Here is a 70,767-nt window from a genome sequence, read left to right as displayed (position 1 = left end):
GCTTAATCCAATTCAAAGATAAAAGAAAACCCGAGGGCAAGATAGTTTTACCACCCGTAGGTGGGGAAAAAGAAAAAAAATGGGGGGTAAAGCTACTGTAGCGACCCACAGCCAGGGAAGCGGACCCGGGGAGACTCCCCTGATCTCCCCTGGGAAGTAGCGGAAAGGATGGGCAAAATGGATGGTGTAAACGGTTGTCAGGAAATGGGTTGTGGGATTTACGGCGGGAATGGAGACAGCTAGTTGTTTGATCTGATCCTTCATTATCTCGACTCGATATCTGGCAGGCCTGGCCAGGACAGGAACAGCATAGAGATTGCCCAATGGTGCGGCCCCGCTCACGGGGTGCCCAAATACCCACCACACGCAACGGGCTCCGACCGCCGGAGAAAGGAGAACCTAACTCGGGGTAAGCTACCTGGGGCCCCTCCACGACGGGGTTTGTTTCCGACCTGCCAGCTAATGGCCATCGAGTACTTTTCGCGGTTTTTCAGACCCCGGAAGTATGTATGATGTGATCCGGCCAGTAAAGGCTTAGGTCATCAGCCTATCGGCCCTCCGGCCCCCAGCGCCATGACCTGACAATCCCGGGGGGACCCACCTGTGCTTGGAACCAACCAACCATGGACTTATTTTCTCCCCTAGCTTGTTCCTCTCCTGCTGAGGAGGGAGTTTTCAAGGCTGGGCGGACCGGGCCTTTGCAGCTTTGGTCGTGCAGTAGAGCTTTCGCTGAAATTTGGTGGCGAAGCGCTGGCCCTTGTGTTCACCTCTCTCTGCCGCTTATAGTCAAATCCATGCGATCGAGGGCAACAGTTCTGCTTGTCAGTAATAAATTCTAAAAAAAAAACGCTGTTAAAGGGTTTTGAAACGACGAGCTATATTTGAATGAAACGCCGGTATCGTTGTTCAGCAGGGTTATCGGGGGTATCCGGCGGTGATCATGTCGATGGGCATGTGCCCGACGTCGCCGAGGGTTCGCAGCCTGACCTCCCCGTTGGGCGCGATCTTCACAACCGAGACGCTGCCGTGGGCGAGGGAGATGCGAAACCAGGCCTCGGGAGGGAGCTGAAGGGCCCTGCGTATACGCGCGCACAGAGAATACCGAACAACAGTCAGAGTGCGAGCCCGCTTATCAGTTGGCGAAGTTATGGGCGATTCTTGAAATAGTGGTTGTGGCACCGAGATCAACTGCTCAATACAAGGAGCTGAGAACATTCCCTTTTATCCTACTCCGCTGCCGGCTATGGTGACCATGGTGCAGCATGTCCTTAAAGCTTAGTACAATATTGCGATAAAGTTCTTCCTCTCACGTGGCCTTTAACGCCAAGTATATAGGCAGTCTAGTAAACCAAGGCTTCAGTGGAAACATGTTCGTCTTGCGAAGCTATACCAAAAAAAAAACTAAGTTCGGATTCGGGATAGAGATGTTCACATTTGGCGGCAATCGGGATCGGATTGCCCTTGTCGCTCGGTCACGATCCATTTCAACGTGACACAAAAGACTCGAACAGCGTAAATTATGTTGCGCGTAATTAAGACGACCTGTTCACGTCTATAGCGAACACGCTAACCTCAGCTTACCTCCCGTGGCAAAATAGAATACCACAAGGATGCTTGCTGGTATGTGCAACGTTGCAGCTGTACAGCTGCAAAAGTGCGCTGTAACCTCAGATGCACAAAATCAATCCAGAGCTCTCCACTATGATGTCCTTGATAACTCACTTATCGCTTTGGAACGTTGAACTACACAATTAACCGTTTAATATTTGCGCTCACCAAATGTTCACGGAAACCATTGTAGTCTATACGGGCGGTCTCCATTGTCTACTGCGTGTTTCTCTACTTCATCAAATTTTTCTGGATCGACGGGGTGTGAATAACCTATCGTCCTATTTAAGCAAACACGTATGCGCCGCACGACCTTGTTTAAGTTCTTATGAAGGCATGAATGCTTAAGAATTTATTTAGACCAAGGAAACCAGGAGTGCAAACCTTTTAATGCATTCCATTTCATCGTTTAAGAAAGGCATGATAAAATTTCGCGGCAACAAAAGAAGACTGCACTCGTTCTCACCTGCATGTCCAGTAGCGGATGACGTTCGAGTGGCAGACGATGATCTCGTGGGTGTCCTCCTGCTGGGAGGCGGGAGCCCGGTAGAAGTACTTCCGGAACCCGGCTTCTATGCGAGCGCCATCTACGAAATACTGGGGACACCAAACAACACGGGCAGGCCTATGTTACACCATCATGGCGGTGGCGAGAAATGAGCGGGCGTTCAAATGAGGCGTGGACATATTTCCTAGGCTGGCACCGCACGCTCTTCTCGCTATAATTTAATGGGCTGGGAAATACCGAAATTAAATCCTAGAACAACGGCACTGATTTGACCAACGATAAAATTCCGCTTACATTTTAAAAACCGCGTGACCCGAACGATAGAATTTGAGCAAGGTTTGACTTTTTGAAGGAAGTCACCTAACCTCGCGAGGGCAGTCCCGCATCATGCGCTTAGTTCCGATTAAAGCGGGTTAAATACTTTTAATGACTAAAGCCGCCTGCGGAAGATGAGCTTGCACGCAGATTCGCCCCAATCCGACAATAAATACAGCGTTAGTTTACTGGAACAATTGCCCTTCTGTTTTGAGCCGAAGTCAAAATAAGCCATTTTCTAGACCTCAGAGAGGCGCCTTCAAAAGATTAGCAAAGAGATAACCCTGCATTCCATGTCATCTCTTAACTGACCCCTGTCAAGCGAGCTGGAAGCATGCAGCGCTAATATATGGCGTAATCATCATTTTCCGGGCGAGAAAACGGAGAAAATGAGCGCCACGCCTTGTATGCTCACTCAGAAAGCGCAAAAGTGTCGAAAATCCGGTCCCTGTGCTGCTTCCAGCAGAATTCTTTAATACATGGTCTGTTCTGAAAGTAGTAGGACTCATTTTTTTAAACAAAATTTATTCAAGAAAATAGTACAAACGATTACAATTTTTCAAGGTAGCACCCTTCCGCACCTACACGCTGCTGCCAATGAGTTTTGCAGTTTTCGTACGCCTCCAGGAACGCCTGGACCGGAATGCTGTTTAGCTCCCTCGTCACGGCCTGTTGAACCACCTCTACCGATCCGTGATGTTTCCCCTTGGGCGTCGATTTTATTCTCGGGAATAGAAAAAAGTCTGGCGGGGCCAAGTCGAGGCTATTGGCGGGCTGAGGCAGCGTTGCCGCCTTGTGGTGGACAAAAAATCAGGGTCCTCATTCAGATGATGAAGAAGATCCTACCGGTTGGCCTTTTCCTCCTCTGACAACACTCCCGGCACCAACATCGCACACGCTGTCCTCATGGATAAGTTTTCTGTCACGATCCCAAAAACTTGGGTTTGAGGAATGCTGAAGCCACCAACAATCATTCTGATACTCATTCTACGATCACTGTTAAGTAAATGTTTCCCTCGCTACACATTTGTGTTGGTCTTGCTGGTCGAAGGGCGTCTGAAGCGGTCGTCTTCCTCCACTCTTTCCTTACCTTCTCGGAAAAGCTTGTGCCACTCAAAAACACCTGATCAACCCATGGAAGCGTCACCGTAGGCCTCCTTAATCATGTTGTGAGTCTCTTGGCCCGTTTTACCAAGATTTACTCAAAATTTGATCGTGTATCGCTGATTCAGTAAACGCTCGACGATTCTGCGTGACGAGACGTTTCGACAGGGGTTCACAGTACAAGCGACCTCCTCTCTTCAACGGCCGAGAGCCGACTGCCGATTTTCCCTAGCATTCCCAATATCCCCCTTCAACGATCCTGCACGCGCAGGCCACCTCTCGTCCGCCCGTTCGCCCAGGAAAAAACCAGTCCTACTACTTTCAGAACAGACCCTGTACTACACGTTACGAAACTGCAAGTAAAGTTCCGCGCATGAACTAAAACGGTCAGTTCGCAAAAGTAGGCGCCGTCTATGAATTGAGCAGAGAGGTATCAGTAGCTCCATAAGGTTCTGTAAATATACTGTAATCAATCTTGAGCAGCGCTCGGCAGTTCGTTACAACACCGCTTATGGCGCGACAGTCGGATAACCTCAGAGTTATTTCCAATGAGAGCGGCGAATTTCAATATTTGTGCTCTATGGGGAATTGTGCAGCCGGTATGATCAAGATGATATACCCAAGGCACAGCTCTGTGATATTACTAGCTGCGTAACTCAACGTAAAAAACTGAAGCTCTGATCGGGCCGAAACTGGGCGGTAAGCAAACTGTCGCGCCACCTGTGTCATTCAGATGAACTGCTCCGCGCTGCTCTAAAAACGAATATCATGGAGAGGCAAAAATATTAGGGCGCCACAAATATTGTTATCAGCTGAGAGGAAGTGCCACCCACTAACGTTCTGAAACTGTCCATTGGTCTTAACGGAATTCGGACCGCAGTCTGATAACTGTCACGGATATAGGAAACTGATTCGTGACCAAAGAGCTCTGGGTGTCAAAGGGGCTCGGAGCAACTGCATCTGCATTTTCGGCGAGCGGAATCGATTCCGTAATGGATTCAGAGTAACCGTTCGCTACACTCCTAACACTGTTAGAAAAAAAGGAATGAAAAGGCCTGGTGTGAGTCGAAGGTAAACTAAAGAAATAAACAGGAGCAGTCGCCGTGGCCCATGGAGGAAAACACACTCAGGAAGGAGTGTCGCCGATAACCTCGAAGCACGGTACCTGGAAGCTGACCCATAAAAAGTCAAATGAGAGAGTACATCCCCACGTGATGAAACCATGTGATAGCGCGCGGTGATATCTCACCACTGCCGGCGCGCGGACTATATATCAACCTCCTTGCTGTAGACGCCGGCACCATGGGCTGCGCTTACGTGCGCACTATAACGTACCAACACCAAAACATTAGGGACAGACTCGGAAAGCGAAAAATGGAGGGGAGGGTGGGGGGGGGGGGGGGTGCGGCTTCATGAGCTTTTGGCTTACGAAAGCTGGCCGCGTGACGTCACACTCCCTTCTGAGTTTTCTTCCTCCTTGCCGTGGCCCTTTGATAAAGAGAGCATGGTTGCTAGCGGCTATTCCGATGGTGGTTACAGCAAAAAATCAGTGTGGTTTAGCTCTAGTTGTATATAGTTGGTGGCGAAAGCAATAGAAGCAGTAGAGCAAGTAGATTCAGATATAGACTTTTCAACGGTAACTTCTATGGCGAGACTCCTCGAGGAGCGCGGCACGACCGGCTCCTCCTGGTTGCGGTGGAGAGAGCAAGCTGACGTCACGCGTCGCCATTGCAACGGATCGGCCGACGTCACATCACCTGTTAGGCGCGGCGGCGGCTCCTCGAGGAGCAGGGGGTCCCACGGGCCACAGAACACGCGACGAGCGGTTAGACCTGGCGTAGTATTGCTTTCGCAATAAAACTCTGCTCCTGGCCAGACGTGCGATACCCATGCAGTTTAATACTTTAACTTCTTGCCCACTACCTGGTCAATAATTCAACCGCCCATGCCTCCCACCCTGTGCTTCCAGCCAATTAGAACAAATTGATAGCTTGTGCCAACCGATTTGGGATCCGGATTCCAGGTCTTGGAAGGTGGGTCGGGTGGCACGGGAGCTCCCTCACGTATCAGCTCGCACGACTCCTTGGGCAGCGCATCCAGGTACTTGTGGATGATTTCGGCCGTCTCGGTCGCCCGCGCCATGGTCGAGTAGACGAGCCGAGTGAAAGGGATCTTCAGCTGCTTGAGCCGCTGGCCCGTCAGGTCAGCCTGCTTGCGACCTGTAGTGTACGGAGAACAAAGGGGAAGACACACCTAAAAGGGCAGACAATTAACAGCGGTAACATACGTCTCCACCCCAATCCTTACCCAGAATGGATGCCATGAGGTCACCCATTGCCAATGCTGTCTGTACTACAGTGACAGCAGGTGACGAACTGCCGACAGCGTTCATTCCACAAACCTCTTGTCACATTTGGCTCATGCCCGCCTAAACAACATTCTCATTGGGCAGCAACTGAACGTGAGAGTTTAGGGCAAGACTAAGACGGTTGCTTTGGAACGTTAAGCCCCCATAAACCAAACCAAAGTGTTACATACAAACGTTTTTCACGCGTACGTGTTATGCTGAAAGTCGTTCATACAACGTTTTACGCCGGTAATGCCTCACGCTAACATGTTATGATAGCAGAACATTGGGCGAGTTGGTTAATATGCCTGCCGTAGTCTTTACGCGTTATTTTCCACCATGCTACCATGTTACGCTGAAAGCGACTCACGCTGGCGGAGTGGTGTGGCACTAACACTGTCTTGCTAAGGAACGCGACCGATAGTATACGCCGGTGCTTTTCACTACGAAATGAAGGTCATGAGCGCGTCTTAGGAGTTATAGAGCTGCTCCTACGCCTGTTTACCTCACTCACAGTTGGTTGGTGCTGAATGCAGGCACAGATATCGGAACGGGTGCCTCCAAGAGCTCGTTTGTTCACGATGTACAATTAAGCGCGGAAGTTCTGATACGCCGTCAGCATCCATTACCGGAATCAAGAGATAGCAAGCGGAGAACTAATCGATGATTACTTAAAGACGTATTGCATAGTGGCAGGTTCTGCAAACTGAATTACATTCCAACCAATACTGTCTTCGATGTGGCGATTGTGACATGCGGGATAAGATCAATAATCGAATCATAACCAACTAAATTATTGAGGCCGCAGGTTCGATCCTGGTAGCGACGGCTGCATTTCGATGGAGGTGAAATACAAAAGCGCCCGTTAAAGGTCATCTACAATATACTGGGACACTCCACAACGGCGTCCCTGATATCCCCGTGTGTCTCTTAGGGTTGGCTGATTCCATGGATAAGCTTTACCGTTATTTCGTTATCTTGCGTTCCATGAGCTCGGAAACCACCTAGTGAAAGCAGCACCTAACAATTTTGTGCGAAAGGCCTAATTAACCCGGTCCCAACCAAGAATCTTTTGCGAAGCCTCGGAGTAACTCGGGTAAGCTCGGTTTAGTTCGTAGCAGAGTCGCGCCAGCTGTAGCCAATGGGAGGAGGACGTCGCGCCAGCTCCAGCCGAGTGGAGAGAGGGTGCGAAGATGAAGAGCGAGAAACGCGGTTGCGTGCACAGGCAGATGGCAGAAAGAAGAGGCAGAGAACGAGCACACGCTTTCGCACGTTCATTTGGCTTGACTACGTTAGAACCCTACCTCTTTTTTAATGTTAGGTGCTGACCGGACATATCAATAAATATGCACACACGAAAAAGATCGCCTCGCATACAGTAGCGAGGGAAATTGCTCTTCGATGTAGAGATTACACGGGATCATGAAGGTTATCATAGCCCTTACACATTTTTTAGATAGCCTATAGACTATAGATATAGTCTATAGACTGTCTATAGACAAATCCTAGAGAACAGTCTATAGGCAATACAAATGTTATAGACAGTCTACAGACAATCTATAAATTTATGACCATATACTTTTAGTAGACCTTTCTCTATATGCAGTCCATAGACTATGAATAGACAAAAAGAAATATCTGCAGGAAGGTAATAGAGTCTATAAGAAGTCTATAGACTGTCTATAGACCATTTTTATAAGGGAGGCTTTGTGGAAACTATATAGATACCTCGATAAAGGGCGAACAGCCAAAGGTTAACAAGTAATAATAAATAAATTTTGACCATTGGCATGTTATGAACACTGTTATTTTTTCATTTTCTCCAAAATAATTCTACTCTCCTTGGACGTCTTACTGTGGCTGTCTAAGTACCCACAGTATATCGTAAAAGAAAAATAACAAAATTCACAGGCACGCCCAACTTCATTATGTGTTGGCAATGCAATACCATTAGCAGGTGCGGATGCTTTTGCCGGAGGTGACGTCACATCGGACTGGTCCGTCACTCTCCTCCAGTCAAAGGGAGTGCTACCATCTGGTAGCGTCATTTCTCTCCAGCTATTGGGAGTGCTTCTGTCTGGTGACGTACTTCCTTCAAGCCAATGACAATGCTCCGGTACGGTGACGTCACTTCCTTCCAGCCAATGGGCGAATTTTACGAGCGACGACGGATTTTGGCCGTATGGAGCTCCTAATGCTATCGCATAGAATAATGAGAGGAAGAAAATTTAAAAATCCACTGGCATTATTTATATATGGCTCACCAAGCTCGGTTAGCACGTGCTCCTTATCCGAGGCCCCCGGACTGTAGAAATGACCGTGACGGACCAGGTAAAGGTACCGCGAAGCCGTCGGCTTAGCCTCTTCCACTTCATTGTCGTAACGACTCTTCTCTTCACTGGAGGGGTTCTCCTTCGGCCTCACACAGTAATGGGGGTCCCTCCTGCAGTACGGACGAAAGAAAAAGAATATTGCTTGCATAAGGTGGTAGAAGAAGCATAATAGACACTTCCAGCATACCGCGTGCCACTGCCTTTTTCCGCGTACCACGAACCACTAGGCTATCGGGCGTACCGTACATATCACACTATCTTGGACAAAAATTTTGAAAATTGGAAACTTTTAAGACACTGTTATAGAAATATTGAAGGTAACGGTCTATTCTTCTCATAGGCAGCAAAATCTCTTTAAACCGTTTCCATCGATCGCATCGAACAGTTATGACTTCCTTAGAAAACCAATTCGGAACGCTTTTGGCGATAGAAAAAATGTTAATAAAAAAAAACGCAAGACTACTGTCGGGTGATCTGTGGATATATTGATTGTTATAGTGAAATCTTACAATGTATGAAAAAACTGCGTTCATAAACGGTATCCCGCTGAAAAATACTTTTCTCCCGAATGGCTGGGTATGAGCGCTTTCCTAATTAAAAGTCTGTTGTCCATCGCCTGTACGAACCACAGTGGAGTGTTTTGTGCGGGCAGAATGCAGGCGGGAGAGCGGAGATAATGATAGAGAAGATTGGTATGGTTTGGTTTATTGGGTTTAACGTCCCAAAGCGACTGAGGCAATGAGAGACGCCGTAGTGGAGGGCTCCGGAAATTTCGACCACCTGGGGTTCTTTAACGTGCACTGACATCGCACAGTACAGGGGACTCTAGAATTTCTCCTCCAAAGAAATTCAGCCGCCGCGGCCGGGATCGAACCCGCGTCTTTCGGGCCAGCAGCCGAGCACCATAGCCACTGAGCCACCTAGCGTCCCAGAAAGCGAAGCTAGATGTTAGGGCCAGGGATGAACAAGAAGATGCTAACCTCGAGCAAGTGAAGCCGCGAAAGTCAGAGAAGTGAAGGGAGGTGTACCTACTGTTGTTGCCCCGCGTCTGCCGCATTTAACACCACGCCCCCTCGCACACTGAAGGCTATGGCTGCCTAAGCGAAGTACAAGTAAAATGCTCATCTGGAGTTCCTTAACGACCATTCCAACCATTTCTCGAGCGGTACATCTACTGGAGGCCCTACAAGTGCTAATCGTTTGAAGCCCCTTACGGGAAGCAAGCTTTTTATTAGGTGCGCTCAGAAAACGGCGAATAGTGATTTTATCACATGGAGTGGCAACCGCTACGCAGCATAATTTAAGGTAACGCAGAAAACTCCAGACAATCAAGGACTATCCGTCAGTTGACTATGCTAGTTACACTTGACAAATATACTCTGTCGAAGTCGCATGGCTACATGTGTCTTAAAAAAATTGCCGACGATTACGTTACTTCCTGATGCGAAATTTGAGCGCAGCTCATCAGCTTTTTCAACTTTTCGATAGATTGAGGCAAATAATTTGAGCAGAACATGTATGTCAATTTCAGACAACTTGTTATTTTTAACACATATTCTTTCTTCAAGAAACACTCCACTAAGAGTTCTTGATTGTCTTGAAGGGATCTTTGTCGACGGAGAAATAGGTGGATATATGCTCGACTTGCTGCACCAATACCTGGTTATCAAAGACGAGGTTTGCGCAAGTATTTCGCGAGGTTGTCACTGCTGTGGGAGCCGTTACGAGCGAAAGGAACGGGATGTTCTCCCGCATAAATTCCCGCTTGTCTTTATATCTGCATTAATGTTCCCACCCACCCTGCCACGAGGTGGCAGGTGGCAGCGTTTCTGGCACACCATTGTCAATGCCAGAACATGCAGCGCACATCTGTTACTATCAAAAGAGCTACTACTGGGGCTAGTTGGAAATACATGCTTGAAGGTATTGGTGAGCGCAATCAAAATACGGAAAACGGGACGAACACACAGGACGAAGCGCTTCACTACCGCCACGTAGCTTAAAGCACGATTGAGGTGTCCACTGTTCCAAGAGGGCAGTTATGCGCCTTCCCTCTGGTTCAGGCGTCCACCGAGATATGTGAGACAGATACTGCGCATTTTCTTTCCTTAAAGAAAATACCGAAGACTGCTTGGCGAAAGCCCTGTGGCCAACCCACTGCCGCTTCCCCGAACCGCTTGGCGCGGAATCCCCGGGCCGCTTCGGAGCCATGCGTCTCATTCACTCGGCTGCAAAGAGACGTCTGACGGAGGAGCGGCGGGGCAGCTGCCACCGCCGACGCGCGCGCGCTCGTTCTACCGCTACTCTGTGCCGTCACGGTTGGTATGCACAGCCCCCCCCCCCTCTCCCCCTGGCGCACCGGTTGCTAAGGAGGGGAGGCGGTTGCGCTTTTACCCTCTCCTTTCCAAGCTCCCGCTCCATTGCTTTCACAGCTTAAAGGGTGTCCACTTCTGGTTACAACGGACAACGGCGACGCCGCGAAATGCAGAAACGGGAGCCAAAGAGCTGCGCACTGAAATCACGAAAGTTACCAGAATCCGCGGACAGTTGTTGCGATAACCTCATCTACGTCTTAATCTCACACTGATGGCTTAACTAACCGACGTCACACTCCTAGCCATTGTTTGGTTTGGTTTATGGGGTTTAACGCCCCAAAGCGACTAAGGCTATGAGAGACGCCGTAGTGGAGGACTCCGGAAATTTCGACCGCCTGGGGTTCTTTAACGTGCACTGACATCGCACAGTACACGGGCCTCTAGAATTTCTATTGTCTCTTCATCCATTGCTACGAAAGAATGTGTTGCGAACCATCAATGCCTGAGTTCGGATGAACTAAGCCCCTCCTCCAGGCCCTATGCTACTGGAAGCACGTATACCCACCTGTCCCAGTTGTTGTCCCAGTGTGAGGTGGGCGAGATGGGCTGGAACGGCTGGATGTCGGCGGCCCACGGGGTGCGTGCTTCGCGCAGCTTCTCTCGCTCGCTGTTGAAGGCGAACGCTGCTGCGGCGCAGCCGAGGACGCCCGCACCCGCGAAGATCCCGCGAAGCATTTCGTGCGAAGAGCCGCGGCGATGTTGAGGAAATTGGAATCAGCACAGCGGTCTCTAAAAGGCGCAGGACTCACGAGCGCGAAGGGCGCGTGCTTCGTGCTGGTCTTCTACAAAACGAAGACAGTACAGCGCGCGACTGAAGCGCCATCAGCAGCATAAGGTGCGAAAGAGTGCGTTATTGTTCATATCAAGCCTATTAAAAGCAAATGCTGATAGTATCTCAGCAGCTGCCAGGACTGTTGAGGTGTCTTATCGACAATACAGCGGAGCTCTTGCAGCTGTGGACAAATGATTCAATGACAGAACCATAAGTGTGTTGTTCCTTATAGGTGTCACCATGGTCGCTATGCCGAAGTCAAAATATTTCTGAACTCTTCGAAGACGCAGGCAGTTCTACAGAGAACAGCGAAGGCGACTGAAAAACAATTCAAGCTCGACCTTGTACATACGAGAAAAGTGAGCGACGAAAAATATGCCTTCCCACCCTTATGCAGGCCAAACTGAGACGAAGAAGAAGACGGAGATTCTATTGGCTTGATGCCCAATAGCGAGGGAGACATATTAAATGCGGGGAAGGGTGGAGAAGTCGGCTCGAGTAGTAGTCTCTGAACTGCTACTCCAGGTTGGGGGAAAGGGGAAAAGGAGATTGCAGAAATAGGGAAAAGATGAAGATGGTAGGTGAAGTAGTGAGCTGCACACGTAGTGCGACCTCCTGTAGTGACAGTGCCCGCAATGTTATAATACGGGGTGGCTACGTAAGAGTAGCAAGAACGGGCTCAGCCGCGGTTGTAGTCCAGTATGTCTAAAAAAAAAAAAGCACCGCCGTCGCATTGCCGTTTTCATCGCGGCAGGTACTTTTTGCCATTATATTGTCAAAGATATGACGAGGTGAAGTGATTTGGCACAGTTATAGCTTCAATATTTCTGCCTTGTCTTCCGCGAGCATCCTTCAGTCTGAGTGTGCTTCTCTCATTTCCTAACACCGGAGCTTACATTCAGAGATGATGGAGGCGAAATTCTAGAGGCCCATGCACTGTGCGATGTCAGTGCACGTTAAAGAACACCAGGTGGTCGAAATTTCCGGAGCCCTTCGCTACGGCGTCCCTCATAGCCTGAGTTGCTTTGGGACGTTAAATCCCTATAAACGACAAAAACTCTTTTCTCATAAGGAAAACCTGTTTTATCGCAAGTCTAACGCCTGGAACATCGTAGGCTGCTGTCGTAGATACGGGTGAGGTAATGGCTGGAGACTGAAGCGTCTAAATTGATTATCAAATTGAATAAACGAGGCTAAAGAGACGTGTGCATACGCTATTGCGTGCAAATGTGCTATACGCTTCTTTTACGTCTACCAGAACGGTCCTCTTCACAATGGCCTCATTTAAAGGTTGACCACTGAGAGGCTTGTTGAGCGTGAATGGCTTAGGTGAAGAAAGCCGCTTTTTCCTTGCAGGCTAGACAGCAAGCAGCTGCCCTTTTCTATGGGGAAACCCTCGCAAACCTCCCATTGCGACCCCTTGCCAATTTTTGCGCTGTTCTTTCAGGCAGGACGGTACGGCATAATCGCGGTGCCTTGCATATGTTACGACTTTGCTATACAGTCTCTCTATTCCCGACGTGTGTGCTCGTGCGTGTGCGTTTGTGCGTGTGTGTGTGTGTCTCTGGGGGCAAGCGTATGTTTATGCGTGCGTGCGTGTATGTATGTATGTATGTATGTATGTATGTATGTATGTATGTATGTATGTATGTATGTATGTATGTATGTATGTATGTATGTATGTATGTATGTATGTATGTATGTATGTATGTATGTATGTATGTATGTATGTATGTATGTATGTATGTATGTTGGTTTTATGGTTTGGTTTTATGGGGTTTAACGTCCCAAAGCGACTAAGGCTATGAGAGACGCCGTAGTGGAGGGCTCCGGAAATTTCGACCACCTGGGGTTCTTTAACGTGCACTGACATCGCACAGTACACGGGCCTCGAATTTCTCCTCCAAAGAAATTCAACCGCCGCGGCCGGGATCGAACCCGCGTCTTTCGGGACAGCAGCCGAGCACCATAGCCACTGGCCACCGCGGCGGCTTATGTATGTATGTATGTATGTATGTATGTATGTATGTATGTATGTATGTATGTATGTATGTATGTATGTATGTATGTATGTATGTATGTATGTATGTATGTATGTATGTATGTATGTATGTATGTATGTATGTATGTATGTACGTACGTACGTACGTACGTACGTACGTACGTACGTATGTATGTATGTATGTATGTATGTATGTATGTATGTATGTATGTATGTATGTATGTATGTATGTATGTATGTATGTATGTATGTATGTATGTATGTATGTATGTATGTATGTATGTATGTATGTATGTATGTATGTATGTATGTATGTATGTATGTATGTATGTATGTATGCGTGCGTGTGTCCGTATGTATGTGCATTTGTTTGTGTTGGTTCATATTTGTATGTTTGGTTTGGTTTCATGGGGTTTAACGTCCAGGACTCAGGCTATGGGGGACGCCGTATTGGAGGGCTCCGGAGATTTCTACCACCGGGGTTCTTTAACGTGCACTGACATGTGTGTGGGTGCGTGAGTTTGTGTGTGTGTGTGTGTGTGTGTGTGTGTGTGTGTGTGTGCGTGTTTTTCGACATTTTGACCTTTTTTTCTGAAATAAGTTGCGCTGTAGTATCGTTGAAATTCTTTAATATGATAGTAAATATTATAGAGAGCCGCCTAAAAACAGGATGTTGCTTAGGAATGTCGCGAAAAATTAAAAACAAAATTGCAAAACGATTCTTCTTGGGTGAAAGAATGAATTAAAACAACACGAAAAACTTTACGCCGAAAATTTCTTTCTCTGCGAAAAAAAAGACCGCAATGCGCATACACATCGTTTTTACAAACTTTTCGAGAGCGAGGAAGTGAAATATTTCAACCTGTTTTTTTGTGTGCAACTTTTGCACTCGTCTGAGAAATTCAAAGGGCTGTTTCATGACCAGCAAATTTCTTCATCAATGTAATTAAGGGCAATTACTTTAGACGGTTCACTAAAGAGCAACAAATTTTCGGAAGACATCGGAGGGGCCCAGGGGCCGAGCGCAGACTCAGGTTCGTTTGACATGGAATGACCCACTGGTTAACCTTCACTGGATTTTGTGCTATGACGTTGGGATCACAAGGAAACTACAGCTGAGGTTCTCTATTTTAAAAATTTGCCGCTATGGAGGAAAAAAAAAACAAAAGTAGACAAGAGTGAGTGAGTGAGTGAGTGAGTGAGGAGTGAGTGAGTGAGTGAGTGAGCGAGCGAGCGAGTGAGTGAGTGAGTGAGTGAGCGAGTGAGTTAATGAGTGAGTGAGTGAGTGAGTGAGTGAGTGAGCGACCGAGCGAGTGAGTGAGTGAGTGAGTGAGTGAGTGAGTGAGCGAGCGAGTGAGTGAGTGAGTGAGTGAGTGAGCGAGCGAGCGAGCGAGCGAGCGAGTGAGTGAGTGAGTGAGTGAGTGAGTGAGTGAGCGAGTGAGTTAATGAGTGAGTGAGCGAGCGAGCGAGCGAGTGAGTTAATGAGTGAGTGAGTGAGTGAGTGAGCGAGCGAGTGAGTGAGTGAGTGAGTGAGTGAGCGAGCGAGCGAGCGAGTGAGTGAGTGAGTGAGTGAGTGAGTGAGCGAGCGAGCGAGCGAGTGAGTGAGTGAGTGAGTGAGCGAGTGAGTTAATGAGTGAGTGAGTGAGTGAGTGAGTGAGTGAGTGAATGCGTGGGTGGGTGAGTGAGGGAGTGAGTGAGAAAACATTTTGTTAGATAATCCCTTATTTCAGGAGCGGCTTCTGCCGCCGCTGCTGTCCGGACCACCAGCCAAAGCTGTTCTTCCGGGAGTGAGCTGGAGTAACAACTGACGTCTGGGAAAGAAGACAAGAATGAACACAAAGGCCTCATCATCTTTCACTTCTCGATTTCATTACATCAGCGAACCTATTCTCATTTTTTTAGGAATCCTCATCTATCATTACTTACCGTTTTATGCCCTGAGGCAATCAACATTGCTTAAAAAAAAAAACAAAGGACAAGAGAGGGCAGCAAAGGAGAGCCTGCAAGCAGACCGGGCGATTCGGGCCCTGGAAACTAGATGGCCGTCTACTTGAGAGAACACGCTCAAAAACTATCTAACGTAACAAAACCTAAGCCAACCTCATATAACCGTAACCTCATGTCGAATGTTCACTGCATGTTAGTCAGTGCTAAGGTTGAAAGAAAAAAACCGAATAAAAGTTATTTTTGATTTAGTAGCGGTTTTAAGTGCGTTATTTGCGCGATAAGAGTTTTCCACCCATATGAAGCACTCTCCCGCTATGAAGAACTGTGTCCAGAAGTTTTTATGAACGTGTTTTATTGTCATCTTATAACATATGTCTTACAATGTCCGAAGGACACACCTCTTCACGGTATTTTTCCATGTGCTACTGTGGTTGACAGTGCCAATTTTTGAGCCGTGCAAACACTGTTTTGAGATAGGTAAAGTAATTTCAGAAACAGGAAACACCTTCTACTATAGACCTCTTCTGAAAGGCTAGATTACGCATGTTTTTCGATCAGTTTTTTGGTTTGGTTTTATTAGGGTTTAACGTCCCAAAGCGACTGAGGCTATGAGAGACGCCGTAGTGAAGGGCTCCGGAAATTTCGACCACCTGGGGTTCTTTAACGTGCACTGACATCGCACAGCACACGGGCCTCTAGAATTTCGCCTTCAAGAAATTCAGCCGCCGCGGCCGGGATCGAACCCGCGTCTTCCGGGTCAGCAGCCGAGCGCCGTAACCACTGAGCCACAGTCGCAACCACGTTCGGTGGGGTCGGTAAAGAGAATCCACACTCGTTTAGCAAACCATTGTATACTCGTACAAAGTGAGGACGTTTTGAAGAATCTTGGTTGAAGTCACCTATTAACATGATTGTTCCGTTTCTGAAACACTGATGGAAGGCCGTCGTAAGCAGTTTGAAAAGCTTGGCTTTCAGTATAGCATTTGGCGAAAGTATAAGCGTTCACTACAATCAAATTGTTTGGAAGCCGCATGACACACTTGTCCTCGTATTTCAGCTGGTCACTCAATGGGTAATTCAGTTTCCTCAACTGTCTTTAGTACTTTAGTGCAACTGTCTTTAGTGCAACTGCGTCACTTCGTCAGCGGACAACTCATTCGCGCTGTGAGTATAGGCGGTAGCATGCATCCACAAATTGTAGTAGTTATGAACCATTCCTTTCCTGAAAACAAGCGGAAGGTTTAGACTCCGTTCATTTTGAGGAAAGGAAATGTGCATAACTGGGTCCAGGGTCAGCGGACACCTCAATCGCGCTTGCAGGCAGACTTCCCCTGTATTCATTAAAGTCTTCCTCTGTCTCTTCAATCGCGCTTTGAGGGATATGATAGAGATAGGGGTAGGGAGGATAAGGATAAGGGGGATAGAGAGGGATGGGGATAGGGCGTTACGAACTCCCTATGCCGAGCGCAGGTGTTTGTATCCTTAGAACCAGAGGGCTGGCACCCAAGAACCTGACGTCACATCCGGCCGGTTGACAACAGCGCCGCCACCGCTTCGAACACCACGTGGCGCAGTGGGCATGGCAACAGCCTCAGCGGCAGCATGCTAAGGAATCCCTGCTGCTTCGTACTGCAGGTTGCGGCAGTTCTACTGCGAGCATCTGTTGCAAGAAAGACGAACCGAAGACCCCAGATAGCGTATGCTTTCAGTTGATTTGAAGAACGTTCTCTTCGTTTCGAATGAATCGAAGGAGATCGATTTCAGCCTACTTGGAGGGATGGCCGTCGCATGGACTAGCGCTCAATCCTCTCTTCCGGATCATCTTATTATATACGGTGAGAACATGTTCATTCACGCCCAGTAACACGCATGCGAGTGTTTATATGCTTTCGATTGTTGCCACAGGGGGACTCGTTTGACATCATCATTATCATCATCATCCGTTTCAGTCGCTATCATCAATTTGCAAATTACGTACCCAGTGCAGGAAAAACCCATTTTCACGAAATATTTTTTTCTTTTCATTGTTTTATAAGCTAATGCACAATTCAAGACGGTGTTCCTTGGGTTTCTACAACTCACCCAGGCGAAAGAAGGGGAAGTGCAAACCACTTGCTCTCACTTTTATCTTCCCCAGCAGTCTTTTATTTCTATTCATTGCTTAATTTATTTATTTATTTTCCCAAGAAAAAAAATTCATCACAACAACCCTCTATGCACCCCTCTTCTTGGCCGATATCCCCCTGTGTGGGTTTTTGCCATTCCAGGAGGTGAACAACAACAACAACTTCTCGCAAGAAAGAAGAAGAGAAGGCGTTCCTTGGCTGCTACTATGGCGAAGAAAGAGTCGGGACCAGTGTGGTACTTCTTCGAAACCCGTGACAGTATTCGTATTCTGATGGCCATTTATGGGGTGAGTAATGCTGCGTCCAGAAGTAAACGCGTTTTTTTTTTGGCACTCTTATAAATGATATCGCCGCGAACGTGTGTGTTCCGACGCCCGGCGAGAGGCGCGTAAGCGAGCAAATTATCAGGCCAGAGAAACGATCCTACCCTTTCTTTTCTTTTTCAGCAGAGCACATTTCCGTTGTGATCCATACCCCAGATATAGCTGCTATGCAGTTTTGGCGATAGCAAAGCAGCGATCAACATGTTAAGATGAGCATGCGTATGGTACGATGGTCTGTAGTAAAAACAGGGTTAAGCTCGCAAATGCATACGAAAAATGATGGGCGAAAATTTTTCACAAATGCTTTTCCCAAGATTGCCCATCGAAGTCTCTGAATTCTTTAGAGGTTGGTTCTCTTCTTTCATTCAAACTCCCAACTGTATAAAAGAGATAACCTGTCCTCCTATCTAAGCGGGAATGTTGGGTAGTGTACGCTATCACGTGCGCTGTGTTTAGCATGCCCTTCTGCATTAAAAAAATATCGGTTGCTGATGATATATTGACTGTTGGAACGGCGGGGATAGGATTCTGAGAAATTCAAAGCACATGAGAAGACATATAGAACAAGGCACAACGCTTGCCTCATCCTATCATTTCGTTCCTTCTACTATGCTTAAATTTTTTTCGGAATCGCACCATGCATAAAACAAGACGGATGTCGCATAATATTGAAAAAACCACGAGTGCAGGAGTGAACTTGTCGATTTATGTGGTCGCGACTGTTAGCTTATCGTTTTTCGCGGTATGCTGGCTATGATCCGCAATGCACTGCCGTTAGGGCGTGCACACGAGAGAAAGAAAAAAACTGGGGGCATTCTTAACATCATAGAGTTTCTTACTATTACCTAGAGGGAAAGCTGGCAGCCTGTCTAGGGAGTTTGCATGGAGACCCCTCGAGACCACTTCAGCCACCATGGGCGCTCAAAGCATCATGGGGCGGTGAGCTACTTGTTGCGGAACTTCAAAATTTGGCCAAAAAATAATGCAAGAATAAGCGCTATTCGATAATCAAGAATGTCCTAGCATTCAATATTCTGTCTGTAAATTGCAACAAACGAGCAGAAAAGCATTTAAGTGCAAAGTTCGCCCAAAATAAGGGATGGCTAGCTCTTCTATTGGCCCAGTGATGAACACTACAAAAACTAATATTTCGTAATTAACAGGCGCACTTTTAAAAGTAAATATATTTAAAAAAAATGTTGTTGCTTAAACACTATAAGAGGTTTTTAATGGCATTTCATAAAAGTAAAACCTTTTATTGGCGTCGTGTGTCGTCGCGTTTTCGCTACTATGGGTTTTGCACACTGCGTTCGCGCGAAAGTCGTCTGCGCACACACGAACAGCGTTTCCGGAATGAAACGTCTTAGTAGTGCCACTCCATGTTCCCGAAAATTTACGACTGTCTCGCAACAAGTAGCTCACCGCCCAATGATGCTTTGAGCGTCCATGGTGGCTGAAGTGCAGCGCCGCCAGCTTTTCCTCTAGGTAATAGTAAGAAACTCTATGCTTAACATGTCCTAACAAAAATGCAGTAGCATTTAATTGTCTGTCGGGGTGTCTTCAGTGTTTCATGTTCTTGCAATTTTCCTGCCAAATCTCCGGATGGAACCAGTTCTATTGAACTTATATGTTATGCATGAATCATCACCTTCTGGAATGGTCGGGCACCTTCCATTGGATCATTTTATGGGATTATACTCATCCGACTCACTAATGCACTTTAACTCATCTTCTGTGATGGGCCTACTTCAAGATTTTGGGGGGATTCTTAAGAATATTTGGGGGTGGGCCAAATACCAAATTTCCACGGTCCTCACGTTTTTTTCCCTTCGCGGTGCCCCTTTTAGCGGCAAATTGGAACCACGTGACTCTAGCGATAGCGGCTGCACCAGTTAATGGACCAGTCAGGAAATTTATTTGCCGAGAAGCCGTAATTTTATTTTGCTAAACGAAAGCCGAAATGCCATCGCAATAAAAAATAATGATCAAATATTCTGCGCACCCCCCCCCCCCCCCCCCCTGCGCACCCGCTCTTCTTCCTCCCAGCCAGAAGGTAAAAAGGGGGGGGGGAGGGGAGGCAAAGAAATTACGGGACAGCTGTGCCATGTGCGTATGATTGAAATCACAGTGAACTGCACATTCGCAGTTAATCACATTCCTCGCCGGAGTCTCGGATGTCACATCGGCAGTCGTCGTTGGCAGGAACACGGATTACCACAGTAAGCACTCGACACGCAGTCGACTTGATAACCCTGGAGAGCCCTACTGGTTCGAGAGCATCTCTCCAAAGCCAAGGGTGGGCGGGAGGGGGGGAGGCAGCATAGAGAAGAGCATCATGCTGAAATAGATGCTGGCCTTTGAACAAAGAGCGATAATGCATCGGGCGGGGCGTATTCATGGTGTACTGACCGGATTGTGAAGGCGTTTTCCGAAGCTTGGTGTCTTGTCCGCGGGAACGAGAAAAATTTAAACTACACGCACTGTCATTCACGTACAATTCAAACATAAATATCTTCCGCAGAGAGGCGCATGTACATTGAGGTGAAGCGCTGCAGAGCCTTACGCGATGCCACACCGATGGCAGATACTTACTCTCATGAAATACGCGTGATTTGGCTGCTTTAAATACCAGTTGAATCTCGTCGGAACGAAGTTGAAAGGGCCCGGCGATTACTTCGTTATAGACGTAGCTTCGTTATAGCCCGTGTCGACAGAGCTTCCAAGGGGAATCATCCTTCCTTCGTTATATCCATTATTTTGTTATAAACCACTTCGTTATTACGGGATTCGATTGTAGTAAATTGTCCGCGCAGGGCGACCCTACATCTGGATCATGGGCGGCACCTACGCTTCGCTCCGATTTATGACGCTCGGTGTCATCATCTATTGGATCGTAGCCGCGTCCAAGGTAGGCTTCCCGTCCTAACTTCTTCCGTACTTGTTAAGCCGGCTTCACCTCGATACTGCGTGCATTCCCATCGACGCAACAGGAGATTTTTGAATAAAGATATCCAGGAGCAGTTCGTTTGTTTTACGAAGCGGAACGTATGAAGCTTTATGGGCACAACAGGTTTTGATGTACCACTTACTTGTATATGCAAAATCGTGTATATTGCACAAAAACAAGGGTAGTGGTCATGGCAAGATCCTCAGCACCTTTGCATCGTAACTTCCCCGAGACATCGCCAAATGTTTCAGTAAAGCCTTCTATATCCGCCGTTTTATATTCATTCGTAATGGAGCATGTTATTTTCTCTGCGTAACTCTCTCATTCTTTTTTGCAAGTTCCTGTTGTGAGTCAAGGGAACAACTATACTCCTCATCGGCATACACGCGAAGCTGCTATATGGCTACTAAGCGAAGCTCCTATCACAAATGTTACTCTTGCAGGAAAACTCGTTCTTCCTCTGTAGCTCCGTGGCTGTTCCTTAATGTTCCTTATTACTTAGGGAGTAATTCCTCGTTTTACTAAAATCTGCTGCACCTTGAAAAATTCCCTCAAAATACTGAACTCTGCCTCTGTTCGCGTTGTTATGTGAAATCCAAAAGTAGTTGCTTTATTTTAATAAGAACCTGTTGTCACCGTATGCCATGAAAAAAAAAAAAGGGAACTCGAACGCAATCAAGTGAACTTGCTTTCCTTTTTTAACGAGCCGCCCCCTATGGTTTACGGAAAGTAAACTGGATTTGAATTCGAATTTGAGTATCTGTAGTAGTGCGCGTATGTGAACTTATACTAGGGTCAAGTTGACAAACTGCTCGGACATTTAAACATGGTTCTTCTCATATTGCGCTGCAGTGATACCTGTTTTCTCTCTTTTTAGTTTTTTTTTTCTCCTTGGCCCTGGTATCATTTGCTTCGCACTGCATTGGTTCATTTATCATTTACCACTGATCATTTATCAATGATCACGCACCCACTCCTACCTCGGTCGCCAGAAGGCAGACTGCAATGCTGAACGAATGAGAGGAGGGAACAAATAAATAAGTGGGAAATATTTACCCTTTCACCCAATCCCACACCACAGGGCAACATTCGCAGCATGAGGATCGGGTTCAACATCATCTTCGTGCGTGTCTTAGGAAACCTCCTCTACGGCTTGGGCTCCATCTTCTACGACACTTTTCTCGTGGTAAGCGAATTGGCTCCTGGCACGAAGAATTTAGCATAGCGCTACGACAGCAGCATAACAAGCGCCGTTTGATAGCGTTCATGTCACTTTAATTTGGTCCCCGCAGCATAACAAGCGCCGTTTGATATTGTTGATGCCACTTTATTTTGGTCCCCACCAATCAATCAATCAATCAATCAATCAATCAATCAATCAATCAATCAATCAATCAATCAATCAATCAATCAATCAATCAATCAATCAATAGGAATTTGTGTCGTGCGCAGGAACAGCGAACAGCTCACCCACTATCTTAGTGGGATGGTAAACGACTCTACATCAGGTGTTATTATATTGATGATAACTTAGGTGCGTAGCTATAGTTACAAGTACACACTGAAGGTGGCGGTTTAAAAGTGATAAATTCGGCACAGGCACTTAAGACTGCTCACGTGTGAGAATGCGAAATCATGTATGTATAACTGCACAAGTTAGATGAACAGATCAGTGTTCCGCATGCTTCCGATGCTGCCATGTCCAATGACTGCGAAGCCAGCGTGAGGACCATTTATAGCTTGGTTGCACTGTGTCGCCACCTGGATCCCCGGTGCACACTACTCTGGGCATGTTGACGTAGAATGACGATGCAGGCCCTACCAAGGGTAGGATGCTGGCGGGCGAGAAATCTTGATCCACATGTCCAAGCAATTCATGGTGCTCACATGCAGATGCGTTGGCCACAAAGACGCGTGAAATTCGGTGCCGTGCCAAAAGATGTTCTGATATCCTCCGAATTTTGTACCATAAACGGCGGACGCCGGATTTTGGTATACTTGGGCATATAATAGCATTCGCATTAAAATGAACGCTTTTCAATGCGAAAGCATTACTAGTCCGATTACGAGAGAAGCCTACGGCATGTGTTAGTGTTTGCACACTGAGATGACAGAAAATTCCAGGGATGGCAAGAAAAATAGGGTGACGTCATCAAGCGGCCGTAGGACGCACACAGCAAGCCGAGCACCGCCAGTTCAGACACGTTGTTCGTTTGCATGTACTCCCCACTGGCCGACCTCAATGTGGCGCCAGTTTTACCGACTACATTCGTACCGAAATTGGGACGGAACCATTTCTTGTACAGCGTTCCGGGTGGTGCCATACGATTTATCGTTGCGTATACAGGGTGTTTCACCTAAGACTTTCTGCAATTTTTAAAAATAAGCTATTTGAATTAGATGGGCGCTTCTTCTGGCATAGCATTGCCAGTGGTGTAGTACATCATAATGCAGCTAAGACGTGCTAACTAGCAGGCTTGTTAACTAATATTTAATAGTTAACTTTTAAACTATTACCGTTGGGCTCCTTAATTATTGAGAGGCATGTAGCGCACCGTAAGTAATGTCCATATCCGTTTTTAGAATTTCGAGAACGCGATTATCCTCGGCGCTGTGGCCCAACAAATTTTGGCTATTTCGACGAGTTAGGCTCACTGGAGAGGTTGCTTTGTCTGCAAGCTTCTCAAACCGCATGTATTTTGGCGCGATGTAGCCAAAATTTGTTGGGCCACAGCGCCGAGGATAATCGCGTTCTCGAAATTCTAAAAACGGATATGGACATCACTTACGGTGGGCTGCATGCCTCTCAATAATTAAGGAGCCCAACGGTAATAGTTTAAAAGTTAACTATTAAATATTGGTTAACAAGCCTGCTAGTTAGTACGTCTTAGCTGCATTATGATGTACTACACCACTGACAATGCTATGCCAGAAAAAGCGGGCATCTAATTCAAAAAGCTTATTTTTAAAAATTGCAGAAAGTCTTAGGTGAAACACCCTGTATATCTCACATGTGCTAGCCAAGTTGGAGGCTAGCTTGCGAGAGGCATTCGAACCGAGGACATCTGCACCTTGAATTGTAGGCCTTCTCAGACCGTTTACCTCTTGTCTTAAAGCGCGGCTGAGGTGTCCACAGAGATGCGAGACAGTTAATGCGCACTTTCGTTTCGTTAAAAACCAATTTTCGTACTGAAATTGTGATGCCACCGGTCGTCGTACCACGTTCAGGGTGGTGTCATGCGCGTGTATGTATGTGGGTGGCTGTCAGTGCACCCAGGGACAGAAATGATTTCGCATTCCCATGCGTAAGCAGTCTTAATTGTCTCTGGCGAATTTTTTTTGCGTAGGGGCAGCCATGTATGTGTATGGCCTATCTTTGAGACCGTTTCATTTCAAGGTGCCCACCCTGATAGGCCTTTTAGCACAACTGCAAGATCTTGAGATGAAGCGGCGCCACCGACTCGCGGTTTTGGTTCCGTGCCCACTTAACCACTTTGCGGTTTCGAAGTGTCTGCATGCCAGTGAGAAGGAACTCAGTTTCATACTGCTTGCTGTTTCTCATAATGGTTTGGTTCATGGTGGTTTAACGTCCCAAAGCGACTCAGGCTATGAGGGACGCCGAAGTGAAGGGCTCCGGAAATTTCGACCACCTGGGGATCTTCAGCGTGCATTGACATCGCACAATACACGGGCCTCTAGAATTTCGCCTCCATCAAAATTCGACCGCCGCGGCCGGGATCGAACCCGCGTCTTTCGGGTCAGTAACCGAACGCGATAACCACTGAGCCACCTCGGCGGCCGTGTTTCTCATAATGATGCGCTTTTTGTTATTAGATTTATGCACAATAACGAAGGAATATCTCATTGATTTTCGTCTAGTAAATATTTTTTCGTCGCTTCAAGGAAATAAACTCGCGATCTAACGTATGCCTTGCTCATAAGACCCCTTACCATTTCTCTCAGGTTAGGTTCCAACAGGTGCGGAGACAGAAGCCACTCTTGGAGGGGGCGGTTGTTTTACGAGGAGGAGGCTAGGGCGGTCCCATTTGAACCTCGAGTTTCTTAGACTTTTTTCTTCAAAAAATGGGGTTGGGTGTAGTTTTCCTATGTACACTTTCTCTCTTTATTTTTTCTGGCGAGAGGGGGAGGTCGACTGCCCTGGTTAAATCCATCCCCTGGTAGAAATTTATTTCTTTAAGAACCTCTTCACCGTTTGAGATATATTTAATTTTGATCTCCGATGTGTCATCATATTAAAGCGCAGTTTAATGGTGTGATTTACCTCTAGGCAGCGTCGTATTCAGTGAAACTCGCGGAATGCCACACCATTCTCATTGGTTCTGGGTCTAAAACGCTCTGTCGTCAGCCATAACTTTACAAAGTGATGATCGAGCACCACTGGCCGTGCCAGACTCCAGACGTTCGATTTTTTTAACTTTCAGTTGAAAAGACCACGAACCTAACATTGCCTAACAGCCCATCATCAGCAGCATCAGTTGCGGGAGCTGGTTATACGGAAGAGCGCGAAGTTAATATCGAAGTTTAAAAAATAAATGTTCAAAATTTCACTGAGAAGGACGAGGATTACACTTTCGAGAAATACAGTGGATGCCCCTCGGTTCACGCACTTCCGCCATTCTAGGCTTAGCCTCAATGACGGCTGTGACCTATTCTGATATTATTCGTCTATTTCTGGAAATTACTGAATGTCTTTATCAATTTCCTCTTTTGTGCGCAGAAAGACACTCTGGCTAGGCGGTACCGGCAAATCATTCATCCCGACCTCGTAAGTATTGTAAATGGAGCAAGCGAGGCAGGCATTCAGTATGCGGGGTTAACTGCTTCCGCCTCATTCGCCCTTATTTAGTGTAAGCAAAATTAAAGGGTCACACTCTGAAGACAACTCCACCGACCCTTTGATCTCCATGGAATCTTAAAGTTCGCCTTTTTGTGGCTGTCTTACATTTTAATCTGCAGAATATGACGCATTCATTGAAGAAAAATCAGAAGTTAAAGTTGGAATATCTTTCCGCATTGGTCTTATTCACATTCTTAACGTTGGCGGTGACGTCAAGTCTGTTGAGAATTATGTGATCGTGGTGTTGAAGAGGCGAATGGTTTGGCATCCATATCATGTGACAAGAATGGCATGCACACGGATGGTATGTATATGTATGGTATTATTGGCATGTATGGTATGTATACGGTATGTATGGCATGTATGATACACGTGATAATACAGTATGTATTGGCACGTGGGGTTTAACGCCCCGAAGCTGCGAAAGAAAGCTATGAAAGGCGCCTTGGAGAAGGAATTCGAATTTTTTTCGACCATCTGAAGTATTTAGTCCGTCACAACGCATAGCACACGAGTATTTTTTCACTTCGCTTCCTTATAAAAATAAGGCCGCTATGGCCGGGATTCTATCCCGGGACCTTGGTCTCAGGAACCCAAACGAGCCACGGTGCCAGGTCTGCCTTGTTTGGAACGCGTCAATAAGCAGTAAATCGTACGTGGAATTTAATGCATGTTTACTTTTCAAAGGCTGTCACCTAAACGAATGAGAGGACCGTGGCTGTGCTGGATTGATCTCTGCCACGTTATGTACTGCAGATGCGTACCGGAATATCAGTTGCAGAAGTGCTGTTTTTGCCTTTCTGCGGCGGAAAATTGGCAGCCACAGCAGGAACTCGAATCCAGAAACAACACTTTCAGACAGAAAGGACTAAATGTCTAAGATTTAGTCCTTTGGAGACTAACTGCAACCGATCACGTACCGCACCTCCCTGTTACTTCAGCATCCGCCTCGCAGGCGGGAGGCTGGTGGTTCGATCCCCAGTGTCGCCTGCTATCCACCGGTTCTCTCAGAGGGACAACCTTTCCCCTGGCCTGGTGCTCAGGTTAATTACTTACGTTACGTGCGGTATCGGTATACGGGGCGCTCTAAACAGGACAGTGGTGCCCACTGGTGCTGTGTAAAATGTAATGGCTGCAGAGGTACTTTAATTGTGGACCGTTCCCCAAGAGATTGATACCAGAACCTTCCTGAGAAATTCTTGACTGTTTTGATACTTCATATGTTTCCGGTACCTAGAAGCGGGTAAATAAAGGTAAAACATGGTTACTTTCCTTCGAACGCTTTTTCTCGAACGAGTGGATGCTCCACATTACTTATACTCCTGCGATGCGGAGCGTCCACTCGGCCACTCTTAAAGGAGGACACAGGACAAACAATGCAACATTGTACGCTACAGCGACTCCACCCATCTGCATGGAAGTGACTAAACAACGAGCGAATTCCGGGCGTTCACCTCTAATCTGAACGAAAAAACATAGCGCTGGAACAGGACACAGAAAGGTGAGGACAGGACGGGGCTACACACCTCGCTGGTGCTGTGCCGAACGTTATGGCTGTCATCGTGTACCCTGAGACTAACTCAGCGGCTATCAGTGTCATTACCACTCTTGCAATTTTCAGAGCCCACTAACATTACGGAACAGTCGTAGAGCCACCATCATTTAAATCAGTAACTCAGGCGCAGCAACTTCCGACCGGCCGTTGTAAGTCTAATTCCGCCTGCACAGTCACACCGCCGCCCACCCACCGCGGGGTGCCTGTAAAAAAAAGATGGCGGCTGAAAGGGAGTGGCCAAGGTCAAGTGCGTCTCTTGATTGTTCGGTCTTTCAGCGAAGTCAACGGCATTGTGGTGCATTGCGGTGTGACTTTTTTGGCATGACCTGCAGTCGGTGTCGGCGTAAACGATTGTCCGAGTACCCGAGCGAAACGCCACTTAGAAGGTGGTTGCCACAGGAGGATCTAGGGGGGCGGCTAGCAGCGTTGGCATGCACCTGCCAAAGCTGGTAATCGTAATCGTCTGTCAGTTGTTCACTTGGGGACTTTTTTTCAGGGGGGCGTTTTTTCCGGGCCGTATCTTCCGGGGACATTTTTTGCTTGCACCCCAGCCACACTTAGTTCAACTAAGATTTCCCAGTGGTGATTCGGTGATGCAGTTAGTCCCGTTTCATTTGATTTAGTCTCAGCGTGCGAAGAAGTCCACCGGTATTGAGTCATATCTGTGGCAGGGCAGAGCAATCAAGGCACATTAGATAGCGAAATGTTCACTCCAAAGGATATTTACTACTACCGGCTGAGAGTGCAGTTAAAGACAGCAAGAATTGGATGGAATCTGGTAATGCAGTACATAAATGCTGACGTATCGGTTTCGCACAATGAATCATCTCAAGCTCGTTCTTCGCAGGTACCGAAGGACGTCGTCCTTATTACTCTCCTTGCATGGACCGTGACTGAAGTAAGTAACGATCCTATCAACGCCGCATGAAACTCACCTAGTGATTCTACAACAAGCATTCCTCCTGTAATGGTCGGTCGGTCGGTCGGTCGGTCGGTCGCGTGTAGTCAACCAGGCAATATGCCTGTATAGTATCCATTCTTTATAATATGATAGCATTAGAAAATCTAACGGAGAAAAAATGCGGCCTCGTGTGTCATAACAGTCGCTGATTGGTCGAGGTGTGACGTCACAGTGACTTCATTACACCACGTGACGAGAAGATGTGACGTAAAATAGCGCCAACAAACCGGAGGTGAGGCCACTTCTGGCAAAGGCATCAACACCTTCTAATGGTATCGCAGTGGCAACGTATACTGTAGTTATGTGTCCCTCACATTTCTTTTTCCGCTCTTCTTTGGAGCGAGACCTCTACTCCCCGGGGTACAGCTTCCGATTTCGATAAAGGAGGCTATGGTATGAGACATTGACCTTCAATGCCTCTCAAGGTCAAACTGAACTTAACTGTGTGGTGGGATGGCCCAAGCTATGGTAGTATAACCACGTGATCACAGGACTATGACCATTGGGTACCTGACCTTGACATTGACACTTGATTTAAGACCCTGGAGGCCATGCTTAACAGAGCTTTCGCTAGTATAACTAGGTTCAAACCACGTTGAACCCAGCCACTTTTTTCAATTTCTTATTCATATAGCAGTTTTTTTCCCTGAAGATGAGTCCGCACCAGTCAACTCAACTTTATGCAGCTCCTGCATTGCAATTCTGTTGCGCTGTCCCAAGAAGTAATTATGCCTTCGTCTGCGCGCAGTGCATGATGCTGGACCGCATGAACCATTACGAGATGTACAGAGTGGGCGCGGAGAAAGCCCCTGCGGCCCATTCCCGAGCCGTCAGCCCCGCCGAGCTCCTGTCTCCTAGCGCTGCCTGGCCTCGGTCTGCCGTCACATCTCCCACGGGACAGCAGCTGCAGTCGGCGGCGGTATGCTCCCTTTTAAGGCGAATGGCTCATACTGTCGTCTGTTAGCAGAGGGTGTCACACCTTTGGCAGCGTTTAACTAGCGTTAACTCAGGAACTGAAAAAGATAGAAGAAAATGAATCGTTGCTTCAGATAGAGGAGGAAAAAATGAACCTAGAAGACAAGTTTGATTATTGTAGATTAATTAGTTCACTAATTATAGGTAAAAATGTTGAAATTGCATCGAAATAGCACGGATGTTGATATAGCCACGGAAACGATGTGACGGCACATCCACCGGAAGTCGTCATGGCATAGTGAAAATATTCACAGAATGGTCGAAAAAACGTCGGATTTGTGTCAAATTAGATGGAGAAATGTATAATTAAGCGTAATTAACACTTAAGATCCCCGAAAGATGTATAATTTGGGGATCGATATAGCCACGGGAACGGTGTGACGTCACATCCACCGGAAGTCGTCACGGCATAGTGTCCTCGGCTTTCGCCTCTAAACACTATAGTTGCCAAAGTGTACTCGCAATTTTCTTCTTGTGACGAGCGGTCTCGAGCCAATACGATGAGACGACGCTGCTTCAGATAGTTTTGATAGGTTTTATATTATCCCACGAAAGAAAGCTCAAAAGAACCATCAGAACCGGAGAATTGCAGTTCCTCCGCAATCCATTCGCGTTTAGATGAGATCTGGCAGGGTGTCCGAAGCATAGAGTAATAAGTAAGAGAAGTTTGCTTAAAGCAAGAGACGAGGTAGGAAGCAGACAATGCAGACAAGAGCATGGACTGATGAGATACTTCAAAGCGTGCAGGCTATTTCTTGCCACGCCGGGATACCCCACTCCATGGTATGCAGTATGGCCTTCCTGAATGCAAGAGCCCCCTTTTTGCACTATTAATTTTGCTTCTCTTAGGACCTCCCATGAAGGCTCATCAGTGGCGTAGCCAGAAATCATTTTCGAGGGGTGTTGTACGCCGCCGGTAAAAAAAAAAATAAAAAGAGCCTGCGTCCAAACAATATATTAGTCATCTTTCTGCTGTAATAAACCCGAATGGTTAGTTGTTCACTGTAACAAACGGGTCACTGTAATATCTGTATAATAAGAGCTTACACAGGACTCTGAAGAGTTGATTCGTAAAGAACATTCATTTTCTCAGAAAAAAAAATGCTCGTAGGAAAAATGACGGATATTTGCATTATTTTCGCATAATATATAAGAAGACACAAGCTTCTGCTCTACAACAAAGTCAGCAACTGCAAACGATTGTCATTTGTCAAAGCTTGTAGTCTATGCATGTGAATATGCACCCGGATGCAGAGGCGCTTTAGAAAAAAAAATTCAATTTTTATTTTCGTTATAGTTTATTATCATTTAAAGACAATGCAAAGGATTATTAAGTAGGCTGACGTGAATAGTTATGTTTTATTGGGTCAACTGTGCCTACAAATAAAAGGAGTGCCATACGTGCTATTAGAACAGCAACTACTTTGTCAACAAACCGACATTCTTATTTTCGTTTTCTCATTTTAATATATCGATTCGATGTGAATAGTACAGGGGGACGGGAGCCGAAAATAGGTGTTGGGGGGGGGGGGGGGGAGGCGGTGGTCAGAAAATTTATTGGGGTGTTCTGATATTTAAACACCTCCCCTGGCTACGCCCCTGAGGCTCATGTACTGTTATAGGCCTATTTTCTTCACTTCCGCTTATTCACATTTCAAGTTCGCATGGATAACACCGACACTAATAACCTGGCCTCCAACTCACATGTAGAGAGTACAGCTGTGTACACACCACAGGACCGTAAATACATCGGCGCTCCTGTGTCTTCCAGGTGAGCTTGGATTATGTTGTGTTCAGATGACGTACGTGGACTACTCTTAGAAGGCCAAGTATCCTGTCAAAGCTATCTTCTGCTTCTGCGCCTCCTACTACGACCTCATAATATTCTTCTGCCCTACATAGCACAAGAACTGGCTTCCAGGAATCGTTCATTCGCAGACTGCCAGCTTGTGCATCACAGCACGGTGCTAGGAAGTGGTCGGAAGCATTGGCCAGCAAACAGCCGCGGAAAAGTTCCAAGACTAACTTTATTTTGACCACGAAAAAAAAGGGGGGTTTCATCTTTTTAGTGTAGCGGTCGGCCGCTCTTGAAACGTACGCGCTTACCAAAAGAATTTTAGTATCATAACTTTATTGATGATTTTCGGGTTGGTTCCAAAAACGGACATACAAGCACATTTGACCAAAAGAACTTTGCACGTGCCGTCGTTTGCGCACTGCAGGCGTCCAGGGTGGCCAGTCCCACGGTGCTGAGCCCCTCCGCGGGAAAACCATGGGCGGGTGCAAGCAGGGCGGCAAGCCCGACGTCCCTGGCGCCTCCTCAGAGACCCTGGCCCCCCACGGACGTTCTGTCTCCTGCCCGCCGCGCCGTTTCTGCTGCACCCAGTCGCGTGGGCAGCCCCACCGTCGCCTACGCCCCCAACAAGTGACTGCGTCCCTCGACAAGAGCCCCTTTGAGGCTGGTCTCCCCTGGCTTTGCTCGTGCACCCTTCCACGAGCGCATTACCTGTTTAGACAACCTTGCAACTCCAAATACATCGTTTTAACACCTGCATTCACTGTCTGAATACGCCAGTGTTGAAAAGGAGCTCCCTGAAGTGAAGGCATCGTAGGAAGGGAAACAGCGCTCTGGACAGGACGTAGACTATGGCGGACATACATAGAGAGACAGAAGAGGGTAATACACACTATTAAGTTTCAATACACAGGCCCAGTCGGGGATTAAACGATGACAGTTCTCAGTAGCATGTGCTTTGGCGTTAATCTGTTCTGTTTGCACCGAGCGACCGAGTGAGCGAGCCCTAAGGAGTTGAGATGAATGAAGGAACTAATAAAAGATTTATAGGGAGAGAACTGCCCTTCGAACAGCAGCCGCTGTGGAGGTGGAGTGGGTGAGTAGGGTGGTCAGGGGAGAGGAGAGAGCAGAGGTCACCTTTAGGTGCTACGAGTCGGACCGGCGTCGACTAAAACCCTTAAATATGCGGGGAAGCGAGCGGCAAAGGTTTGTAGAAAGTCCGAAATTTCTCGCAATCAGGCATGTAGACGAATGGGAGTAACGAGAGTTTCTGAGTCGCCGATCGAGTCTTGCTGTTTAATTAAACGTCATTCATGCCGTGATTAGGAACGAGCTGAACGGGGCGGGACATCCGCGAAAGGGCAAAGAACAAAACGGGAACTGAAAGTGTTTATTCTGTCATTGGAAATACAGTCGGCTATCGATAAACAGAACTCGAAGGAAGACAAAAATGTGTATGAAGTATTTCACACGGCCGCTCTGCGCATGCATGCCAGCTTCTCATACACTGCTTTCTTCACACTCCAGTGGTTAAAAAATGGCTGAGGCTTAGCTAAGGTTAAGCCTAGTCAGATGCGAAGCATATTGATGGCTAGGCTTGGTAATACATGACTTTCCTTGGTTGACGTTCATCCCGCTCTTCATCGGTCTCTGTGGCACGTTGAAGCTTTCGCTTCTCGTTCAAATCAGCCCTGCTTCTAGGCGGCATCCCAACACCTGGCCGCCTCGTAATTGCCCGGAGAGCGAGGCAAGCTCAGCTTTATACCGCTGCTGTAGCGTCACGTGGTCAGCTGCAGCGCCTCTGATGCGGAGCGTCCACCGCCGCGGCCGACCGCGCGAGCCGGCAGCCCATCTCTCCTCTGCTGTGACGTCATGTTGTCACGTGGTCAGCCGCCGCGCCTCTGATGTGGAGCCTCCACCGCCGCGGCCGACCGCGCGAGCCGGCAGCCCATCTCTCCTCTGCTGTGACGTCATGTTGTCACGTGGTGTCACGTGGTCACGCTAAAGGTCAATGGTAGCTCCACCGCCGCGCTCGACGGGCTGCAGTGTAGCTCTAGTAATATGCTTCGCATAAAAAGAAATTGGAGGGGACACTCAAGCTCCGCCTTAAGGGCATAACGCGATAGCGTAATGGGTTGATTCCCATACATGCAGAAGGCCATTCATCTCTACCTTGTTTGCTTGCCGTCCCGGTTAGCTCAGTTGGCAGAGCGACTGCAATTCAGCAGATGTGCACACGGTACCGCGACCGTGCTCCGACTGCAGGCGCCCAACCGGACGCTCGACTGTAAGACGCCGAAACGAGCTGTCCCCTGTGAGACGCCTAAACAGGCTTGTGAAACGTATGCACAGGCAGAGGGAATCCGGTGTTCCTCTTGGCCAGTTGCGGCGGGCGCGCAGCGATCTGATTCGCCACCTGCGACACGGCGACCGTATCCTAGCTGGCCACGCCCCTGCCACCTGTGCGCATGTGTGGCACTGCGATAGGCCACATGCAGCTCGACGCTCCCCTACCTGCGCGAAGCTTTTTCATCGGAGACCCCTCTTATTGCTCCAGTAACACCCAAGATAAACAAATCTCGCTGTAAGATGCGCTGAGCGGGTAGAAGAGAAAAATGGAGGAGACCATCAAAGATGCTGCGAATTTAAGAACGAGGAGGTTAACGGAGAAGCTGCCGTGAAATATAAAGCATCTCTAAAAACCAATCTTTCACAATAAACGCAAGATTCCATGAGCTGGCCCTGAGCTGATCTTTCAGCACCCGAGTGGAAGCACCATGGTTCCCCTGACTTGCGTCCGACGACTTTGCCCGAGCAGGCGCGCACTTGCTGATTCTGGCACATTCGTCCCACATTTCACGGCATCGGCAGCTCACAGACCATGAATCCGCCGCAGCTGACGCTTCGCACGCTACTGAAAGGAGTTTGAGGCACGCAGACTCATGGGCACCCGCACGGCCTCACTACGCACAAGCATTTATGATCTCTATTCTCCCGCTGAAAAAAAAAAAAAAACAGAGCATAGCACGTTTTCGTGTGCAACGTTCTCAGTTTGGGGAGGGAAGAGAAGTGACCACTCGATTCATGACGCCTCCCCCTGTCACCCACGATCTCCCCCTCCCATAAACGGGAGCCACACGTGCCGCACTACACGGCTGAAAGGACACGAATGATGCGGCCTGAAATGACGTTGGGACACACACACACACACACACACACACACACACACACACACACACACACACACACACACACACACACACACACACACACACACACACACACACACACACACACACACACACACACACACACACACACACACACACACACACACACACACACACGCACACGCACGCACACACACACAAACACACACGCGCGCGCACACACACGCACACGACACGCACACACGCACGCACACACACACACGCACACGCATGCACACACACACACACACACACACACACACGTATGCCTGACGTGACGTATGCATTTTGACGTATACCTGAAAGAGCAGCGCCAAAATCGGCTAGTGGTCGCAAAGCGAGGTTTGCGAGGGTTTCCCCAGAGAAAAGGGCAGCTACCTGCTGTCTGGCCTGCAAGGAAAAAGCGGCTTTGTTCACTTAAGCCATTCAGGCTCAACAAGCCTCTCAGTGGTCAGCCTTTAAATGAGGCCGTTGTGAAGAGGACCCCTCTCGTAGACGTAAAGGAGGTTTGTAGCATATTTGCTCGCAATAGCATATACACACGTCTCTTTAGCCCGTTTACTTCAATTTATTAATGAGTTTAGACATTTCAGCCTACAGGCGTTACCTCAGCCGTATCTGCGAAAGCAGCCTACGATGCTCCAGGCGTTAGAGACCCGCGATAAAACAGGTTTACCTTATGAGACAAGAGAAAGAACTTTGAAAGCTCTGGCGTTAGGTAAAGCGGGAAACTCACTCAGACTAAACGATGTTCGCGGAAAAGAAAGCAGAAATATTTTATGCTGTCGCCGCGCGAAATGTCCACCTCATTATATCCTTGATAACTTAACAGCAAATAGTACGTACCGCAATGAAAACGGCAGTGCCGACGACGGTTTTGCTTTTTTGAGACATGCTGGACTTCTAACCGCGGTTGAAGCCGTTCTCGCTACTCTTACGTCGACACTCCTTCTAATTTTGCGGGCACGATCACTACAGCAGGTCGCACTACGTGTGCAGCTCACTACATCACCTTCCTTGTCTTTTACTTTCCCCTTTCCCGCAACGTCCCCTTTCCCCAATGTGGAGTAGCAGGTTAGAGACGGTTACTCCAGCCGACCTCTCCATCCATCCGCGTATTAAATATGTCTCTCTTGCTCTCGGACATCGAGGCAATAGAAACAATGTCTTTCTCTTCGTCTCACTTTGGCCTGCACGGTGGTGCGAAGAATGTTTTTTTTTCTCTCTCACTTTCCTAGTATATACAAGCTGAAGCTTGAACTGTTTTTTAGTCGCTTTTGTTGTCCTCACTGCCTGCGTCATCGAAGAGTTCAGAAATATTTTGGCTTCGTCATAGCGACCATGGTGACGCCTATAGCAACAGCACACTTAATGGTCTGTCATTGAATCACTTATCCAGAAGTGCGAAAGCTTCGCTACGGTATCTACAAGACACGGCAATACTCATGACAGCTGCTCAGAAACAATTCCTCAGAAGCATAGGTTATGAGTTGACAGGTAGGGAGGTCGGAAAGCAGTTCTCTTACAAAAAGGAGAAAAAATTCGTGATTGTAATTATGTGATTCCTGTTTTTTTTTTAAATCTCATAGATGGGCTTCTGTGGATCAAGCAGCCGTAGAAGTTATTCTCTGCGCCGCCATCATCTTTAATTTTTTTATAATTACGTGGAATTCGGCACAGAATCTTTCACGTAGCAGACGGCACGTACAGTACCTTATGTATGAGGGGCGCAGTTTTGCGGTCGCTATCAACAATTGATTTTAATAAGCTTGATATGAACAATAACGCACTCTTTCGCATCTCATCCTGCTGATGGCGCTTCAGTCGCGCGCTGTACTGTCTTCGTCTTGTAGAAGACGAGCGCGAAGCACGCGCCGTTCGCGCTCGTAGTTCGTGTGCCTTTTAGCGACCGCCGTGTAGCTTCCGATTTCGCCAACATCGCCGCGGCTCTTCGCGTGAAATGCTTCGCGAGATCTTCGCGGGTGCGGGAGTCCTGGGCTGCGCCGCAGCAGCGTTCGCGTTCAACAGCGAGCGAGGGAAGCTGCGCGAAGCGAGCACCCCGCGGGCCGCCAACATCCAGCCGTTCCAGCCCATCTCGCCCACCTCACACTGGGACAGCAATTGGGACAGGTGGGTACACGTGTTTCTAGTAGCATATGGCCTGGAGGAGGGGCTTAGTTCAACCGAGCTCAGGCCTTGATCGTCCGCAACACATGCTTTCGTAGCAATGGGTGGAGAGATAATTTCTGCGAGGTAAATGGCTTGGTTTGGTTTATGGGGTTTAACGTCCCAAAGCGACGCAGGCTATGAGGGACGCCGTCGTGAAGGGCTCCGGAAATTTCGACCACCTGGGGTTCTTTAACGTGCACTGACATCGCACTGTAACATGGGCCTCTAGAATTTTGCCTCCAGCGAGGTAAATGGTGCTGCAGTAATGGTGTATTGAAAACGGAAGACTGAGGCTAGGTGCTCGACGTCATTTAGTTAAGCCATCAATGTTTAATTACGATGAATACGAAGTTTGCAAGGCACTTGTAGCTATGAGACGCTGACAACGTATATTCGTGAAGTGTCACCGGTATAGCCAGCTGCTTGTTGGCGTTGATTGTCGAGAGGTTTCTGCGCTCCGCAGAATGACGCTGCACTGTGAGTGTCACTCCATGTGAAAAAATCGCTCTTCGCCCTTTTCTGGGCACAGTCGATAAAAAGCTTGCTGTCTGTATAAGCTGTTTTGAACGGTCAGCACTTGTAGTGCCTCCGACGGTCGTAACGCTCGAGAAAATGTTGGAATGCGCGTCAAGGAATAAAAGAGGAGCAATTTATATGTACTTCTTCTAGGCGGCTATAACCTGCACTGCGCAAGGTAGCGTGGTGTTAAAGACTCCAGAAGAGGAGCCGAGGAGACTAGGGCCCCAGATGAGGTAGCACGCGCACCTCATTTTACCTCCTGGCTTTTGCGAATTGCCTGCCCCAGGTCACCATCTTCTGGTTCATCTACGACTCCACCACCTCGCTTCCCTTCTTGAACGCTAGTCTTCTTTCCTTTCTATCACTAATTCCACCCTCGCGCTTTCATTGTGCCTGCCCAAGACTCTCCATCGAGGTTACTACAGGAGTCCAGCAATGGACATTTACCCGGAAAGAATAAGCGCTTTCATGACGCCGTCTTACTGAAGCGGGACTTCAGTCTCCGTGGTAGGCCCGATCCTGTTTTTATGCGAAGCATATTACTAGAGCTACACTACAGCCCGTCGAGCGCGGCGGTGGAGCTACCATTGACCTTTAGCGTGACCACGTGGCACCACGTGACAACATGACGTCACAGCAGAGGAGAGATGGGCTGCCGGCTCGCGCGGTCGGCCGCGGCGGTGGAGGCTCCACATCAGAGGCGCGGCGGCTGACCACGTGACAACATGACGTCACAGCAGAGGAGAGATGGGCTGCCGGCTCGCGCGGTCGGCCGCGGCGGTGGAGGCTCCACATCAGAGGCGCTGCAGCTGACCACGTGACGCTACAGCAGCGGTATAAAGCTGAGCTTGCCTCGCTCTCCGGGCACTTACGAGGCGGCCAGGTGTTGGGATGCCGCCTAGAAGCAGGGCTGATTTGAACGAGAAGCGAAAGCTTCAGCGTGCCACAGAGACCGATGAAGAGCGGGATGAACGTCAACCAAGGAAAGCCATGTATTACCAAGCCTAGCCATCAATATGCTTCGCATCTGACTAGGCTTAACCTTAGCTAAGCCTCAGCCATTTTTTTTTTCCTTTCAGCATCTTCATCATCTTATTGTGGTCATCGTCATCATTGTCTCAGTTACATCTCTATCTGATAACTATTTGCGCCAGCTGCGGCCCCCTGATTCCCACAAACTTCCGTCTCATAAGCCCACCTTACTCTCTGCCACCTTCTGCTATATTTTCCTTCGCTTAGAATCCACGGCGTTACCCTGACACTCCGAAGGTTGAATGAGACACGTTCACTATCTGATTCGTCTGTTCAAACTGGGAACACAAGCAGCTCTGTCCTGACCTGCACCATGGCGACACGGGCGACACATTCAAAGGACACCACGAAGCAACGGCTGTCTCCCCTCTGCCCATATCCATTTCCTGTGCTTGATTTCAGCTAAGATGTGATTAACTCTCGTTCATTCCTTAGACATTCTTACTATTTTTCTTCCGACGGATATTTTGAAGCATTTTCGTTAGCTTCCAGGCTTTCAAGTCATTTTTGAGTACTGGCACAATGCAGGTGTGATATGCTTTTCTCCTTAAGGATATCGGCAAGGGGCTACTGATGACTTGAGACTACCATCCATAAGCACTGTGCTCCATTTTTGTTATCCTCGTTATTAAACTTTCATGGTCCAGACATGTGGTCAATATTTTATGTAAATTTATGTATGTATGATTCAGCATTTCCAACACAACGCTGCCTATTGTAAATTGCATGCTCACTTTAACTTATATTGGTTTTTCCTTTCACATTTATTTTAGTTCAATAATTCTGGTCCCAGTTTTGCGTCCTCAGTCATGGCCAGCAATTCTTCCCTATAGAGATACTTAGCTAGGCAAGATCGCCAGGGAATGTGAAGCTACTAACGTGTCCTCGATCAAATTTTATCCCAAATATTTCCAAATGGTACCCTCTAAACACCACTTGTAAACACGCCTAGAACAGCAACGTAGAAATGGTGTTGTCTGGCGTGAACCCCTTCCTGACTGGCACTTTATCACTTTTCCGGGGGAAGAATGTCATTTAGGACCTTAATATGCCTCTTCTACTGCTTTGCGCAGCAAATATTCTTTTTATTTGGTCCGTACCGCAGGAGAGACCCCCATTACTGTGTGAGGCCGATGGAGAACTCCTCCAGTGAAGAGAATAGTCGTTACGACCATGAAGTGGAGGAGGCTCAACCGACGGCATTGCGGTACCTGTACCTGATCCGTCACGGTCATTTCTACAGGCCGGGAGCATCGGATAAGGAGCACGTGCTAACAGAGCTTGGTGAGCGATACATCAGTAATGCCAGTCATTACTGCGCAGCCTCGGCTTCTGAGGGTTTGCCCTCTGCGCTGTAAATGTGGATATTCAAACGTTGTTCATATTTAATGCCATAGCATTCGAAGCTACATAGGACCAATATGAGTCGTCGATGATAAAATTTCGCCTTTATTTGGAGGGAAGTAATGTCACCATACCGGAGCATTGTCATTGGACGGAGTGAAATACGTCACCAGACAGGAGAACCACCAATGGCTGGAGAGAAATGACGCCACCAGACAGGAGCACTCCCACTGGCTGAAGGGAACTGGCGTCACTTTCAATAAAGGAATCCACCGATGCCAATGCTGTTGCATTGCTAACACATAATGAAATTAGGTGCCCTTGTGAATTTTATTATTTCTCTCCTTACGATATACTATGGGCCAATGGACGGCTGCAGTAAGATTTATTATTTCGTAATAAGAAAATGACCAAGGACTACCAGTCATAACATGCCAGTGGTCAAAATTTGTGGGAAGTGGTCAAAATCTTTGACATTTTGACCTTTACGGAGGTACCTATACAGTTTGCAGGAAATCAAAGACAAATTTCGCGGTTCCTGTAACTTCTGTATCGAACAGCGACTTTCCTCGCCACTCATACGCAAGGACATCGGTCAGCAGCCCCCAACAGCTGGACTACAGTGACATCAGTTGACGCACTTTCGACAGCGCCCATTCCACAAACCTCTCGTCAAATTTCGCTCATGCCCGCCCAGACAACATTTCCTTTGGGCAGCAACTGAACGCAAAGACTTAGATTAAGACTACGACAGCGGCTGCGAGCCTTCATGATGATGATGATGATGATGACGATGCCTAGTGTTTTTGTACTTCAGCTCCATCTAAATGCGGCCGCTGCTGCCGAGATCGAACCCGCAGCCTTAAGAATTTTGTTGCTTATTATTTAATTATTGATCTTATCGTGCATGTTACAATCGCCCCATTGAAGACTGTATCGGTTGCAGGGTAATCCAGTTCGCAAAACCTGCCACACTACAATAGGTCTTCGATCAGTCCTCCGCTTTCTACGTCTTGATTCTGATAATTGGCGCCGAGGGAGCTTCGTAATTTCCGCACGTAATAAGACGTCACGAAATAACATGTTTTTGAAGACATACGTTCCTAAATGTGTGCAGACGTACAGCCTCAGCCAACTGGGACTGAAGTAAACAGGCGTAGGAGTAGCACTATCGCCCCCACTATGTGTTCATGATATTCGTTTCCTTGCGAAGTTCACCAGCGTCTGCCAGCCGCATTTCTTAGTAATATAGCGTTAGTGCCATAATATCACGCCGGCGTGAGTCGCTTTCATCATAGCATGTTATCCTGAGGCACTTCGTCATTCTACGTCGGTATGAAACAGTTTTGTACTATCTGGAACAAAAGTCTCCAGAAAACGGGAAAAGCGATCTAGGCGCATACGTGTAATGCCTGCTACCAAATATCTGGTTTCACTGCCGCACATTTGAAGTGAGTCCGACTAACACTTTCACAAATTTGCTTCAGATGAACTACATAATAACGGAGCTGTCGTCTTTGCTTTCCGGTCATGCGTCCTGAAGACTTTTGTCGCCTGTAGTACATAACACGTTGGCTAGATGCATTTCGGCTAACACCATGGCGCAAGGCACTTTCACCACAATACATAAGCGTGAGGCGCTTTCGATATAACGCGTAGGGTTGATTGACTCATTTCGGCATTGAGCTTTGGCGTGAAGCACTTTTGGTACAATGCTTTGAAGTGGTACGCTCTCGGCACAAGCTGGCGTGAGGCATTTTGCTAGCTATGAAAGGCTCGCAGCCGCTGTCGCAGTCTTAATCTAAGCCTTTGCGTTCAGTTGATGCCCAAAAAGAATGTTGACCAGGCGGGCATGAGTCATATGTGACAAGCGGCTGTGGAATGGACGCTGTCGGTAGTGCGTCATCTGGTGTCACTATAGTCCAGCTAGGGCTGGCAATGAGTGACGTCATGACATCCATTCTGGGTAGAGATTGGAGTAGGGTCATGTGTTACCGCTGTTAATTCCCTGCCCTTGGGAGTATATCTTCCCCTTTCTTCTCCGTACACTACAGGTCGCAAGCAGGCTGACCTGACGGGCCAGCGGCTCAAGCAACTGAAGGTCCCTTTCACTCGGCTCGTCCACTCGACCATGGCGCGGGCCACCGAAACGGCAGAGATCATCCACAAGTACCTGGATGCGCTGCCCAAGGAGTCGTGCGAGCTGATACGTGAGGGAGCTCCCGTGCCACCCAACCCACCTTCCGAGACCTGGAATCCGGATCCCAATTCGGTTGGCACAAGCTATCAATTGGTTCCAGTTGCGTAGTGGGCAAGAAGTTAAAGTGTTAAACGGCACGGGGAGCGCATGTCAGTAATTATCACAGTTCTTGCTGTCATCACCGTCATGACTGCCGCTGGCAACTATGCTGTCTTTACCGAAGACCCACCGCGAGTCCTATTTCTTCCTTTAGCCTTGACTTACACCAGGCCTTTCCGTTCCTTTTTTTTAACTGTGTTATACACTCAATGAGTGACTACTCTGAAACCATTACGGAATCGGCGAAAAACTAAAAACTGAAAACTGGTTTTCAGGAAACAAAATACACTGTCTCACACGTCACAGTGAACACACGCACCGCGCCGTAAGGGAAGGGGTAAAGATGGGAGTGAAAGAAGAAAGAGAGAAAGAGTTGCCGTAGTTAAGGTCCCCGGGATAATCTCCACCACCACGCGACATGTCCGCACACACACACACGCAGGCTGCCGCCAAGCATACGCATAGAACCACAAGCCACCCTTGCACGCTGCGGCGGTGGCCTACACAGACGCCTGTCTCACGGAAACCGCGGGCTCCACAGCAGCCTTCTTCCTCCACCCTTCCCTCTCTACAACCAGCACTCACACAACCGGTCCATAAACCTCCCAACCCTCCACTCTCACCATAGAAATACACGGGATCGCCGATGCCGTCACACACTTTGCCACCCTACCCACCGCCCCCGAATGCGTTGTCTATACAGACGCGCAGGCAGCTAGCTCTGCGTGCCTTCCGCGAAAGAGCCCTCCCTTTCCCTACTCGATCGGCCTTGGATGCCGCCCTCATAGCATCAAGCTCACGACCGGTGACCTTTCGGTGAACCCCTGGTCACATGGGCATCCCGGGCAATGAGCTGGCTCACCAGCTTGCCTGCGAAACTATACACCGGATGCCGGGGATCCCATGGACGAGCCCACCGACGGAGCAGGCAGTCAGGGTTTACAAACGCACAGTTGACGAATACTACACGCAGAAAAAATTGGACTTATACGTGAAGCTCGCATTCTTCGCCGAATACAGTTTAACTTCCTACATACACCAGCCAAACTTTCTCTACACCGGTACACTTCCACATCTCATTGCCCAAACTGTCCTCACGCATGTGTAGACACAGAACACTGCCTTACACGGTGCCACGCAGCCTTCCAGTCAACCGCCTATCCTTTCCCCCCACCCCCACCGTGGCCCATCTGGCTCGCCTCCCTGGATATAAAACTGCAACGTGCCCTCGTCGCCTTGGCCCAGGACCTATTGAACGCCTAACAGAAAAGCTGTTCTAATAAAAGTGTCACACCACCCTCACCACCACCCCCTGGGGATCTTTAACGTTCAGTGACATCGCATAGCACACTGCGCCTTTGCGTTTCGCCTCCATCGAAACGCAGCCGCCGTGGTCGGGTTCGAATCCGAGTACCGCGGCGGTCGCGGTATTTCAGTATTTCAGACGTTTTCTGTGAACTGCTCGCATTATACGGGACTGCGCTCACGGCGTTAGATTGCTTCCTTCAAAAAGTCAAATCTAGTTCAAATTCTATCCGCGTTCAACTAACGCGGTTTATGCAATCTAAGCAGAATTTTATCGTTGGTCAAATCAGTACCGTTTTTCTACGATTTAATTTTAGTATTTCACAGCCCATTAAATTATAGCCAGAAGAGCGTGCGGTCCAGCCTAAGAAATATGTCCACGTCTCATTCGAACGCCCGCTCATTTCCCGCCACCGCCATGATGGTTTTCTAAGCAACATAGGCCTGCCCGTGTTGTTTGGTGTCCCCAGTATTTCGTAGATGGCGCACGCATAGAAGCCGGGTTCCGAAAGTACTTCTACCGGGCTCCCGCCTCCCAGCACGAGGACACCCACGAGATCATCGTCTGCCACTCGAACGTCATCCGCTACTGGACGTGCAGGCGAGAACGAGTGCAGTCTTCTTTTGTTACCGCGAAATTTTATCATGCCTTTCTTAAACGATGAAATGGAATGCATCAAAAGGTTTGCGCTCCTGGTTTCCGCGGACTCACTTTTTCGTTTACCCTGCAGGCCTCATCGGGATAACTGCGTAGGTCCCAGCTCACTAAATCAATTTTAAGTCTTTATGTCTTCATAAGAGCGTAAATACGAGGTGACATATAGAGTACCAATATCCCTCAAGAGAAAAGTATGCATTTGTATCTTGCCGTACTAACGTATATGATAGAAACGTGGAGGCTGACGAAGAGGTTTCAGCATAACTTAAGGACAACGCAGCGAGCTATGGAAATAAAAATGGCAGCTGCAACGTTAAGAGACCGGTAGAGGGCGGAGTGGGTGATGGAACAAACGCGGATTAGTGACATCCTAGTAGAAATCAAGAGGAAGAAATGGGCTTGGGTACGGAATGAAATGGGAAGGCAAGATAACCGCTGGTACTTAATAGTAACGGAGTGGATTCCAAGATAAGACAAGCGCAGCAGGGGGCGACCGAAAGATGGGCGGTGGTGGCGGTGAAAACTTTTTAATAAACAACAGGAGCGTTTGCAGACCAAAAATGGCCCTTTACATAGGTGGAGTCCTTAGTCCGGGACCCCGCTGGACGAGGCCGCTACTCGCACCCGTTGGACTAGAGCCCTTTGAGACTCCAGCCCCGAGCAGTTGAGCAGGGCTGCCTCCCATGCCTCTCGGGAAGGGGAAGGATTGGGGTGAAGGGAAGGATTCTTTTGACAGGCCCAAACCATGTGGAAGGTAATGGAAACTTCCCCACAGTGAGGGCAGCGCCCATCAATTTTGGGGTCGAAATGTTTCACTATTGCAGGACACAACAGAGTGTTGGTCTGCAAGCGCCTCAGAGTTCGCTCATCAGCTTTACTCAGGCCCATAGCAGGGACCAGGAAAAGCCGATGGCGTTCGCAATAGTCGTCCAGAATTTTTCGGAACCGCAGAAGCGGTTGCACAATCTCCGAGCCGGAAGAGCCTGGGTGAGGTGCCCGGTAGGTAAGCGCTCGGGCAGCCGCGTCCGCAGCCTCATTACCTCTAACGCCCTGATGGCCTGGAGTCCAAACTATGCGTTTTGGCGAAGGGTCCGATTCCCTCACTGCGCGCTTTAATATATTGTAGGCTAAAGGTGAAATCTCGCCAGCCAGGTAGTGTTGACAGGTTCGACGCGAATATGTCACGACTACCCTCGAATTCAAGTCCGAGGCGCACAAGCGCAATGGCTACTTCCTCTTCCTGTGCTGAATTTCGAGCTCGAAAGGAGAGCCCGTTAACGCATTGATCCTGGTGAACTACTGCGGCCGTGTAGAATCCATTGGGCGACGGCCCTGCCACGTCAACGTAGTATACACCCTGTTTGGATCCGTGTTGGTGTTCGAGGGCCCGAGCGCGCGCCTCTCGTCTGCCTTCGTGTGTATGTGTGTCCATGTTGCGCGGGAGTGGAGGGACCCAGAGCTTGTGACGCCATAGCTCCGGAATCCGACACGTCTCCTCTGGAGTGCACTCGTGTTGGATGTGCAAGCGGTCTAGCAGGCGGCGCCCGGATGCCGTCTGCGAGAGTCGCGTATATTTGTTCACGAGGTGGGCCTCCCGTAACTCCTGGTAGGAGTTGATCACCCCCAACGCCGACAACTTAGCATTGGAGGTGGCCACTGGGAGGCCCAGTGCTCGCTCTGTAGCCTTTCTAACGATGGTGTCGATTCTTATTTCTTGTTGTTTCGTAGTGCGAAGGTAGGGAGAGGATCCTGCTGGTCACGAAGGCATGGGCGAGCCGAAGCGCGTCCCTGCCTCGCAACCCGCCGCGCTTGTTAGAAACGCGATGGGATACGGTGGGCGCAGCTCTCAAAAGACAGGGTTAATTGGTGAGATATGGGAGAGGCCTTTGCCCTGCAGTGGACGTAGTCAGGCTGATGGTGATGATGATGATGATATGAGTATACTGCGAACGTGGCCTCTTGAATAGGAGTATAGATTAATCACGTTATCCCGTTGAGCTCGATAAAAGAGCATGAAGAGAAACACTCAGTAGACGATGCTAATAGGCCTTAGGGAGTAATACAAGGGTTTCTATGAACATTTGGTGAGTGGGAAAGTTTTAAACTGCAAATTACATCGTTTAACGTCCCGAAGCGAGACATAGGCTATGAGGAATGCTGTGGTAGAGGGCTCCGGAATAATTTAGACCAGCTGGAGTTCGAATCTGCTTCGGCAGCTGTTGCACATATAGCATGGTGCGTGTGCATCTGTAGTTAATTTCAATGTTGCTTGGCTATTACCACCAGCACGCGGCCTTGTGGCCTTCTATTTCACACGTCTGAAGAAGACTGTGATTGAGCCAGACAAGTTCTGTGCGTTTGGAGCTTCTGAAGTCATGTTTAAATGATGCGCTGCCAGGAGACATGCGCATTCTTGTCTCGATTTCTGCCAAATGTGGACATCCCTGTCTCCACGTCCGAACTCACTTTTTTCCCTGAAGGTACAGCTTCACCAGATGACCATTATGACACTGAAACCATGGTATAATAGCGTGCCTGTTTGAGCTTGACGACGAATTATATCGCGAAGAAGTATTTAGATTCAAGGACATGCTGCATCAAGGTCAGTAAAGCCGAGTGGTTCGAGGCTAGCCGGGGCCGTAACGTTGAGGGAGACGGATAAGGATAAAAGGGTCATCAAGTGGAAGCGGGACAGGAGAAAAGGGAATGTTCTAGAGCAGCATACCATTCGGGACAATTAGGACATCCAGGGCAGGGCCGGCCACAGGATAGGAAAGACGAGTGAGTGTCGGTAGTGTATTAAGGTAGATCCGCCAAAGAATCCTTAACGAGGTGGGGGATGGAGGTTTGTCAGCAACAGGAAGTATAAGAAGAGACCATTTGATGTTATCGTAGCGAAAATTTATTGCATATTTGTAATGGAGGAGGAATTCGGACCATCGCTCATCATGCCAGGTGCAAACACAAACCATTGTTCGTATTGTGTGAGCGCTCATTATATCTCTATATAGCGCGAAAACAAATAGAAGTTGCAGGACATCACCTTTTACTGACTCTCTTAATGTTCATCGGTGGCGCCTTAATTTGTTATCCTTGAATGTCCAGATATTCTAGTTTCGAATCCCGCCAGCTACGTGACTCCTAATCTGGCCATGAATTGCAGCCAGTTTCTGGAAATTAAGAGCCGGAAGTGACACCCGTAAGCTGTGTAGTCAGCTTTCGGTGTCTCATTGCGAGTTTTCCTTCTATCCCAGCTCCTTCTATCAAAGAATACATTTCGGTGCCGCAAGAGGCGCACCTCGGAGATCAGTGTCGTATCTGATGCACGACACCGTGCGGCGCTTGTATTTTGATACCGCATTCTGCGAATGGCATTTCTGGGCTTAGCTGTTAGTCATGGCATCGCAAGGCGCCATATCTAATGTCTGAATGCCTAACAACTGAATTGCGAAAAGTATTGTGATAGCCTTAAGGCTCCAGTTCTGCAGAAAATCTGGTGTCGTCGTCGTTGGCGGTGTTGTGAGCGAAAAATCCCCCGGAGAAGATACCTAGGCGGGCAACCTGGGTCACATGACCTTGAGACGTCATCACAACGTGCCCAACGGATTGTGAGCAAACTGAGCACCGTGGCAGGTGGCTGTTAATGATTGGTTGGTTTGTTATTCGGGTTTAACATCCCAAAGCAACTCAGGCTATGAGGGACGCCGTAGTGAAGGGCTCCGGAAATTTCGACCACCTGGGGTTCTTCAACGTGCACTGACACCGCACAGCACACGGGCCTCTAGAATTTCGCCTTCATCGAAATTCGGCCGCCGCGGCCGGGATCGAACCCGCGTCTTTCGGGTCAGCAGCCGAGCGCCGTAACCACTGAGCCACCGCGGCGGGGGGAAATTAATGATCAGTGGAGAGAAGTTGCTCGGGAAGAGCGACCTGCAGGTCGCACAAGGCCCACCGCTGGGAGCACCTGCCATCGCAGGGCAGTGGCGCATCGCTTAACAGGTGCACCAGTGCGCGAGGAGTGGTATGATGACTTTTTTTATTATTATACGATAAGTGTGTCATAAGGCGTAAATTGAGAAAGGGATTCCGAGTCTAAAATGACCAATCTGTATATCCATTCGCACTATCAGGTCATACCTTAAAGCAAAGTTTAAGTGCCGCCTCTAATGTGAACCCGGTGTTTCTTTTGGTCGAGCATAAGCCGCCCCTCCCCCCCTTTTTTACGGCATGGCATAAATCCGGCGGCCGCCCACAACTACTCCTTAAGAATCGCCAAACTTCGCCGCTGTATATACTTCCGACAACTCATAAGCGGGCTTGCACTCTGACTGATGTTCGGTATTCTCTGTGCGCGCCTATACGCAGGGCCCTTCAGCTCCCTCCCGAGGCCTGGTTTCGCATCTCCCTCGCCCACGGCAGCCTCTCGGTTGTGAAGATCGCGCCCAACGGGGAGGTCAGGCTGCGAAACCTCGGCGACGTCGGGCACATGACCATCGACATGATCACCACCGGATACCCTCGATAACTTCTGCTGAACAACGCTACCGGCGTTTCATTCAAATATAGCTCGTCGTTTAAAAACCATCTGAGGGCGTTTTTTTCTCAGAATTTATTACAAGCAGGACTGCTGCCCTCGACTGCACTGCTTTGACTAAGATGTGAACACATGGGTCAGCGTTTCCCCTTCGGGTTTCTTTCATTTCGAGGGCATTACTAGTCCCATTACGAGAAAAGCCAGAATCGCGCACGTTGTGTGTGTGTGTGTGTGTGTGTGTGTGTGTGTGTGTGTGTGTGTGTGTGTGTGTGTGTGTGTGTGTGTGTGTGTGTGTGTGTGTGTGTGTGTGTGTGTGTGTGTGTGTGTGTTTGAGAGAGAGAGAGAGAGACAAGAGCCAGCCCTCTGGAGGGCCTTAAATCTGGCAGTCTTGTTTCCGTAGGTAGCATGAGAGTTCTCGCACAGCTTCGGTCGTCGCCGTTCGGCCACGTTCCTACGCGGCAGCTGCTGCAGTCCAGGGCGTACTACGTCCGCGCTATGGACGAGGGTGGCGCTGGTGAACACTCAGGGTTCGGTTTCGGTTACACTACAAACAGGTTCCCGAAGGCAGGAGATCGGACAGCCGTCGCCGTAGTTGAGTTGGTCGAGCACCGTACGCGAAATTCAGATGTGTGGGTTCGGATCCCACCGGCGGCATGTGGTTTTTTCTTCTGCTTTTATTCACCTGCCACTGATGAAAAAAAATACAAAAAACGAAAACAGGCCCAAAGAATCTCATAAGATAAAATATAAATCAAAATTTTGTGCCCCCCCCCCCCCCCCCCCCCCCTGTTATCCATCATGTTGTGCCTTCCTCCTCACGGAGGTATTACTCAGTTTGTTTTGTGCTATCTGAGAGCTCGAATCATTTCGACGGGCTAAAGGGTGATTAAGGTTAGGGCGGGAGCACCACTCCCACCGCCTTCTCGCTATTTGGCCTAGCAAAGTGCGGCTCAAGAACGTCGAATAGCTGCGTCGTAGAATTTATTTATTTATTTATTTATTTATGTTAGGTCCTCCCTAACAGCCAAACACATGCTTCACTAGCGCTCGCGGTAAATAATGATAACTGAAAGGAAAAAAAATTAGATAAAATTTAGATTTATTGGGGTTGAACGTCCCAAAGCGACTCAGGCTAAAATTAGATAAAAAGTTGCGAAGCAGCCAACAAGAGTTCATCAAAAATTCTTTCTGGGCGTGTTGGTGCAACAACGCTTGTGTCTCATAAATCTTCTTTCGTTCTGTGGTTGCGTTTGCTAGCGCTGTTACATTTATTAGATTCAACAAGTCTTGGCGCCTGTCCTGTTGGGTTCTTGTGCCTCTCTCGTGCTTGTTCCTTTCGCGCCATCCTGACACAGCTTAGAAGCCTAATGAGCCCGTAAGAAAAAGTGCATTTTTTTTAAGAAGCATTTTATACTTCCCGGGTTTTCTGTCATTTTTGCACTTCCGAGCACCCACCGAGCTCCTCCACCTACGAGCCTCTCCTCCCCCTACCCCTTCCAGAGAGACATGGGAGACTGCCCTCCTCAACTGCTCCTCGCTTGAGTCCCAAAGGGCTCTGGTGAAACGGGCGAGAGACGGGGCCTCCACATGCGGTGTCCCGGGCTAGGGACGCCGACCATGTAGCGGGGCCACTCTGTGGCTCCCAAACTCTATTTCATGAAATAAAAGTTTTCACCACCACCACCACCCCTCAACCATCCACCCAACTGCCCCCCTCCAGCAGCCTTCACAAACCACAAACCCATGAAAAATCTACAGCCAAATCAAAATAAAACACCCAATGGGAAAACGATCAGTGTGAAAGCATAATGTACAATAAATACTGGTAACTTAGATTTGTCACATCACATCGTGCGATCGCTTGCATGTGCATTCTTCTTTTGAAGTTCGCTGAACTATTTCTATTTGAACAAGGGAAGGGAAAACCTCAGGTTGCTTGAGCCAACGTTTCGACAAGGGGACTTGTCTTCGACACTTGTCTTCGACACTTGTCTTCGACACTTGCCTTCGAAGACAAGTCCTCTTGTCGAAACGTTGGCTCAAGCAACCTAAGGTTTTCCCCTCCCTTGTTCATTTTGTGATCGCCAAGGACCATCTACCACACCCTCTCTCTACCATATTTCTATTCGAACTATTCGAGGAAGAAGAAGAAGTATTTCTCTTCTTCTTCTTCTTCTTCTTCTTCTTCTTCTTCTTCTTCTTCTTCTTCTTCTTCTTCTTCTTCTTCTTCTTCTTCTTATTCATCCTCTTAAGAATGGTACATACCCATATGGGGGAATGGAAAAGGTGACGTGGCATAAACAAGAAAATTTCCATAGGCGATTTCCATTAGAATTTCTCATATAGCGAACGCCTTCTTTCTCATAACTTCTCTTTCTTTGCAGCGAATTCTGCGCAGCATTTTTCGCTTGGGCTAGCTCAGCTTACAAAGCATACGCTACTGTTTTCCATTTTTCTCTCTTTTTATTTTTATTATTGTTTATTTTGCACATACTGCAGTCCCCACTGGGGAGTTTAGCAGGGTGGGATACACATAAGTAAACAAGTAATAACGCATTCAATGAACACAATATCAAATTAAATTAATGCAGCTTGAACATTTTCGGAAATAGACACCGCATTTTTAATCAATACCTGAAACAAATGCCGGCATAGATTATTTTGAAACCTGGTCATTGGTTAGGATCTTCTATTCTGTTGCTGTTCGTGAAATGAAGGAATGCTTAAAACAGATATTACGCGTGATAAATGGGCTTATTGTGCAGCTACGTCTTTGACTGGTAGCATAAAACACTTTCCCTCTATTTTCATTTGCCGTGCTCAGCACAGCCAGTGGCGCGTGCAGTTGGTCGGAGAAAAAGAAGACACGAAAAGTGCTGTCGAGCGCGTGTCGTGGTTCCAGGCTTTCGCCCGACATTCGGCCCTGAATTCTCCCCTGTGTGGCCAATCCCCGCCCAACGGTATGCGCCATTTTCTGAAGCAACGACTGCCACAACATTCAGCAGCGGTCAAGAGAGGGAAGACAAAAGCAACGCACGTAAGTATTCACAGGCTACAATTTTAACATTAACCTAGGATCAGTCTGGTTTCTTATCGGTGACGCTGCCTGTTAAGTCTATTTTTTATCGTGCCAACTTAATGAGCCCCACATTTTTTTGTTCATGTGATCTCGTTGCATAACGTGGGTGTCCCTGCGTCTCGAAGTCTCGCTGTTGTGCCTGACGTAAGAATGCGCGCCGGTCCGTGACCAGTGCCCCATTACAACCATGCGCCGTATTCTATGAGGTGTCCATTTTCCATTGTTGGTTTCGCGTCCATCGGTCCTCTGTCTGTGGTCACTCAGATGTATCCGCGGCTATCATGCGTCCGTGGGAAGCGACTCGGCCATTGGTTGGCTGGCGCCCTGACCTCACCATTGGCTGCCACTGGCTGAGAGTTCGTAATAGCATACTGTCACGATATTGTGGGCGGCTTGATGTTTGGTTGGCGCCGAAGTTATATTTACTCGAGCCAACCTGCCCACCACTGCACTCTCCGTAAGTTCGGAGGGGGAGGAAGCGAAAAACTTCTCCACCCCGCGTGCCAAAGATGAGGTTCGACTGCTGACCGACGATAGGGGCCATGCCTGATTATCCGTTGACCAGAGGCATGAGGCGCAGGCAAGTTTCTTTAGCAACCCCTTTACTTGGGCAAACGATAACAAGCACAAAATGTACAAAACAAAGCCCAACAAAGCAGCGTCAACCCGCAGGCGCGACGCGAACAAGCACAAAATCAGAACGCAAACAACTACTAACCAGAAGAGGAAAACGGAAGGGCGAGAACTATACAGCAACGTTGCAACTATGTTACAACAACGAAACAATACTGTACAAAAGGTTACGACGAGAAATAGTGACAGGACAAAGAAAAGAGTAAAGCGAGTGGGGAGAAGCGGTGGCTTAGCTGCGGGGTGGCAAGCTCCGGTCGCAGGGAGCGTCAGGCTGCGGAAGCGCGCGGGGCTGATTGGGGGTTGCGTATACGGGCGAACTTGGGCCACGCGTCTTCCACGCGTTTTCGGGGCCGCCGTAGCCGCGCTCTACGCGTCACACACCCGCCTAGGCTCGCTTGCCGACCACTTCCCTGGCTGACCTCACACACATCCGCACGCACCGAAATCTCCAAGCCAACTCCATGGCTCGCGGTTTTCCCGCCGCTGCGTTCTCGTGGCAAACCAAAAAACAACAAACGAATCCTCAAGGCCCAGTGTGCCAACGATTAGCAGATGTGGAAAAAGGGGGGAAAGAAACACGAAGAAACTAAGAAGGTACGCGAGGCCACGGTCCTCACGAGGAACGATGCTAATTTGACAAGGTCGGGAGGAGTGCCGGGGCATTCAACCGACCGCTTTCCGTCCCCCGCGAGCGCTCGCTACTCGGCGATAGTACTAGGAGGGGACGGTGTGGCCTTGACCCTCGAGCGTCGCGAGCGGTCAAATGTCCACGCGGGGGGGGGGAAGGGGGGGGGGGGGGTTCCAAAGTCGTCGCCGCCGCATTGCGACATGACTGCGAACTACCGGCGCCGTGGCAAGCCATGGCCACCTCAGCCACAAAAGAAAAAGAAAGACAAGGCATGCACACACTTTGTGACACATACTTGGCCAGTTTTGCTAAGTGTCGATCTCAAGCTTATTTTTTAAGGAACACGCTCATACTACGGATTTAAAAGACGTTGTCATGGCTCAAAAACTGCCTCCAATAACATTCTCTGGCTCTTAAGCCAAAAAAAAAATGGCAGTGGCTTAGCTCGGCTATGCCAGGATATACGTAGCGGAGGCGAGCACAACAACGAGACGCGCGGTGTGACGTCATGCCAAACGGCGGCGCGGCTCTGCGGCGAGGCGCGCGGTGTGACGTCATGCCAGATGGCGCGGTGAGCGCGCGGCGTTCGCCAGCTGCGGTGGTTGCTAGGCATGCTAGGCAACGGCTCAAGGTCGGTCTCTGTGCCTCCTCGGAGCACCGCCACAGCGGAATCGCAAGTTTGTGGCCAATGTAGCTTTCGCTACAAAAAAAAAAAATAAAACGTTCATATGCTCTCTCTAGTTAACGGACGACGACCAGGAGCTTCGTGAGCAGCGAGTCATGATTATCTTTCGGATGAATTAAATGGACGTTTTCTTTTTTTTTTTTATTTCGTGCAGACTCGCCCAATCGACGGTCGCTGCCCTGGAAGCGATTAACAGGAGCCAGTCACAAGCTCAACAGGTCGGGCCAGCCTCGCAACGCGAAAGTTGCAGTTTGTTCACAAATGGCTTTTGCTTTAGTCTCGTATTTTTTTTTCTTCACATATTCGCAGGATGACAGCTGTCCAGTCGAACACGACGCTTTCCAGCTCTTTCTAATCTATTTTTTCCCTCGCGCGTGCGCAGCGATGGCTTTGCGCGTTCATTCACGCTTGCGCAGCATGGACTCAGCGTTGCGCTTGCTCGATATGACATTTGGGGCTCACACGACGTGCACATGTCTTATATGTGATACATGTGTACGTCGTACGCACTTCGTAGTCTTCATTTTTCTGTCACAATAGACTTGCTGTCCTCATTTCTTTACTTTACGCCGGACTCTGTTTCCATTTTTTTCTTTTTACTTTCCATGTCTCCTCACCTCATCGAAGGAGAAGGCCAGCGCTGTTGGAGCTATGATAACGATCGTAAGTGAGCAGTATGTTAAAATATCCGTCTCGTAATCAGTGCCAGCTCTCCAGACACAGAACTCCTCACTAATCATAATGCTTGCTATAAATAATGCAATCAGCAAGTCTGCTTACTGCTTTGACGTACCAAAATACAAAAGACCACTGCGGTGTATTTGTCACACCTTATAGTGATAGGTGCCGTATATATTTCGGCTGCCTGGCGCTCTTTAATGCGTGTTACGTGTTTTAACCTTACGTTACTACTTGTCTATGAATCATTTCGGAGACGGCTCCGATTGTAATTCTAAATCCGGATCGGCTATTTTGAGCAACAACAACATAACCAGTGCCTAAGCACACCGGCTACGAACAGATAACACTGTGGCGGCTGCAAGGTCAGGTCGCATTTTTCGCCGGTTTATGTACTCAAACAGGACACCTAAGGGGAATTATGTGACTGCTTCTGCATTGCACATTCTATTGACAACTGGAATAAGGTAGTGACAGTCACGAAGCACACTGATATATTACTCCCGGGCACGTAAAGCGGAAGATGTAAAAATGCGCCTCCCATATATTACGTGAAAGCGACATTCCTTGTTTCATCCTCGTGCTTGAAGTAGCAGAAGCTCCCTTGGGTACTTTCAGCCTACCTTCGATTTGCTGTGAATGGCTTCGCAAAACCACACCTCTTACCCTCCGTGATGTGAGGACTACTCGCTGTTTGCCTGTCGCACCTTTGGCTCCATCATAAAGCCTGCATAAAGTCAGCGATTCGCCTTGCAATCAAAGGTCTCGTAATTGTAATCCAGTTCTTAAAGGCCTAAAAAGGCCGAAATCTCTTTTAAAAGCATATTCCCTACAACGTTTGCGTCCACACTCCTTTTCCACACGGTGCAGCTATACTTGCTCATTTACTACTGGTTGGGGCACACTCGTCGACCTATATATGCATGATTCTGCTCTGAGGTGGGGGAGACCTCCAAGAGGGGACAGTATAACACCTAACCTTACCCTTGGCCCCGCAGAGAGCTGGTCGTGGGCCCAGTTCGGGTGCATCGAAAACAACGCGTGCGGCGGGAGGCGGCAGTCACCGGTGAACATCGAGACGTTCCACGTGATCCACGACGTGGCCATGAAGCCGCTCCGGTTTCGGGGCCACAGTGTCTCACTCCGGAACTACACTGTCGACAACAACGGCCTGACGCGTGAGCACGTTATATGTACGCATGCGTGCGGGCTTGCTTGCTTCTGCATTCCCTGAATGACAACAGATACAAGATAAGTAGGGCATGCAGTGATGAGCACCACTGTGGCCACGGGCACAGTGGTGCACGCCCTTGCGTGCCCCGATTGCCCACTGTGCCACTGAGCACAGTAGTGCACACGGATTTTCTGACTGATGAGAATGGTTTCGCGTTAAAAATTATCATCGGCTCATTTTTGAGGACTTGTAAGCGGCTTGAAAGCTCATTGCGCTTTGCCGTACATAATAAACACATTCCTGGCCACTCTCAAAGCGTTTCAGGGAGCCTTTATGTTCCCTTAAGTGCGGTACCTAGAGACCGTGTAAATGCTAGGTTTTTGAAACGCTTTTACGGGGTGCAAAGTAAGTGTCGACTTTTTTTCCATATTTTTATTTTCTCATCACTTGTGAATACGGCGTTTCCTTCTTTACGGCACTCTGTTAGAAGTCTCGCGCGTCAGTTAAGAGCGTTGTGCGGCATTCCAGTTACCCTCCGAGCATCGCCAACCGACAAGACGAAGCGGACGGTGAGCGGCGGTCCGCTTCCGGGTACCTACGTGTTCCACCACGCGCTCTTCCACTGGGGCTCCGGTCCGGGCCACGGCTCCGAGCACCGCATCGACGGCGTCGCCTACCCCATGGAGGTGCTCTCACTTGTCGAATACGTCATTGCCATGTGTTAAATATGTCGCGTAATAAACCGCCTGAGTGACAATAGACCTGCAGGGGGAGAACATCCTATGGATGCGTTGAAACGTTTCCTGTGCTCAGTACTGCTGCCCCTTATTATATGCCTTTTGAGTGCTCCTCCTCCACGCCATGACGTCACGAAAATGGAGCGCCGGTGAGAGAGCTAGCATACGCACCCGCCACCAATGAGGCTATAACGCAGGCTCGCTGCATTCGCAGAAACGGACGCAGAAGGAACGCGTAGAGGCGCTGAACGAGCACGCGAAACGCCTAACGCAAGCCTCACCTGCTTTTGCCAACAGTGACGTCGATGCGCTTTTGTTGGCAAACTTACAGGAGGTCGGCGTGAGCAATGGAACAAAGCGTGCGAAATCTGTGCTACATATCGTTTCTTTTGCGCCCAAGTCAGCATGGCCATTGACCACCTATCCTATGTCCGACTTTTGATGTAATGTTAATTTGGTCAGTCATCGAGGACTGAAATAAAAAAAAGCCGCAGCCAGGAGGTGGTAAGATTCAAATGCCGCGGTGCATTATCTGTGAGGAAGGTGCAACAAACCAATCCATCATGTCGCTTCAGAGGTCCGTAAAGGCTGAAAACCTCGGTGCGGCAAGAAAGGCTGTGTATTCAGCGTTGCGCATACGCAGTCATGCGACGCCCGACTTTAGGCTCGAGCAAACTCTCCGAATTATGAGGGCCGCGAAACGTCGCCGCATCCCCACCACGGTGACTAACGCATTCACAACGCTAGCGTCCTTCAAACAACTCTAGTCAGGCTCTGAGCAAGCTTCCTCTGAGGGTCTCGCCATCTAATACCTAGCGGCCACCGTACTGCACAAGCCTTTCTTTGCTAGACGAGGGCAGGCTTGTTCTGTGCAATGGTACAGCAGTCAACGGAATTCTTAACCAGTCTATATGTAAGAAAAAAAAAGCCCGTGTTCGATGCTGTCTCCGGCACACCCATCTCTCGATATAAGGATGAGAACAACTGTAATTTTTGGCTGGGAAATATTGTAGTGTATTATTTCTCACTGACCTCTGTCGTTTTAGCCACTTTCCATTTTTACTCGATCGTGGAAAAAAAATTGATTTTCCTTGCTCCCGTTTCTGCACTGTATTTCAGTCGCAGCTGGTTTATACGAACCAGAAGTACCCAGCCGCAAACGCGACCACGGAGGAGGACGGGCTTGCCATCATTGCAACCTTATACAGGGTATGTGCACGCCACCAATTTCTATTGTTAGAAAATAGTGTGCGGAAAGGCATAGCAGTACCACCGCAGGTGTCTGCAATCGGGACTGACAGAAAAATTGCGCAAAAGAATAAAAATATCATAAGTGATCAAGCTTCGCAAAAAAAAAAAAAAAAGCTTACGGGTACTCCTAGAAACGCTATTTGTTTGCAGTGCGATAGCATTAGAAGTTGTTGCCTTTACCGAAAATGACGTCTTCCAGTCTGGTGATGTCATTTCCCTCCAGGCAATTAGCATATTTTATTACCAACGGCATATTTTCTTCCCTCTGAGGTTCTAAAGCCGTCGCATTATATTTTGATTTAGTAAAGAGGCGCATTAGCTGCCTCAATACATGGTGAACACCTCAACTACATTCTGGGGGAAGGAATAGAGGAGAGAGTGAAACAAGGAAGAGGGAAAGTGGTGCCGTAGCCGAGGGCTCCGGAATAATTTAGACCACGTAGGGATTTTTAACGTGCACTGACTGCGCACAGCAGGGCGCCTTTTGCGTTTCTCCTCCATCGAAACGCGGCCGCTGCGCTCAGGACTGAACCCGAGTTCATCGCCTGAGTAGCCGAGCGCCGTAACCCCTGAGCCACTGCGGCTCGTCTAATACACCTGAGAGAACCGATGAGGCGGTGGATAGAGGGGGAGAGCATTCCCTTTACTTTGACCTGTATGATGTACCAATGATATTCGGAGAACCATGTAGTGAGTGCTGAGCCAGACCTCCCTTCTGAAGATATGGTTGGGGAGGAAAAGGAAGGAATGGGTGACTGGCCGGCGTGTAAATAAATATTCAAAGAAGTTTAGGGACCAAGGTGGAAAAATGGTTATGAAGAAAGGAGGAGGAGGAGGGAAAGTCTTTAATCGGAAGGGTGGCACCTTGGGAAAAGGCGCAGTCCCTTCAATCTCGCTCGGCTCCTGAACCACTCTGTGAGGGGAACGATGAAGCAGGCAGTGAAAGAAAGAAGAATGAAAGAGGCGCTGTAGTTGAAGGCCGCGGTTTTCCAGTTTCGTGACGTACCGCCGGTGAGGGGTTACATTCGTGTTGAAATGAGCCTTCATGACGGATGATCCCTGACTGCTGCTATAAGTGTGTGTCGCGCGATACAGTGTAGCAGCATCTACTGGCGTTGCGCTCATTGTAGTCAAAATTTTACGGGAGCTCCCTTTGGGAAAGGCATGCGCCGCTTGCATTTATTTCACTCAGCCCTGTAAATACAACCACTGGCTTGCAGCCAAGTGCTTCTGCATAAAGACCTTGCTGGCATGAGGCCGGCGTGTGTGCTTTGTGTGATGCTTTGTGATGCCTTGTGATGCTTTGTGTGACACATGAGGCAAAAGTGCGCTGCGTAGCTGGCAAACGAATCGTTGAAGCGCCGAGACCATTGCATGTGTTAGCAAGAAGTGGCCGGATTCTTTTCGAATAAGGAAACAGGTTTATTTGAAGACTTAAGGATACAAGAATGAAATAACTGGATTATTGATACGTAGGAGGTTCGGCGGATCTGCAGAGTTGGGAGGGCCTCGCCGACGCGTCTCGTATCGTCGGCGCCTCTCGGTCATCCCTCCCTTCTCAAGCTGCAGCGGTGGGGCTTTTATAGCCTGAGGAACGGTGGCCCCTCAGAACTGGCCAATCCAAAGGCAGCACTCGACGGCAGTCCGAAAGGACGAACCAGCGACCACGCGGCCAACCGCTTCAAATTTTGCCGCGCGTGGTGGCGTCCGGGAGAGGAGGAAACGGCGCCTCGCTGTCTGGCCTCTTGCGACAAGTCCAGGCGTGTTGCTTGAAGATGCTTCTCCTTACGACTCCGCTGCCTTAAGGCGCAGCATCGTGGCTTGTCAAGGGGGACGCTCGTAGGAGAAAGTTAGGATGCGGGGCGCCTCGTGGTCGCTGAGCAGGAGCGTTAAATGTCGTGTGCTGGCGTGTTGGGGCCGCGTGGCTCGTAAGAAATGTGAATGCTGACACATGTGTCGCAATTGTGGCGTGGCGCGTCATATGCAACACTGACAGCTCTTTACGTAACAGAGCGAAATGAGAACGGACAAGCAAGACGCGCAGATATGCCAGATTTTATGAAAGGCAAGGTTCATAGCTTCGCTAAAATGACGAGAAACAAAAGAGGTTTTCTAAGTGTGCTAAAAGAAGCTTGATTCTCAGCTGTTCAGGTACCTCCAATAATTTAAGATGCACCGTTGCCGTTTGGTCACGACAACAGTTTAATCAGACACCCTTTCTCAAAGTATTTCAACCCAGAGAAACCCGAGTACCAGACCGAAGGCTAAAGCTTGTACCCCATGAAAATCCGATGGGAGGTCGGTGGCACTGTTGATTGAGACCAGTATATCCCGCATGCTGATGCGCTAACCACCAGAGCATTTCTGCTCTGCGGCACAGTAGGTCATCGTGGGTAATCATGTTAGGGGAACTGAGTATGTCTCGATGCCCAGTGCTTGCCAGTCTTGTTAGAGGCACTTCAACAATTTTTTGGGGTACAGAGCCAAAGTTGTTCATCCGTGAGAGCGTTCTAGAAGGCGAAATTTTTGGCTCTGTCGGCAAAGCCGCCACATAACACTGCTACCAGGTGTCGAAGTCATTTCAGGAAAGCATTATACTAATTATCCGACCCACAAGTCAATGCATCCAGTGTCCTCTAAAATTGCGTCCGCCGACAGCAAAGCAGATGTACGGTATCGTAACGAAAAGACGTCAAATTCTTCTGCGATCCTGCTCCGTAACATTGCAGCTCTTAGGAATAGCAGTCATACGAAGCTCAAGAGCTTGCAGTTATTTGAATGAATTATCGGCGCTGAGACGTACCTATAGATGCGGCGGCTGCGATATGAGATAACAGATGGCAACTGTTTCTTTCGTCTAGTGCACAGTGGTTCAGTATGCGCTTCAGGACTGGTCTGATTAAGGATTACATGCAGAAAAATAATGAAAAGCGTACTCAGATTGTTGAAACGTCAGTACCACCCAAGCGAACGAATGTGGATCCGTCTAATTACTCCATCATTCTTTGTTGTGCGATAGGTACGAGGAGGCCAAGAGTTTACTATTAAGATTTACCTTCAGGAATATGTGCCGCGGCGGTCTGTTTGAACTACCAGAATGGAAGTTCATACATGCAGGACGGAAATGTCGCACAGTATACTGACCTACTTCTTAGCAACTCCATAGTAATTATATGGTTGTCACCCAGACTTCGCGCACTTTTACGTGGGAAGCTCCCAGACACCCTTAGAGCGTGTGGGGGTAGCAGTCTCGGACTCGAAGGAGATGCCCTCGACTCAGCGTGGCAAACTCAGCGGAGACCAGCTACCAAGTGACAAGAGGTTTTTGGGCGTTCGGTGCCCAGCTTTCGCTGGTCGCAAGCCAGAGAATGGGTCGGAGCCAAAGGTTCACAAACAATAACAAAGTTTATACAGCAATTGAGACGATACAGAGGATTTCACAATCACTCGTACAAACACATACCAAGTGATTAACAAACAATGCAATTCGTGCAAAGTTAAACCCGAGAGAGAATACAATACAGAGGCAATATTGCACCTAAAGTGCACTAACACAAGAGAGAGATAAACAAACAAAACACAATTTGTTCACCGGGCACTGCGGCAGTCCGACGACCAGAATTCCACGACGATGCCGTCCCGCAGACTGGCGAACGTTGCCTCGTTGGTCCGTGGCTGGCCGAGTGGTGTTTTCCCCGGGAGTCGAACGGGCGCGCTTCGATGAAGCTTAAACGGCGGTCCGGACTGACTGATAGCGGTCAACGTCCTTCTTTATAGGCTCGCTCTCCCGTCTGTTTGTTGTTCGCGCCCGAGTAGGCGCGCACATACACGCAGCATTGGCAGTGCTGTCTCCCTTTCCTCTTCTCACCGGCCGCGCGTCCCCATTGGTCAGAGGTCGGGGGTCGCATCTCGAAGTTTCGAGCGTGTTCTTGAGCGGCGCCGACGCCGACGGGCGAGGGGGACGTGTCTTAGTGCACGCAAGGCTACGCCCTTTCCCCCCGTCAGCCGTAGAACCGACTCGCATGTTCGAGAATAATCGGCGGGGATGACTCATTTCCTCGGCGCACGCCGCGGCGGTGGAGAGAGGCACGCGCTCGGCTGGGGCTTTCCCTCTCCCCCGTCGGGCTCGCGCTGGCGAGACGCCGTGCGCGCGGCGGTTTTTCTTTGTTTGTTCCTAAAATGCGCCGAATTTTGTGACAATGGTGTAGGCTTTAGATTTGCCTGAGGCTTCTTGTACTCTTTTTAGAGTGTTCCTTGTTAAGGACAAGTTCCCTAGCAAAGCATGTGCAGTTATAAAAAAAATTACTTTCCCACTCCAAACCGTACCACGTTGTTTGTGCAGCCTGATGGAAAGCGTTCTAGTTTTATGTTGCCAGAATGCTGTGGCGTACGTAGAAATGATTCGTTTTATGTTTCGGCATAGTAGTGAACCTGTGTGACAGACTGAGTTAATTTTAAGTAAAACAACTTCTGTTGACGAGTTGCATCGCCATAAAAAGAAAATTTGGCCCGCGTCATCGTTGCGGAGCCAAAATGCAGCTAAAAGTTAAAAAAAAATGGGAGCCAGAAAGCTTCAAGCGACTCCTAAGATCTGTCTACTTGCTATCATTCCGTGGGTGCTGGACGGTGGCGGCACAAGGTCGCCTTCTGGTGTGCAATGCTGCAACACTAATGTCAGGCCGACGTTATCGGTGGCAGCCTTCCATCGCAACGAGTCAATTGGACGACGACGCAGATGACGTTCGTGAACTTCGACTCCGTGAAAACGGTGCGCGGCATCCTTGCTGCCCTGGAGGGCAACGCGACCCGAACGCGTACGCGTCGGCGCCTGCTGCCGTGGATGGCGCGCCGTGTGGTGAGCCGTGGAGGGGGCAGAGGCTCGGACGCCAACGCGCCGCTCCCGCTGAGGCTGGACAGGCTGATGCCGCCCGTGGCACGGCACGAGTTCTTCACGTACCGCGGCTCTCTCACCACGCCACCATGCACGGAGTCTGTGCGCTGGACAGTCTTCCACAGGCCCGCATTCGTCTCGGAGGCTGTGGTATGGCCGCGCATGCGCAAGGCAGGCATACATACACTCACGAAAGCTGTGCAGAGGCAGAGATACAATTGTGTAGATGGCTTGTAATGCAGAAGCTGTAAAGCGTAACGTGGTGATTGGATCGACAGCCGTGTATTGCAGTTTCTCGGGGGAAAATCTGTCAGCATAGTTCGTTGGGATCAAGAACTCTCTCATGTTGTCCACTGGAGTCGCAGAGTAAATGTTCTCAAGAATGTGATCAAAATGGTCATGTTATCCCATTGAACCTTGAAGCTGGCGCTCTCATATGTCAAAGGTTTGACGGACAGGTTACGTAAAACTATGCATGCTACTTTTGCACTCGCAATATTTTCTTTTCTTTTTCTTCTTCAACGCATAGCCTTTTACAGACATCTCTTTTCATCATAAAATTGCATGAAGTCGCGGATACGGTTCCGCGCGAAGTATCAACTCGGCCAGCAGTAGGTTCTTTAGCTGTTACTGCTTTCCACAGCCTTGTCGCCTTGTCTAAAGAACTGCCGCTAATAAGAAAAAAAAAGCTTATTTCGGATCTTAAACTGATTGTTCCACATAGCGGCAGCATTTTACTTCGATTGAACATATATGCTTTATTTTTCTTCACAACAGATGGCCGGGTTCCGCAGAATCAAAGGTCGTCCAGGGCACGGTCCTCTCGTCGACAACTTCAGGCCTCCGCAGAAACTCTACGGCCGCAAAATCATCTCCTCGTTCCCGCCTTTCTGAAGACGCCCGTGAAATATGTGCGACTATACTCACACGATCCATTGTACATACTACTCCATAGTATAGGCCATTTTTTGTACACAGCGTATAATCCCCCATTCTGCTCGTCGCATTCGTATAATATGAATAGATATGCCATTTTCGCACTTAGTGTAGACGGCGATACATATTATACACAAGTACCCTCTCAAAGAATAGATAACTGCGCAGATAAATCTCTTGTTTGCTCCAATTTATACAATGACGTCAGGTTTTTAAGGAAACGATGAATGAATAAACGAATGAACGACTCGCTCCATTTCATTATGTTGTCCTTATCCGCACGTTTTTACATAGGAGAATTAAGGGTCCGCTTAAGACGAGCTAATCTTAGTCTTTTTGCCTCTGGCTCACTGCTTTGTACAGCACACGTGATTGCTGTCATCCAGTATACTTAGAACTGTAGCTTGACCTAAATGCTTTTATTCGCAGGGATTTAATCCATAACATTTTTCTCTCAAATGTGTTATTTGCTTCGCACCCGTGTACACAAAGTGGAAATAAAATTGCTTAAATTACCTCGAGCAGAGTTTCCGAGGTCGTGCGATCACGCAGATGGCTTATCATTCTGGCGTCTTCTCTGTATGTATGCTTGAGAATGTGCCTCTTAATGAGCGTGTTTCTCAAGCATTCCAAGCATTTGCGGGGCTCTACAGAAAAATTCTATATCACAATTCAAGCAGAACCGAAAACTGGGCGAGTTGGTGAACGTTCAACATTATGTACAGCGCGAAAAACTAAGACAGGTGAAGAAACACGCAAACACGCAAAACAGCGCTTGTTTGTTTGCGTGTTTCTTCCCCTGTCTTAGTTTTTCGCGCTGTACATAATGTTTCACAATTCAAATAACAAAACACATTCTTGCATCTCATCCCCAAAGAAATGCGACCTTAATGGCCGGGTGTAAAACCAGAGTCTTCTATCGACAAGAAAGCATATTCCATGGGCCACCACGGCAAGTCTTCCTCTCTACAAATTCTGGCTTGCACAGCCCACGATTGCAGCGCCACCAGTTATGGCGGCCCGGTCCCACACTCTGCGCATATCCTACTCAATTGAACACATTACGGCATGCCACAGAATACTACTACGAGCATAGAGTGGTACTTGGTTGATCGCGACATACTTTTTGTGGGATTGTCGATTTATTTGTTCTGCCTTTTGGGTAAAATTAGGGGACAAAACTATTTCAGGGTTTTACGAAGTTTATTGTTTTGTATGAAACTTTCAGAATGCACTATGCGGAAACTAAAGGCCATATGCTGTACAGCAAACGATTTGCGAAATACACTACCGGGAAGCTAAACGACGGTTACTCAATATTATTTGAACGAAGACAACGAAGGTAGGTGTTTCCGTCCTCGCGCTCGCGTGAAGAAGTGGCTCATGCTGCCTTGCCCGGATGTTCTTGACCCCGCCCAGTTTCCACGAAGTACAAGCTGCGCTCTGCCCATAAGTCTAACTCCGTGTTCACGTCGCCGGCTACTTCGCCCGACATCTCTGTTCAGCGGGTGTCCTCGCTCAAGATGGACAGTGCACCAAAGAACTTCCAATCTTTGACCTCCCCCAGTAAGCACGTTTTCACGGTCATCACCATGCCATATGGTTACGAGGGCGCGAGCTGCTGCAGTACGAGGGCTATTGACTCAATTTTGCCTTCTACCCGCCCTTAGATGCGTCCTACACCAGTAGCGTTACACTGCCGAAACGGGATTGGTATGGGCTGCTTTACCTCGCCCTCGTCGCAGTCCGACTCTCGCAACGTCGACCTCCTGGCTGTTGTTAGAGATGGAAGAACATCTGATAGTGTCGCGCCTCTATGCAGTCACTGGTGGTCTTAAAACCCCCCGTATTTGAGGTGGGCTTCGTGTATTTGACCATAGACTCGGAATCTGAGGCGGGCTTCAAAAAGTGCTTTAATGAGTGCATCATTGCCGAAGATGGCGGCGAGAATCGCACTGCGAACACACAGCCGTTCACTTGCAAGTGCGTCTTCTTTTGTGTCGCGGCATTGTACACGGCATTTAGGTTGGAAAGCAATTATTCTTCAGCCGTGGTGTGCAGAGAATACTATAGGCTGCACTGGTGGCGGATGTGCGCTATTGTAGGAAAGAAATTGATAGGGAGACACTTTGGCCCTGGCTGTGAGGACATTTTCAGCTTCCATTAGAATCTGCAAAAACAGAATAAACTTTATTGAGAAACATGTCTTCAGAGTTGCCTGACGATCATATGGCTGGGGTGCTATGAACGCCGTACACTTATTGAGTGGTATGTAACGTAGTTGTGTTTGCTTTTCGCTGTCAGGCCTCGGGCCGAGCGCTTTGCAGCCGGAGACACCAACCACCGCGAAGCCTCTGATCCAGCCGGTCGGCGGGGACGAGCCTGAGTTGTACGGGTCCGTCGGCCTCCTCATGCCCTTCTATCTGATTCCCTTGATCTACCACGGAACACCGGTACGTTGTGTGCGCACTGAGTTGTACTGATGCCCATTACTAACGGTCTCGGAGTGACGCTAGTCAAGGAGCAATCCCGTTTATTCGGTTGGTAACATCGCGCAGCATAGATTAGCGTTCAATTCTTATCCCTGCTAAGCTACTCTTCATATCTTTTTCGTATAACTGCGCAAAACTATATTTTTGGAAGGAATATAGTCATTCTCATGTTGTATAGAACATCGATGAAATTTCCGCTTTGCATACGTAGTTTGCCCAAAATCTCGAACTTGAGGCACTGATCGATGAATATCAATAAGAATAGCCTAGTTCATTCAGGTTAGTTCATGGTCGTGGTATTTACGTGCGCCTAGGACTGGCGGAACCTCTTGTGGGAGCTGTAATTCAGCTATCAACGGTTCGAGCACGACGCACGGCGACGACTGTACAATATGCTGCGCACGTGCAACATACCTTCTACAGCCGTCCACATAGAAAAAATAGAAACAATACAGGTTTGTTCCCCTTCAATGGAGTGATGAACTTGCACGGGTATCACCCCCTCCCCCACAAGAAACAAACGGTTCGTTAGGAGGACGTTTCTCTAGCATATTAGTATCAGGCCCTCCTGCTTTCGTCCCATAGTCACAGGAGCATATCGAAAAAGAGCTGGGCACTGCAGGGCCCACCTAAGCAGCGTTCTCGTTATAGCGCGTAAACGCGAGAAAGTTTTTGTTTGGGATATACCCTGTCTCTCTCTTTTACAGCGTTGAAACCGGAGGTGCCATATATGGTGCTATTTCCGTAAGAAAAGAAGAAAGGAAACCTCTTATGTCTCGAATATAACGCTCTCGCCGCAGGAGAGCCTGTGCCTGTACTCGCTGCTGCTGCCGCTGTGCTGGTGGATGACCAACTCGGTGCCCCGATGCGTGGCTGCCCTGGCGCCCTTCGTCACGCTGCCCGCGCTGCGAACACTGGGCGCCGACGAGGCTGCCGCCGCCTTCCTCACGGTATTATAATACACACTCTGCGCGCTAATTACTGCGTGCACGCACTATACACCACTGCAGGCGCCTATGACTCGCTAACAATGGCGCCCATCGCATCCCACAGTACAAGGAAGCTGTCGCTCGTTTACGCGCGTGGCTGATATCTACAGCTTTCGTTTCACTATTGACGCGCGCAATTTTAAGGACGGCAAATGAAACGTGTATTGCCACAGGCGAATTTCTAAACGACAACAAAGGGACACTGAGGACTAACTCCATACATTCTGTGCTTGTCGTAAAACTCAATTCTGTGGCTGTTTCTGGCTCTCTCGGCATTTCTGCGGCAGCGAAGAACAAATTTTTTCTTGCATTGAAATTTTTTTCCGCCTCTCTTTTCAAACTCCTGACACCTACACCAAAATGGGCTCCATGAGCACCGTCTGGAAGTGAATAGTGGTGTAGCATAGCTTCTGAAATCGACGGCGAGTTTTTGTGTCGAAGGCTAGCAGCTTAAATGCGAAATCGGCCGGTGATGGCGACACCGGTATATTGATTTCCGTTTATTCTTTGTTTATCTGTGACTAGGACGCAGTGATACCGATATTTTGATTTCTGTTTATTATTTTTTGTTTATAGAAGTTCTGTTTTCGCCCAGACCTGTCTATCTGTGATTAGGACGCATTAATCACTCATAACAGGCCAACTGCCATTTGCACGCGGTGTTCATTTGATTTCTTTACGCTTCCTGGAGTGAACTCGGATTCGCGAGGGGGCAGCTGTTAACGGGGAGATGGGCACCCTTCGAGAGGCTTCTTTTTGGAGATGAAGAAAATAGGAGGTAATGGGTAACTGTTGCTTTGTCCTTATATTGTGCTTTATATGCCATAGTGCTTTCACATTAGATTCGATCGCATCCACTGACGACCATCACTCTGGTCCCTGTGTTTTCTCCCAGCCCGCATCGCTGAGGTACCTCATCTTCCTGGTCATCGTTACGGCGAGCCACACCAGCGGCAGACTGATTCCCAGGCTGAGCTTCAACGTGTGCAGCAGATATGGGCTCCAGGTGCGTCGCAGCGCAGCCCTTGGCAGAGCATTTACCCACTATGGAAACGTTCGTAATGAAGCACATTCATCCGAGAACAGATGAACAAGTTCGTTGTTCTTGTTGTCGGGGGTATCCACATTTGTTGCAAATGGCGTCTGTCAGTGTAAGCACATTACTGCGACAGAATTTCTTCGTTGCAGGCGCCTCTGTATAACACAAATATCGGCAGGTGTGACCGCAGTCCTGAACGAGGGAGTTCTTCCGTCTCTTAACTCGTTCTCCCAAACCTTGACTCTGTTACAAGGTTCGCATAAAAGTTCAAAAATACGCAATGCGTGATCCCCTGCCATGCTCATCCGAAGCCACAGAATGCAATTCAGCCACTTTTTTTCCCAGTGTATGAAAAACGTACGCATACCCACATGCCGACCAGTTCATCTATGCATGACATTCTATTAAGCTGAACAACGTGAACTGATGCACGAGTTGATTTGACGTGACGGCCAACGAGCGCAACGGAGAAAGATAAGGAAAAGAAGACACTGTACATTTAATTACACTTGACACTTTTCTAGCCTTGTCGAATTTGAGTCGTATCCTGCAGATGTACCAAGAGCAATGAAACCATATCATGGTAATCGTCCACGTATGTACCGCAGGCCTCCAACTCTTAAGCCCGGCTTCTCTACATGGCTGCGAGAATATGGAGGGCTTTCGCTTCTAGTTTCTCGGAGCTCTTATTGCTCTAAGCCCCTTGAGAATCGGCAAAATTATGATAACCACAATTTCCACAGTATTCACTATAAAGCCCATATGGACATCAGGCCCAGACGCTTTTGGATAATATTCTAATTGACCAGAGTCTGTGCGCTGGGTTTTCGGTTAGTACGTGACACATTGTAGAAAGTGTTTAGTGGCCCGTTATAGTGCCCTCCGCTCTCTCCGTGGCAGATGGCAATTCGCTCTGCTACTACCTGCCACGGTTGACAGGTGGCTGTAAAATTTTCTACATATACGATATATTTTTTTTTTGGGGGGGGGGGAAGGAGGGAGGGAGAACCTATGACTGCCTTCCATCCGATAATGTCATGATCCTGCACTGGCTGAGTGTGTGTGCATGTGTATCCTTAAACAATCCTCATTTCACCTTCACGACAGTGGCCTCCTGAACCCTCGTCCACACGCCGACGGCGATACCATTTAAGAAACTCTGAGGCATCTGTCGCCTTCAAAATTCAGCGCTTTCTCAATGCACAAACATCGAGGAGGTGTACTTTATGTATGCTACATTGAAAGACGACGTTATACGAATGCTACAGGGCGTTTATCGATCAATCATACCAGGGATGGTAGCGAGCTCCCTCTCCCGTCCAGGGAACTTTTCGGACGGGACCGCCATCTGGCACCTGCGGAATCAAACAATTTTCGGAGTTTTTAAGCGCTCGATTCTTTCTGGGCGATGAAATAAATCTCGATAAGCGGCGCGACGTTTTGGGAGGCTTCATAATTTGTTCAACAACGGCTGTATGAAGTGAAGGACACACTATAGCATTCGCATATAAACATGGCCACGTGAGTAACAACAGACATCTGATACTCTGCTCGAACTAAACGACTTCATTCAAAGGCTTCCCCTTAAGAATCCCTTTCAAAAGCGAGCCAATGTTATCTCTCGCCCTTAAGCGTTCCTTTGAAGCTCCGGAGATTTTTTTTCTTTTTTTTTTGCAACAGTTCATTTCCATTCGAGTGGTGCCTCACAGCGGCCCGATTACAGAGCTTTGACGCGTCTATAGACTAATACAGGTCCGCTCGTCGGTGTGTGTGCAAGCAGGTCCTGCCGCTGTTTCTGTGGCTGACGGCGCTGGCGTACGCGATGTCGCTGTTCGTGCCCAAGGCAGCGGTGGCGCTGCTGCTCAACCTGGCCGTCGACAGGATCCTCACCTGCATCCACGACTGCGAGCTGGACAGGACGCCCAGCGAGCAGGAAGAGCAACGGTATGCGTGCAAGTGCGCTTTCATTGCGGCTGTTTTCTGTAAACTATTTGCGTTCTTGTCATATTGAAGCACTAACTGGTACAAAAGTAAAAGGAACCCAAAAGTAAGAAGCACAGAAGAATGGGTGCACAACACAAGGAAGGAAAGAACAAACGCAGTGCCTTTCTCGCGCGCTTCTTTCTAGTGCGTTGCTCGCCTCACAATGCAAGGACATCAACTAGCCCAGCATGGGACATCGGAAGCAGACTTAAGCGCCCTCCTAATTTTTTTTTTAAGGTTCGCCTTAAGAGTACACCCGATAGCGCCTTCCCCTGTCGTAGTTCGTCGGCACATCATTCTCGACAAACCCGATGCCGCGAACGCCAGCATAGCTTCCGCGCCGAACGAACGGATAGCAAGCCGCAAGCTACGTGGCGAACGCGCCTTGGGTGTGCGCTTTGTTGTTGACCGCTCACCGCACGATTCCTGCGTCCCCGCACGGCCCCACTCCGCCCGAACGAGACGAGCGGGAGGCGCTGCCGGCGCGCGCTATCTGTTGGAGCAGTGGCGTACAATGCGAGGATGAAGAGGGAGTGGTTTTAGTCGGCGCCGCCTGATGGCGCTATGTGAGCGCCAAGCGAAGAGGAAAAGTAGCGGAAACATACTTTGCTACTCGCTTAACTGCGACTTCTGCCATTTACATGCTCACAATTACTAATGTACACCTCAGTACACGTCTCTAAACCATCATTCTACGACAACACCATATTCACTAGACGCGCCTTTGTTCATTGCAAACCATCGAGCTGCCGTGGCGGAGTGGTTAGTGTGCTAGTCTCGCACTCCAGAGGCCCTGGTTCGATTCTGTAACTCGATCAATATCCTACTCGCTTTTATTTATTAATGCTTCTTAGATTTGTCGCTCACGGCCGCCGACACCGGCTTTTCTACGACCGCGGCCCTTAAAGCTCTCGCGTTAAAATTTAATTTCTTCGAACCTGGCACCACCATATGGGTTCTTACTGACTCTAGGTGCTACGCATTCGTCACCACGCTTAGCATGCTCAACACTTTTCGGCTCCGGGATTAATCTACCATGCCATAAGCCGTAGAATTCACCTGTATAGTGCATGTGTTTTTTTCTGCCAATAGAACATACATTATTAGCAAACACACACACTCACACACACACACACACACACACACACATATATATATATATATATATATATATATATATATATATATATGAAAGAAGCCAACAGCCACAGAAACCAAGGGGCATAGGGGATTTTTTTTTTTTTAAATTATTTATTTATTTTGTGGTGTTGATCAATTTAGAATATTACTGAACATGTCATAGCTTAAAGCTAATTGATTAGAAAAGCAGAAGAAAAAACAACCACTGCCGCCGGTGGGATCCGAACCCACGACCTCCGAATTACGCGTCCGGTGCTCTACCTCTGAGCTACGGCGACGGCTGTCAAATCTTCTGCTTTCGGGGGTATTTATGTTTACAAGTAACCTAACCTTGAGAGTGTTCATCAGCGCCACCCACGTTCATAAGCGGCGGACGTAGAACGTCCTGAGTAACCGCAGGTAGTGACGTAGAACGTCATCGAACGGAGAGGGTGGAAGCTGCGTGAGAACCCTCTTATGCTTCCTATGGAGTCAAGGCTGCCAGAACCGAGGCCCTCGCTAAGCAATTAAGC

General features: G+C 48.5%; 4 protein-coding genes across 4 annotated transcripts; 3 read left to right on the top strand and 1 right to left on the bottom strand.

Moving 5' to 3' along the window:
- Positions 1-915: 915 nt before the first annotated feature.
- LOC149363711 (serine/threonine-protein phosphatase PGAM5, mitochondrial-like) lies at positions 916-11,265 on the bottom strand. Its single transcript, XM_089568592.1, has 5 exons — positions 11,096-11,265; positions 8,147-8,325; positions 5,537-5,754; positions 2,075-2,205; positions 916-1,075 (listed from the first exon to the last, which is right to left on the bottom strand). The coding sequence occupies exons 1-5, from the start codon at positions 11,263-11,265 to the stop codon at positions 916-918; spliced, it is 858 nt and encodes a 285-aa protein (XP_089424718.1).
- A 6,378-nt stretch (positions 11,266-17,643) lies between these two features.
- On the top strand, positions 17,644-31,485 carry LOC149363710 (uncharacterized). Its single transcript, XM_089569969.1, has 8 exons — positions 17,644-17,724; positions 19,907-19,979; positions 20,574-20,668; positions 21,789-21,893; positions 25,446-25,493; positions 27,968-28,018; positions 28,830-29,000; positions 31,279-31,485. The coding sequence occupies exons 1-8, from the start codon at positions 17,644-17,646 to the stop codon at positions 31,483-31,485; spliced, it is 831 nt and encodes a 276-aa protein (XP_089426095.1).
- Positions 31,486-36,020: 4,535 nt separating this feature from the next.
- On the top strand, positions 36,021-47,911 carry LOC149363709 (serine/threonine-protein phosphatase PGAM5, mitochondrial-like). Its single transcript, XM_089568591.1, has 5 exons — positions 36,021-36,190; positions 38,886-39,064; positions 41,179-41,396; positions 43,199-43,329; positions 47,752-47,911. Exons 1-5 carry the CDS (start codon positions 36,021-36,023, stop codon positions 47,909-47,911), a joined length of 858 nt encoding a protein of 285 aa, XP_089424717.1.
- A 2,286-nt stretch (positions 47,912-50,197) lies between these two features.
- LOC149363708 (carbonic anhydrase-like) lies at positions 50,198-62,910 on the top strand. Its single transcript, XM_089568590.1, has 7 exons — positions 50,198-50,206; positions 50,745-50,880; positions 54,622-54,801; positions 55,326-55,483; positions 56,654-56,743; positions 61,521-61,898; positions 62,454-62,910. Exons 1-7 carry the CDS (start codon positions 50,198-50,200, stop codon positions 62,568-62,570), a joined length of 1,068 nt encoding a protein of 355 aa, XP_089424716.1. The 3' UTR covers positions 62,571-62,910.
- Positions 62,911-70,767: the final 7,857 nt, after the last annotated feature.

The sequence above is a fragment of the Amblyomma mixtum genome, chromosome 2 (genome assembly GCF_055824585.1).
Source record: "Amblyomma mixtum isolate Tamu chromosome 2, ASM5582458v1, whole genome shotgun sequence".
Taxonomy (NCBI): Eukaryota; Metazoa; Arthropoda; class Arachnida; order Ixodida; family Ixodidae; genus Amblyomma; species Amblyomma mixtum.
This window is presented reverse-complemented; position numbering and strand designations above follow the sequence as displayed.

Bases quoted from the DNA above. Each gene is read 5' to 3' on its own strand.
- LOC149363710 (XM_089569969.1), top strand. From the start codon at position 17,644: ATGGCGAAGAAAGAGTCGGGACCAGTGTGGTACTTCTTCGAAACCCGT. The intron at 28,019-28,829 runs GTAAGTAACGAT...GTCTGCGCGCAG, and splicing joins TTGCATGGACCGTGACTGAA to TGCATGATGCTGGACCGCAT. The intron at 29,001-31,278 runs GTATGCTCCCTT...TGCGCACTGCAG, and splicing joins AGCAGCTGCAGTCGGCGGCG to GCGTCCAGGGTGGCCAGTCC.
- LOC149363709 (XM_089568591.1), top strand. From the start codon at position 36,021: ATGCTTCGCGAGATCTTCGCGGGTGCGGGAGTCCTGGGCTGCGCCGCA. The intron at 36,191-38,885 runs GTGGGTACACGT...TCCGTACCGCAG, and splicing joins TGGGACAGCAATTGGGACAG to GAGAGACCCCCATTACTGTG. The intron at 39,065-41,178 runs GTGAGCGATACA...CGTACACTACAG, and splicing joins GCACGTGCTAACAGAGCTTG to GTCGCAAGCAGGCTGACCTG.
- LOC149363708 (XM_089568590.1), top strand. The intron at 55,484-56,653 runs GTGCTCTCACTT...ACTGTATTTCAG, and splicing joins GCGTCGCCTACCCCATGGAG to TCGCAGCTGGTTTATACGAA. The intron at 61,899-62,453 runs GTAGATGGCTTG...TCTTCACAACAG, and splicing joins AGAGGCAGAGATACAATTGT to ATGGCCGGGTTCCGCAGAAT.
- LOC149363711 (XM_089568592.1), bottom strand. From the start codon at position 11,265: ATGCTTCGCGGGATCTTCGCGGGTGCGGGCGTCCTCGGCTGCGCCGCA. The intron at 8,326-11,095 runs GTGGGTATACGT...TCCGTACTGCAG, and splicing joins TGGGACAACAACTGGGACAG to GAGGGACCCCCATTACTGTG. The intron at 5,755-8,146 runs GTGAGCCATATA...CGTACACTACAG, and splicing joins GCACGTGCTAACCGAGCTTG to GTCGCAAGCAGGCTGACCTG.